Source organism: Panicum virgatum, chromosome 6N, assembly GCF_016808335.1.
Source record: "Panicum virgatum strain AP13 chromosome 6N, P.virgatum_v5, whole genome shotgun sequence".
Classification (NCBI taxonomy): domain Eukaryota; kingdom Viridiplantae; phylum Streptophyta; class Magnoliopsida; order Poales; family Poaceae; genus Panicum; species Panicum virgatum.
In genome coordinates, this window is record NC_053150.1 from 38,359,841 (window position 1) to 38,429,639 (window position 69,799).

Sequence of the window (69,799 nt, forward strand, 5' to 3'; positions counted from 1 at the left end):
AGTTCTTGGGGGTTTCTCACCTTTGGGATCAGTACAATGATAGTACTATTAACCACCGACGACATGTCCCCCCCCCCCCCCGTTCAGGAAGGACAGTACCGCATTCGAAATGTCGTTGCCAATCAGATCCCAATGACGCTGGTAAAAGCCGGCCGTGAATCCATTCGGACCCGGAGATTTGTTCGGATGCATCATAAATACCACTTTCTTGATCTCTTATGCAGAGAATTCAGTTGTGAGAGCATCATTCATCAACTCGGTTACTTTCCGCGGCACAAACTGTGTTACCAACTCAGGGGTCGTGTCCTCCTGAGCCAAGAACAAATTTTGATAGAATGCCGCTGCCATTTCCTCCAGCTCCTCCTGCACCTCACAAAACGAGCCATCAGCTCGTCGAAGTGCCAAAATTTTGTTTGACCTGGCCCTTTGCTTTGCCTTGGCTTGGAAGAAACCGGTGTTTCTGTCACCCTCATGCAACCATTGCACTCTGGAGCGCTGTTTTTCCATAGCTTCCTCCCGGGCTAAAACCTCTGCCAGCCGCGCCATGATTCGCCGCTCCTCCGGCGCCGGGCCATTCCCAATAGTTCAGCTTCGTATACTTTCCAACTGCCTTCTTAGGTTACGCAGCTCCCCCTTAACCGAGCCAAACTCCTCTCTGTCCCACCGGATCAAAGTGGACTGCATGAACCCCAATTCTGCATTCACCTCGGCCAGACTCGTGCAGCCCCCATTCCACACAGCAGCTACTGTGTCATTGTAAAGGTGGTGGCGTTGCCACATATTTTCATATCGGAATGGTTTGCCACCTCCACTACCTCGAATAGCTCCCGTACGCCTAATATGCACATATAGTGTGCAATGATCCAATTCAGATGTTTGAACATGGGTGATAGAGGATTCACCAAACAGCTCCAGCCATGCATCGTCAGCCAGCCCGCGATCCAGTCTGACTTTGATATTCCGGAGCCCCTCCCTCTGGTTATCCCAAGTATATGGCAGACCTCTATAACCCAAATCTGAAAAGCCACAGTACTGCACCGCTTCTCAAAAACCATCCAGGCACCACTCCTCACGATCATTACCTCCCATTTGCTCCTCCACGTGTAGTATTTCATTGAAGTCACCCACACAAAGCCAAGGGAGATTCGCCTGATTTCTCAAGAAGCGCATCACACGCCAAGATTCCCTCCTCCTTGCTCTAGCTGGTTCACCATAGAAACCAGTAAAACGCCACATTCTCCCATCCTCCTCTGACACCCACACATCAATGTGGTATTTTCAGTAGGACTTGAGATCTACCGTTATTCCATTTTTCCACAAAAGAACTAGGCCTCCACTGAGCCCAACAGAACTCACTCCTACCGCATTTTGAAAACCCAAGCGCCATTTCAGATCCTCCGAACGTTGGAGGTGCATTTTCGTCTCCGACAGGAAGAGTATCGAGGGATTGTATGACTCTGCTAAGCAGCGGATTTCATGAACTGTCGCAGCCTCCCCACAACCACGATAGTTCAGGCTTAGGAGACTCATTGTGCCCGGGGAGACCAGGCTCAACCTACTGCACCGAAACATCGCGCTCTTCAGGAAGATCATGCCGGCGCTGGCGGAGCACTCGCCGGACGCCATCCTACTGATCGTCTCCATCCCCGTCGACATCCTCACCTATGTGGCATGGAAGCTGTCGGCCTTCCCGGTCAACCGCGTCATCGGATCCGGCACCAACCTTGACTTGTCCAGGTTCGGGTTCCTCCTCGCCGAGCACCTCGACGTCAATGCGTAGGACGTGCAGGCTTACATGGTGGGGGAGCATGGCCAGTGGCGGAGCTAGCCCGAACACCTAGGGGGGCTCATTCCTCTTCCTCCCTCTTCTTCTTCCTCCTTTCCCTTCTCTCCTCCTCCTCCTTCCTCTTTGCCTCCAATGTAGTTCTTGGGGGTAGGCGGGCTTGAGCCCCCCCAGCCCCCACGCTGGCTCCGTCCTTGAGCACAGCGACAACTCCGTGGCCATCTGGTCGACGGTGAGCGTGGCGGGGATGCCGGTGCTCAAGTCGCTGCAGGAGAGCCACAGCAGCTTCGACGAGGAGGCCATGGAGGGCATCCGGCGCCCCGTGGTGAACAGTGCCTACGAGGTGATCAATCTCAAGGGCTACACCTCCTGGGACATCGGCTACTCGGTGGCCAACCTCGTGGCCTCCATCCTCCGCGATCAGCGCCGCATCCACCCGGTCTCGGTCCTCGCCACCGACTTCCACGGCATAGCGGGCGACCACGAGGTGTTCCTCAGCCTCCCCGCCAGGCTTGGTCGTGGCGGCGTCCTGGGCGTCGCCGACATGGAGCTCATCGAGGAGGAGGCCGCCAGGCTCAGGCACTCGGCCAAGACGCTGTGGGAGAACAGCCAGCTCCTGGGGCTCTAGTGGTGCTATTACTAGTGTAAGCATCTAGGCCCTCTAGGTATGTTACGGTGATTAATGACAATTATTATTGTGACTAATGAGTTTGTGCAGCTTAATAAATCATTACCGCTCATTTGGTCATATGTCAAAAGAGGCCCCTCAATTTCGTTATTCAAAAAGGCGATCTCGGTATTCAACTCAAATATATATCAAGACTAAGGATCTTTCTAGTCCTAAGTGTCGTAAGGTTGAGAAGGACACTTAGGTTAGTATAGGTTTTATAGTTTTGTAGTGATCGCACTATTAAGAGGGGTTAAGGCCAAGTAACTTGAGCATGGACATGGTCAAATCAAAAATGGATGCACACTATGGTCACTCAGGTTCCTAGAAGTTCAAATAAGTGGTTTTCAACTTATATCTCAAGAATATTTGGATTTCATTCAAGACTCAAATCAGAAAAGACAAAATCAGAAAAAGTCTTTAACACCAGTTTAACCGACGCTTCCATTTTTCTATACGTCGGTTAAACGAAGTCAGCAGAGTCTGGACAAGTCAATACACCGGTTAAACCGACGTGTTTGAATTTAATGTCGGTGCATTAGTCCAGAGTTGGTTTTTCTAGGGTATTTCAAGTTCTATACACCGGTTAAACCGACGCTGTTTGAAATCAAACGTCGGTGCAATTGACCAGTGAGATGGTTTTTCCAAGGATTTCAGAAGTTGTACTCACCGGTTAAACCGACGATAGATTTGAGTTGACGTCGGTGCAGTTGTCCAGAGACTTGTTTTTTTCAGTTGATCAGTGGACAACTACACTCACCGGTTAAACCGATGATATGTCGGTTAATCTGCCCAAGTTGTAACGACTAGTTTTCAGAAGGGGCAGTTTACATTCATCGGTTAAACCGACGCAGACTATTGGAGGATCGTCGGATTAACCGGCGCTACGCAGTTTTCTGGCAGCTTTTCTCCAACGGCTCTATTCGTGTGAGCTGCCTATATATACTCCTCCAATGGGTCATTTTGCTCACTCTTGACACCAGGCAACATTCATACACTCATATATTGTTGAGAGCCACCTTGAGTTTCATCTTCCACATATTGTTCATTCAATCAATCAAGAAGCAAGACTAAGGACTTGAGTAGAGAGAAGCTTGTGTGCATCCGTTCTTGGTGATCGGTTCTTGCTCAAGTGAAGGCCCTAGCTTGTTACTCTTGGTGATTGGCAGCACCTAGGCGATCTTGGTGATTGAAGGTGTTTCTTTCGGAGCTTGCCAACGATTGTGGGAGCCCGAAGAAGTTTGTACGTGGCTTGAGCTCCACCACGCCGGGATGGTGAACGGAGACTCTTAGTGAGCGCCCTCGTTTCGGTGACTTGGGAGGTGACAAGACTCTTAGTGAGTGTCACAACGTGGATTAGGGGTGTGTGCCAACACATCGACACCACGGGAAAAAATCCGGTTGTCTCTTGCCCACTCTTTACTTTCATGCAATTATTCATGTGCTTGACCTTAGAGATCATAGCTTAGCTCTACCTTGCTTAGTTTCATATCTAGTTGTATCTTTGTAAGCTTGTGTAGTTTGCTTAGCTAGCCGATTGGTGAATTGAGCCTTACTAGTATTGCATAGGTTAAGGTTGCTTTACCTTGTTTTAGAAATTTGAAAAAGGCCCAATTCACCCCCGCCCCTCTTGGTCCATCGATCCTTATAATTGGTATCAAAGCCTCGTTGCTCATTTGGATCATTAGGCTTCACTGCCTAGAGCTATGGCCAAGATGGGAGGTTCGCCGCCTCACTTCGAGGGCAAGAACTTTGCCTATTAGAAAGTTCGTATGGCCGTATACCTTGATGCGATTGCCCCGAAGTGTGGTTGGCAACAAAGACTGGGTTCACCGGAACTCCCACCTTGGAGCAATTAAAATGGAATGCTAAGGCTAGAAATGCAATTTTCGAAGCCATTAGTGAGGAAGTCTTTGCTAGAGTAAATGGCATGGACTTAGCAAGTGATATATGGAAAGAGCTAATCGAAATTCATGAAGGCTCTACAAAAGTTCGTGAACAAAAATATCACTTGTTTAGAGCTAAGTATGATTCATTTAAGATGCTAGCTCATAAAAATTGCAATGATATGTATTCTCGCTTGAATGTCATTGTCAAGGACATTAATGCTCTTGAAGTTTCTAAAATTGACAGTGGCTCCATCAACCGCAAGATTCCCATGCTCCTACCAAAGCCCAAATACAACATCATCAATGCTATACTTCAAAATGAGAATCTTGACACGATGGAAGTGGGAGAGCTTGTGGGCGAAATTCGCGCTCATGAAATGGGTATCCTTGATATGTCAGAAGAGCCAACTACAAGCAAGTCAATTGCTCTCAAAACCAAGGCAAACAAGCCCCGCAAGCTCAAGATGGTTAAGCAAGAATCAAGCTCAAGCAATGAGGAAGAAGATCATCATGAAAGCTCATCCGATGAAGAAGATGATGGAGAACTTGCTCTCATGATGAGAAAGTTCACACGCTTGAATGACAAGATCAACAAGAAGGGTTTCAACTTTGACCCTAAAAGAATAATGTTCCGGCCATGGGGAGATGTCAAGAACAAAAATTGCTACAATTGTGGAGAAAAAGGTCACATTGCTCCAAATTGCCCCAAGGCGGACAAGAGAAAGAAGGACAACAAGAGCAAGCATCGCCATGATTCAAGCGATGATGATGATGATGAGAAGAAGAACAAAAACAAGAAACTTGGGAAGAAGAAGAGCCATGACAAGAAGACCAAGCTCTTCCCAAAGAAAAAGGGCAACACCAAGAGAAGCTTCTTGGTAGAAAAACAAGAGTGGGTGACCGATGTCTCATCAAGCGAAGATTCAAGTGATGAAGAAGACATCGTCACCATCGCCCTCACCAATGAAGAATCGTCGCTACCTCCACCTCCCATGTGCCTCATGGTAAAAGGTAAAACAAAGGTATGTGAGGAGGATAGTAATAGTGACAATGATAGTGATGAAGAGCTTGACCCTTATGAGTTTACTAACCTCATTAATGAGTATACATCCATCATCAAGAGGGAAAAGGGCAAAGTCAAGGTTCTTGAGAGCACTCGTGCCAAGTTAGAGCTTGCCCACTCCGACTTGCTTGGCAAGTACAATGACTTGATCAAAAAGCACAATGAGTCACTTGTACTTACTAAGCAAGTTGAAGAGAGACACAAAAAGCTTAAACAAGAGCATAGAGAGTTGGCTCGCAAATATCAAGAACTTGAATTTGCCTATGAAGCAATTGACCCAAGTCTTGAGAACTTTATCAATTAAACTATTGAAAAGGTCAATGCTTCTACTTCATGTGATGACCTACTCATTAATGCAAATGCCACTAATATTGTGCCCGAGCTTGCTCCTTCTAGGGAAAAGGAATTGATGGATCAAGTGGCAAGCCTCAAGAGTAGTGTGGAGAAGCTCTCAAGAGGAGAATACATCCATAAGAAAATTCTCTTCAATAATGCACGTGACTATGGCAAGAGAGGTCTTGGTTCATTTCCAGAGTCAAATCAAGGCACCACTCCTTCTCCGGAGATCAAGACTAGCTTCATCAAGGAAGTTGGTTCATATTGCCAACATTGCCAAGTCACCGGGCACCACACTAGGGAGTGCACCTTACCATCTCGTCCTCTTCCAAACTTACCAAAGAATTACTCATCAATGTTTCAAAATAACCATTTTCTTTTGAGTAAAGTGAAGGGCAAGGTGAAGGCCAAATTCATTGGAAAAATTGCTAAGGAGTCAAAGAAGAAGCTCCCCAAGCAACTTTGGGTCCCAAAAGCTCTTGTCACACATGTGCAAGGCCCAAAGCTTGTTTGGGTTCCTAAAACTCAAAAGTAAATTCTCATGTGTGTAGGTGAACTACAAAGCCGGTGGAAAACATTGGGTACTTGATAGCGGTTGCTCTCAATACATGACCGGCAATGATAGCATGTTCACCTCTCTTGAAGACCCCGGCGATCATGAACATGTCACCTATGGTGATAACTCAAGGGGGAAAGTCTTAGGTTTGGGTAGAATAGCTATTTCAAAAGATTTATCTATTTCTAATGTCTTGTTTGTAGAAGCACTTAGTTTTAATCTCATTTCTATTGCTCAATTGTGTGATCTTGGACTAACGTGTGTCTTTGACAAGAATGGTGTTGTAGTAACTCTTGAAGAAGACAAGTCATTGGTATTCACGGGGTTTAGGCATGGCAACATTTACTTGGTGGATTTCTCATCAAAGCAAACAAGCTCCATGACATGCCTCTTCACCAAGTCGTCTCTTGGGTGGCTTTGGCATAGAAGAATTGCTCATATTAGCATGAGCAACCTCAAGAAAGCCCACAAGAGAGGGATGATCACCGGCTTGAAGGACGTCACATTTGACAAGAACAAGCTATGTAAAGCATGTCAAGCCGGGAAGCAAGTTGCAACACATCATCCAATCAAGACGATGTTGTCTACCTCCAAGCCGCTCGAGCTACTACACATGGATCTTTTTGGTCCAACTACATACAAGAGCATTGGTGGTAACCTCTATTGCCTAGTAATCGTTGATAATTTTTCACGTTACACTTGGGTCATGTTTCTAGGCGATAAGGGTGAAACTCCGGAAGTCTTCAAGACCTTTGCAAGAAGAGCTCAAAGGGAGTACAACTCCCCAATTGTGAAGATCCGGAGTGACAACGGCACCGAGTTCAAAAATATGAAGATTGAAGAATGGTGCGATGAAGAGGGCATCAAGCATGAGTTCTCCGCCACCTACACGCCTCAACAAAATAGAGTGGTGGAAAGAAAGAACAAGACACTCATCACCCTAGCAAGAGCAATGTTGGATGATTATGGCACGTCCGAGAAGTTTTGGGTGGAAGCAATCAATACGGCGTGCCATGTATCCAACCGAGTGTATCCCCACCGACTCCTCAAGAAAACTCCATATGAGCTCATCACCGGGAAGAAACCAAATATATCCTACTTTCGAGTCTTTGGTTGCAAATGCTTCATCTATAAGAAGAAAAGGCTCGGTAAGTTTGAGAGTAGATGTGATGAAGGTTTCTTTCTTGGTTATGCATCAAACTTCAAAGCATATAGAGTATTCAATCAAACCTCCGGGTTAGTTGAAGAAACATGTGATGTGGAGTTTGATGAATCTAATGGCTCCCAAGAGGAGGTTGTTGGCTATGATAATGTAGGTGATGAGGAGATTGATGAAGCTTTGAAGAAGATGTCCATTGGGGATATCAAGCCGCTCAAGCTACTACACTCATCTACACCAAGCACCTCTACGGCACCCCAAGTGGATGAAGATCAAGAAAAAGATGATCCACAACCTCAAGAAAATGTGCCAACGCCAACACCCTAAGTCCAAAAACAAGAAGAGCAAAATGTTCCACCACAAGCACAAGTCACCCTTGATCCACCCCAACAAACATCCACGCATGTACCGCTAGTGAAGCATGGCCGAATCTCCAAGGATCATCCAATTGGTCAAATCATTGGTAGTCCTTCCAAGGGAGTAAGAACTCGCTCTAAGCATGCTTCATTTTGCGAATATTACTCGTTTGTTTCTTGTATTGAACCCACTAGCATAGAGGAAGCACTTGAGGACTCGGATTGGGTGATGGCCATGCAAGAAGAATTGAACAACTTCACCCGCAATGAAGTTTGGTTCCTCGAAGCTCCTCCGAAAGACAAGAACATCATCGGCACCAAGTGGGTCTTTCGAAACAAGCAAGATGAACATGGGGTGGTGATACGCAACAAAGCAAGACTTGTGGCAAAAGGGTTCTCTCAAGTCGAAGGTTTGGATTTTGGTGAAACTTTTGCTCTGGTCGCAAGACTTGAAGCTATCCGCATCCTTCTTGCTTACTCTTCACATCAAAATATCAAGTTATATCAAATGGATGTGAAAAGTGCATTCTTAAATGGCGTTATTAACGAACTTGTTTATGTTGAGCAACCTCCCGGGTTTGAAGATCCGAGGAATCCTAACCATGTTTATAGGTTGCACAAGGCACTCTATGGGCTCAAACAAGCTCCAAGGGTTTGGTATGAGAGGCTTCGTGACTTCCTAATCATGCAAGGCTTCAAGATCGGGAGGGTGGACACCACGTTGTTCACAAAAGACGTCAAAGGGGATTTTTTTCATTTGTCAAATTTATGTTGACGATATTATCTTTGGCTCAACTAATGATTCACTAAGCCATGAGTTTGCTACCATGATGTCTAGGGAATTCGAGATGTCCATGATCGGCGAATTGACCTTCTTCCTTGGTTTTCAAGTCAAACAATTGAAGGAAGAGACATTCATCCATCAAGAAAAATATACTAAAGATATCTTGAAGAAGTTCAAGATGGATGAGTGCAAGCCGATCAAGACTCCCATGGCAACCAATGGGCATCTCGACTTGGATGTGGACGGTAAACCGGTTGATCAATCCCTCTATCATTCTATGATAGGGTCTTTGCTTTACCATACCTCATCTAGGCCCGATATAATGTTTAGTGTGTGCTTGTGTGCCCGCTTTCAAGCAAACCCAAAGGAATCACACCTCTCGGCTGTGAATAGGATTCTTCGGTATCTCAAGCACACCCCTAGCATAGGCTTGTGGTACCCCAAAGGCGCTAGCTTAGATTTCTAGGGATACTCGGATTCGGATTTTGCCGGAAGCCGTGTGGATCGCAAGAGTACCTTCGGGGGTTGCCACTTGCTTGGGCATTCTCTAGTTTCTTGGTCAAGTAAGAAACAAAATTCCGTGGCTTTGTCCACCGTGGAAGCGGAATATATAGCGGTTTAACCGACGCTTCCATTTTTCTATACGTCGGTTTCAACTTATATGTCAAGAATATTTGGATTTCATTCAAGACTCAAATCAGAAAAGACAAAATCAGAAAAAGTCTTTAACACCGGTTTAACCGACGCTTCCATTTTTTTATACGTCGGTTAAACGAAGTCAGCAGAGTCTGGACAAGTCAATACACCGGTTAAACCGACGTGTTTGAATTTAACGTCAGTGCATTAGTCCAGAGTTGGTTTTTCCAGGGTATTTCAAGTTCTATACACCGGTTAAACCGACGCTGTTTGAAATCAAACGTCGGTGCAATTGACCAGTGAGATGGTTTTTCCAAGGATTTCAGAAGTTGTACTCACCGGTTAAACCGACGATAGATTTGAGTTGACATCGGTGCAGTTGTCCAGAGACTTGTTTTTTCAGTTGATCAGTGGACAACTACACTCACCGGTTAACCCGATGATACGTCGGTTAATCTGCCCAAGTTGTAACGGCTAGTTTTCAGAAGGGGCAGTTTACATTCATCGGTTAAACCGACGCAGACTATTGGAGGATCGTCGGATTAACCGGCGCTACGTAGTTTTCTGGCAGCTTTTCTCCAACGGCTCTATTCGTGTGAGCTGCCTATATATACTCCTCCAATGGGTCATTTTGCACACTCTTGACACCAGGCAACATTCATACACTCATATATTGTTGAGAGCCACCTTGAGCTTCATCTTCCACATATTGTTCATTCAATCAATCAAGAAGCAAGACTAAGGACTTGAGTAGAGAGAAGCTTGTGTGCATCCGTTCTTGGTGATCGGTTCTTGCTCAAGTGAAGGCCCTAGCTTGTTACTCTTGGTGATTGGCAGCACCTAGGCGATCTTGGTGATTGAAGGTGTTTCTTCCGGAGCTTGCCAACGATTGTGGGAGCCCGAAGAAGTTTGTACGTGGCTTGAGCTCCACCACGCCGGGATGGTGAACGGAGACTCTTAGTGAGCGCCCTCGTCTTGGTGACTTGGGAGGTGACAAGACTCTTAGTGAGTGTCACAACGTGGATTAGGGGTGTGTGCCAACACATCGACACCACGGGAAAAAATTCGGTTGTCTCTTGCCCACTCTTTACTTTCAAGCACTTACTTTCATGCAATTATTCATGTGCTTGACCTTAGAGATCATAGCTTAGCTCTACCTTGCTTAGTTTCATATCTAGTTGTATCTTTGTAAGCTTGTGTAGTTTGCTTAGCTAGCCGGTTGGTGAATTGAGCCTTACTAGTATTGCATAGGTTAAGGTTGCTTTACCTTGTTTTAGAAATTTGAAAAAGGCCCAATTCACCCCCCTATTGGTCCATCGATCCTTACAACTAGCTAGCACACCCTGTCTTGTCGCATGGTGATGATGAGTCGGTCTTTTATAGTTAATCCACCGGTTAATCTTTTCCTAAATAAATTTTTGTGATGTAATATTGAGCACTTGGTATAACCATTTTCTCCTCAGAGTCTGTAATGTTATATTGTGATCCAAATTCATTGTATAAGAAAAGGCCGACTTCCAACGTAGCGAAGCGGAGGCCCGGTAAAGCCGAAGGCCAGGCCGGAGCGGAGAGGATACTTGATTGCTGGTCATGATGAGTGGATACTTGATTCTGCATGTTCCTTTCATATCTACACTAACAGAGATTGGTTCAGTTCCTATGAGCCTTTGCAGAATGGTGATTTTGTGCGCATGGGAGATGATAACTCGTGTGAGATTGTGGACATCGGCTCAGTTCAGATCAAAACTCATGATGGCATGATTCGCACACTAAAGAATATGAGGCACATTCCAGGGATGAAAAGAAATCTGATCTCGTTGAGCACACTTGATAAAGAAGGACTCAGATACACCGGTTCAGGTGGAGTTGTCAAGGTATCAAAAAGGTTCTCTTGTATGTTTGATGGGTGATCTCAATCCTTCAAATTTATATGTTCTTAGAGGTTGTACTTTGCATGGTTTTGTTTCTGCTGCTGCTATTACTAATGCTGAACCTAGTAAGACTGATCTTTGGCATATGCATCTTGGACACATGAGTGAACTCGGTATGGCAGAATTGATGAAGAGAAACATGCTGGATGGATTTATCTTGAGTGGCAAGAAGTTCTGCAAACATTGTGTCTTTGGTAAGCACAAGAGGGTCAAATTCAATACATCTGTTCATACCACAAAAGGTACACTTGATTATGTTCATGCTGATTTATGGGGTCCTTCTCGTAAGCCTTCATATGGTGGTGCTCGTTACATGCTTACCATTATTGATGATTACTCTAGAAGAGTCTGGCCTTATTTTATGAAAAACAAAGATGATACTTTTGCTACTTTTACAGAGTGGAAAGTCATAATAGAAAGGCAAACTGAGAAGAAGGTCAAGGTGTACTTATGCCCGGTAAAGCCGAAGGCCTAGCGGTACGGTTCCTATACCTTTTAGGGTTTGCTCCTCGCTGTGTTAATTCCTCTTGTAAGCCGCCACTAGGCGTTGTAAACACACACCCGATATAGTGAAGATTTGCTGGCCATCGCCCGTGGTTTTCGCCCGTGGTTTTTTTCCCTTCGCATTGGAGGGATTTTTCACGTTAAATATCGTGTCCCTTGTGTTTTGATCTTTCTATTCTTTGTCGTTTGTTCGCCGTCGCATCTAACATGTAACCCCGTTGAGTTTTCAGCATGGATGCTTGTCTTGTTACTTGAAAATAAACTCAGTTGAGGAGGAGCAAAATATATATTTTGCCTGGCTCATCTAATGCTTTGTGCTTTGTGCCTGCATTTTTTTTCCCACGCCTCCTATATTTTATTTTTATATGCTTCATTTGCATTGCACTAAGTTCTCATGTCGATGCAGCGGTCATTGTTTTGCTATCTAATTTTTCAAACAATTAATTTGAAACAGAGAAAAATTTCACCTCCTTATTTTTCTAGGGTGATTTCGCTGCATTTATACTCAATTTGGCTATTATTAAAGCCAACTGGCCATTCTCCTTTTTTTCATGTGAGAGCACTGCCGAGCATGACGGCTGCGGTATGCTGCCAATGTCGATGATCTGTAGCTCCAAACGATCTTCCCTCACACCACCTGTTAATACGTACTTTAATATTTAAATTGTATGTTGTAATAACCCCGAGCATTTTGGTTGACCATGGACCACGGATCGGTTTTCTAGGATCAGATCTTCCTGAAGTCGTAAGCAGTAACTCCCTCATCCAAACTCTAAAAATACGTAATGGTGAAGTCTAATTTACATTTTGATAAAGTAACTAAAACTGGTCAGACCAGTTTGCAGTGATCAGGCTAGTTTACACATCTGTGCCAATTTTTATCATCCACATATTGGACTTGAGAGCTGCATAGGTGGCTCATTCGAGCTGCATACGTGTGTCCCAACTAGCGTTATCATAAACGCTAAATGGTGAAAAGTCGGCCACCTATCGTTTAGCCCATTATGCGGGCTAATAAATGGGTAAAATGATCATTTAAACGGTCAAAACAACTAATTAAACGAAGACGGTGTACCCTGTGTAACATTTAAAAGGCGTGTAACGGGTTAAACAACTGTTTAGGCGAACAGTGGTCCCAACTCCCATGGTCGAATCTTTGTATTCTTCTACACCGTACCAAACCTACCTCCTCCTGTCCTGTCATATTGGCTCTGTATGGTTCGTCGTGGCGGATTGCCCAGCGATGCTCTATGACTCCTCTCAAACTCTTAGCTCCATGTTTCCATTTTACCCCTCCCCAACCTTGCCTAGCCTCGAAAACAAGCAGGGGTAGTAGAGCAGTTACTTCCCATCCACCCTTGTCTTTCCTTCAATATCACGGTCATTATTTACACCCTCCGAATTCAACATCTCGTCTCGGGGTGGTGAAACTCCTCACTCCACATTCCCAACCTGTCATGCAACCGCCACCATGAGCCGCGATCATTTTCTCCACCTCCTCGACTTCAACATTGACGATGGCCCCTTCTTCCCCTTCCCACCTCCACCTCCTGCCCTTCTCCTCTTCCATATCATTTGCCCACCACCACTTCCTCATGCACCCTCAACTTCACTTCCCACTCTTGATCGACACCTTTGACCTTGACCTCCTCCCTCCCTCCCTCCGCTATAGCGCCGCATGCTCTGTCTTCAAGCCCATCCTCCTCGACACACTCAGACACCGCGTCTCCACATTCCTCACCCTTACTACCTACTGTGCCTCTGTTAGATTCAAAAATAAATGGACTCTCTGGCAAGGGCAAGGCATGAGGGAGGGTCCTTGCTTGTAGCCTCCCTCCTCACTAGAGGTGGGCTTGACTTCACCACCAATGAACAACAACAAGGCGGCAGCCAGTGGCGGGCTCAAGGCCCGGTGACCCTAGCCATGTGCTCGGGTTCCTTTACGTTTGGCAACATTAGGTCCTTCTAGTTAGAGGCCATCATATTACAAAAGTTAAGAATAATCTATTGCTTAGTCCACTAGAATGCCTAGGCTTAGTAAAAGTTTCTAGATCTGCCATTGGCCGTGGCTGCAAACTACGAGGTCCTTAAGGATGTGGTGGCTTGATCTAGTTTTTGAGCCGGCTTCGATGGGTGCTGCGGAATCGGCTAGATGGTGGAATGGCACATGGCTCGAGCTTTTCGCAGATGGGCCTATGCCTAGTGGAGCAAAGGTGCTACACGGCGAGCATCTTGCTAATGTCATACAATAGGTGTGGCATGGTACCGCTACAGAGAACTTTCTTCGGACCGTGCTTCCCTAGATTCCCTAACCTCTGTCTCACCGGCACGGTATCCTCCCTTCAAAACATGAGAATGGGACTGACTTACTGGTCGATGTGACATGAACGGAAGAGAACATCTCCTATGCTTCGACCCTTCCCATGTATGCCATGCTCCCATACTTCCACTTCCCAAAACTATGTAAACATGCATGCTCATGCAAAATTTGGGGAATGAAAAGTTTTTTGTGGATATGCACCCGATCCAATAAGGCAATAAACATGCTGATTTTCTTTTTTTTTTCCTTTCTCAATTTTTGCATGCATCTTTGCATCATCTATCCATTAACATTTTTGGATGATTTTTTCACACATTTTAGAGCCCGTTTTGTTGGGCTGCAGGCTCCAGCTCCACCACTGTAGCGCCGGCTGAAGGCCAGCCAAATAGGTTCGCAATGTGCCTTTCGTGAATGGATATCAGACGCACACCTCATTCAAAGACCACATTAAAGCCGCTCCTTTGCAACATGGCACAAGGTTACGAAAGAGTGCCCATCGTGGCATGATGCCCCATTCCGGACAACCAGAAGCACATCTGTAGAGCACACAGGTCAGCAAAACTCCAGTCGGCCAGTCCACACACCTGACGCGCAAAGCACTTCCAACAGCTGATTGCAACAACTAGATGAAAATGACAACTTCAATATTGCTCAATAAAACGCTAGAGGGACAACACACATGCTTGTCAAATCCAGGACAACAATACCAGTCCACACGGACCTAGTGCCAACTAGCGGCAATGCAAAGCAATGACAACTAATTCGACCACTACCAGCCTACTACAAGGAAAGAAGCGAGCAGTGATGAAAGCAGCTACAATAATGGCGCAGCGCACAGCTTCAAACAGCACAGAGGCATCTAAAACAATGGGCTTCAAGAACATGCACTCAAGGATTACTGGCCATCGCCGGCGTCACCTTTTGGGGCTTCTTTCCCCTCCTCAGCACCATCCTCCTGCACAGAGCAATTTCAGAGTTTTAGCAACTAGAGGTGAGCACACAACAGAATAGACTATGAAAGATGAAGCTGGCAGGGTGGAGGTACCGTTAGGTCAGAGGTCCAGAGGGTCAAGTTGTCCCTCAGGAGCTGCATGATCAGGGTGCTATCCTTATATGACTCCTCCCCAAGGGTGTCCAACTCGGAGATAGCCTCATCAAACGCCTGTAAAGAGTAGTAGATCAATAGCAATTTATCAATATTCCAATGAATTTTAGACATATAAGGCACAATATAAAAGTTCAGGCAACCCACACAAGAAGACTCTGCTGAGGTCCTTTGGCAGAGTAAACAAGGCATAGTTACAGATCATTACCATTTGATAATGTGAGCAACAGACATTGCAACTCTCATCATAATCCCACAACATGAATAAGAGTGCTAATAACAAGTGTCTAGTAATGACAGGGCAGAATGCAAAATGATACAAAACTTAGATCATGCCTATTAAATTAAAGTATGTTATGTGCAGCAAAGAACAAGTGTCTAGCAATCAAGATTTTTATTACTAAGACTGAATTGTGTGTATGACAAAGCAATCAAGAAGTTTATATATACTAAACAGTGAAGGACAATAATGATCCTGTAACTTCTGGCTCTGTTCTTTAGCCCATGTTCAAGTGAACCGCAAACAGCATGCGCAAGTAAAATGAATGCGATAGAACAGTAGATGTGATACCAACCTGCTTTGCAAGGTTGCAAGCTTTGTCTGGGGAGTTCAGGATCTCGTAATAGAACACCGAAAAGTTAAGAGCGAGCCCAAGTCTTATCGGATGAGTAGGTGCCAGTTCAGCCAGAGCAATATCCTACACAACGCATAGCAGAATAGAGTTTCACAAATACTCAGATGTCTGGTCATTTTATATGAGATGAAAGTATAGTGACCACCTATAGACAGTAGTCATTATATTCCAGCAACAGAATGAACAAACCTGAGCAGCCTTGTAAGCAACCATCGTGCTCTCGGCAGATTCCTTCCTCTCAGCGCCAGTCTTAAACTCAGCAAGATACCTGCAATAATTTCAAAGGCTAACAAGTCTCATTCTTACTTCATCAGATTATAAATATTCAATTACATATTGCAATGCATCATTCCTAACCTGTGATAGTCACCCTTCATCTTGAGGTAGAAGACCTTTGACTCAGCAGCAGTAGAAGAAGGAACCAGGTGTGAGTCAAGCAGCTTCAGGATGCCATCACAGATATTGCTCAGCTCAGCTTCAATCTTGCCACGGTATTCCTTGATCAAAGTAACATGCTCCTCATTCTTACGGCTCTCCTCCTTCTGTTCAATGGATGAGACGATGCGCCATGAAGCACGGCGAGCCCCAATCACATTCTTGTATGCAACTGAGAGGAGGTTACGCTCCTCAACAGTGAGCTCTTCAACATCTACAGTCTTGGCCACTTTCTCCATATACTCAACCATCTCCTCATACCTTTCAGCCTGCTCGGCCAGCTTGGCCATGTAAACGTTCTCCTCCCTCGACATATTGGTCACGTAATAAACTTACTGCAACAACAGAAGGAACTGATAAGCCACTGCCAAGAGCCAGTAGGAAAGCCAAAGCAACCTATAATTTGGAACAGAACGAGTAAACTAAATTATTCGGGTACACAGTAAATGTGCATGGCTGGCCACAAAATACAACAAGTCATTCAGCTCAATAATGTTTGCTGAGAACATGCGGTGAGCCTGTGACTAAACATTTCTGAGCAGCACAATAGGGCCACAAATCTATTTGAACCAGTGGCATAAAGTCACACCATGAGGCATCAGCAATTAAACAAGCTAGCACAAAAGTCAGGTTCAAAATAGTAATTTGACTCCAAGCAAACTAGTTAATATAATTCTGTAATACCGAATCCATTTGAATCAAGCAAGCCCTCACACCTTATGATACAATGCAAGAGACCGAAAGAATCTATGGCATATCCAAATTGGCAAATTATGAGCCAATCTATTTACATTATTACTGACTAAAAGATCACTGAAATGGGCCAGCCAGATCTAACCAGGACAGGTATAGAAAATGATTCTAACACATTTTCTGCTGCGGATCAACAGGTTCCGTAATCCTAGGAAATCCCACATAACAGTTCATCAACCGAAAAATCACAGACCCAGCACACCCTGCAACAGACCGAGATACCGTTACATACATTAGTAGCAAAGCACGCCTGCATCCAGATCAAACATCCATGGCACGCCCTAACCGTTCAGATCAACGAACCCATTCAACTGCCGAAATTGCACATTCCACCCTCCATTCCCCCACCCCCAACCCCTCCAACAGAGACATTGCACGGTTGCCAACTACAAAGGGGAAACCCACACCAAACTACTGCCGAATCGCGCGGATCTACGCGCCCCGCGCCAGATCTCGCAGATCGAGCCCAGGAAAACCCACCTAGCAACGCCCGAGCGACCGAGACAGACGGATCTAACCGCATCCCAGAACACAGCCCGAAGAAATTAAAAAAATATCGCATCACTCGCGCACCTCCCGTACCACGAACGCGAAGCACAACGAGATCAAGCACGACAGCACGCAGGATTAATTTCTCGAGAAAAAGGGATGGGCGAATCGGTAACCCAAACCTCCTGGCGCGGGTGGGGGGCGGCGGCCTCTCGAGCGCAGCGGGACGGTGCTGTCGGGGAACGCCGGCTTGCTGTTGGGGTGGGGTGGACAAGGAGGCGCAACTCCGTGGGCGTAGCGTGTTTTATAGCGGGACGCGACCGCGAGCCTGCGGTCGGCGGGCCAATGGCGCGGCGCCACGCCTGCGGCGGGGCCCATGCCGGCACCCCTCGTGGCGAGCGGCGGCTGCGGCTGCCATGCGGGCCCCGGGAGGCGGTGGGATCCAAAGCGTCAGTGGGATGGGCTGCCGTGGGTGGCGGGCTCGGAGTACGTGGTCGGTGGGGAATATCCCCCCCTGCGCGATGGAGAACCTCTCCCTCGGGCTCCGCGAACTGGTAAAGGTTGGGCCCCTGCCTATGACATGTGGGTCCGGGACAGATTCGCGTTCGGGGGCCATGCACGCCGGGAGATGTTTGGGCCGCGTTTAGTTCCCAAAAACTTTTGGAAATTTGCTGTAGCAATTTTCAACCAAAATTAAGAGAACTAAATATGATCTAATTGTAAATCTAATTATACGGATGGACGAGAAATCGCGAGACGAATCTATTAAATCTAATTAATCTATCATTAGAGATTGATTATTGTAGCACGACATTGTCTAATCATTGCATAATTAGGTTTATTAGATTCGTCTCGCGATTTTGCCCGGGAGTTATGGAATGAGTTTTGTCAGTTATCCACATTTAATACTCTTAATTAGTGGTCAAATATTCGAAGTTACTGTAGCGCACGAAAATTTTTGGAAACTAAACGGGCCCTTGGTAATTTCACTTTTTCTTTTTTTCGGAACAGGCTTTCCCTTGATCCCTTCCTTGATTGAATGGAAATTTTCATGTCTACAAAGTGGAAAACCCCACATTATTGTGCTAAAAAGCCGGGATCATGATGAGAAGGAAAGCTTTGTAATTCATCGCATAATCATGTGATTAGTAGAAGGGTCTAATTTGACGGTTCATCAGCACTTCAGCATCATGTACAGCTGGTCAGCTTGCTTGCACATAGCATTGCACGGAAAAAGGTTTCTCCAACTAGGCAACTACTATAATCTGTAGCCCTTTCTCTTGGAAAAAGGTCGGAGATCATGCAGATAGCAATCGCTTTCCCCCCATTTAAAAGATGTTATATTTCCGGTTGCCAGGGTTGACAACAAGCCTGAATCTGGGTATGGACACCGGTTGCCCAGAAAAGCCACTTTCAGGTGCTATAAAAAGGCGTAAATAGTCGCTGAAACTAGTTTGCCAGCAAACCACACCACCAAGAAAATCAAATGCACGGTGTTCCCCGAGACTTTTCCAGCATTGTGGACGCCCACATGCAGGCAGCTTGATGAATTATAGCCGTGGTCTAGCTTACTAAAGGGCGTACCCAGTGCCGTAGGCTTCCCGCACTGTGCGGGGTCTGGGGAAGGGTTGTTAAGCCCCAAGCCTTACCCACACAAATGTGCAGAGGCTAGGACTCGAACTCGGGACCTTCCGGTTACAGACAGCAGGCTCTACCGCTGCACCAGACCCGCCCTTCGTGGTCTAGCTGCCTAATATCCTAAAACTGGTCCGGGCAATTTTGGGGCAAGTTTTTCTTCCCAGGACGAACACACGCCTCTCAATTTAGACGCTCCTAAAAAAAGAAAAACACAATCGTTAAAAGAAATAAAAAATGGCGCCGTATACAAGCTTTTTGTCAAAGAAACAACACACTTCCCGGCAAGTTGCAGCCCGGCCCAGCGGCCAGCCATCGCGGGGGTCGCCGTCACGGGTGACACATCGCAGGCGCAGAAAGGGGTGGCATCTCGCCGAAGATAGCTATCCGGAGGGTGATGGGCACAGGCTGCAAACCCGGGCCAGATGTGGGTCTTTGACAGCGTTTGTACGGCAAATATATCGATCAGACGGTGCGTGGCAACCATCACATATCATACAGCATTGATTCTTTTTTGAAAAGGATACAGCATTTATTCGTGTGATAGATAATTCATGCATGGAACTGCAGGGCAACAGAAATGGTTGGTGGCAACAACTTCAGCAGAACATGGAAAGGGGAAGAAGTAGCATATACAGTGCTGGAAAATTAGTAATCACTCAACTAGCAATATAAAGTGCGGCATGATTGACCAAGTGGTTTTATTCGAAATAACTTTTACATCTTACAATTGTACGCTCCGACGGCTAACTTCTGATGAGGGCAGCACAGCACAGAGAATTTGTGAGAAGAACTACGGTGCTACAATTGGGGAATCACAACAATTTCTGGGTGGCTAGAAATGTAGAGATGCATGCTCAGGAATCAGAAGATTCAACGAACACCATGCTGAAACGCAGATTGCACAGAAGGCGTGGAAGGCCATACCTCAATGGGCTCTGAATATTTCTGGAATATTCCTAAATCGACTGGCATTAATAATAGAATCTTACAAGGTTTCACCGGAGAAATAGAATCCCAAACCAGGATACAGCTAATCATCATCACCAGTAATCCTTTTCCTTAGATCATCCAGGTTATTAGCCAATTCTTTCCGATTTTCCTGCCAGCACAATACAGATTGTCAGAAAACATACATTAATGGAAATAAAGCATACTGATGATCAGACCCAATACTTGGACAAACAAAAAGAACATGAATCAGGTATTGTGTCTTTGTGTTATAGCAGCTTGCACCAACACATATTCAACATAAATTATGCATTTTGAATGCTATATGTTGAATTATCTTCAGATTGAACCATATGCAAGGGACACTGTATCTAGCTTTGACAAAGCACACTGGACAGCTGTTTTTCTGCTAGGCACGTCAGGCAATGACAGTGGACAACTTGATCTGTGCTAGCTCATTAATATCAAAGCTGTGCATCTCCTACAGTTCCACCAACAGCTTTTCAGGTGTTCACAGTTGAGGGACAGCTTGAACTTGAAAAACTAGTGTTGGATAGTGGAAAAGAAGTCTCACGGCCAACCTACATGGTTTAAAGATTACCTGAAAGAGCAGATACCGGTACACAAACCATCCCAAGTAGCCGAGCCCGACTAGCTCCAGTAAGCCTGGGAGCTACAGATCATGGCAAAGGAACAAAGAGAAACAGTAATCAAATAAGCAATGGCAATATGAACAATTAGAGAACAAACAGCCACAAGTAATTGGGAATAGCGAGATAAGCTAGCTATATACCAATGGGACAGAGTCGAGAGCTCTGACCACGACCAAGGATATCCAGAGAGCGAGGATTGCTCCACCACCATACAACAGAAGAGAGGACTTGTTCCCCATGGCATCCCACTGTATTAGACATCACGCTGAATTTCTGTACTAAGTTTATAAGCATAGCGATAATATTGCTTTTTAACTAACCTTTTCCCTTAGTTCAGAAAGGAGTTCATCATCCTCACCAGAGTCATTCTCTTTTGAAAATCGTGTGGCTGTTAACTGGAGTTGAGAAATCTTCAGGGAAGCTGTTGAAGAAGAATGAAATTTCGTTAGACTGGTTTTTACCATCAACCAAATTCTGCAATATTTGTTAGATAACTTTTCCAATTATATAGCAGACATTTGTCTATTTCTTTGGAGGGGTTAACTAATTGAATTTTTTCTTTAAAATAAAAGGAAAAGATGTCCGTCTTTTCTTACAGAAACTTTTTTCATGTTTGCTAACAAGAACAGACATACTTTACCAAATCAAAATTATGAGTTATGACAGCCTGCACAAGCGCAAGAAGTTAGCTTGAATTCTCTAGTTGTCCCGAGATGATCTTGTAAGGTAATAGCACTTCCATTGTCCTGGCACCTATGTCCTCTTAACAGGTAATAATGATTTAATATCCTAAACCTTTTTTGGGATGATGTTTGGATTGCAGAGGTTCCTTTGAGAATTCTCATCCCCAAAGCCTACTCTTATTGTAGGGTTAAGTGTGCAATGGTCGGCCAATGTTTAGTGGAAGGGGAGCTACGTTTTGACTTCTGCAGGGCTTTTGCCCAAGAGGATTTGCAGGAATGGGAGGATTTAAATCGGCTGGTGCAGGATGTTTCTCTAAACTTGGTTCAGTATCAAGTGTTTTAGGCACTGGAAAAGTCAAAATGTCAGACCTATGTACAGATTTTTGACATTTAGATGAAATTAAAAGGTTTCATGTGGTTAGCAATGCAACAGAGGTTACAGACAGGGACAGCTCTGAAAAAGAGAAGAAATGGAAAGGGGATCAGTGTTGTGGTCTTTGTAGGGTGGATGAGGATGTCGATCACATCTTCTTTCGGTGTGTGGTAGCACAGTTTACTTGGTCTTGCTTCAGAGAGGCTCTCAGGCGGAGGGGGATTCCTAGCACCACCATGCAGGATGTTTTGGAAAATTGGATCCCCCCCCCCTTTTTTTTTTTTGGGTGGGGGTGGGGGGGGGCGATTAAGGGAGAGTTTGTATGAGAGCCTATGGGGATTATGCTCAGAATTTGTGCTTGTTTGCAGAGATGGAAGGTGAGATTACGTGCTGCTGATCAAGAGAAGCTGGACAGATGGATGATTGAAGTTCGAGCGTGGGTGGAGACATATTCGAACGATTCAGGAGGCCTCGGAGGAAATATTTTGTTAGCTGGTTGTGTTAGTTTGTTTTGTTGTGGTTGTTTATAGCTATTGAGTGGGGGTTTTTTTTTTTTGAAATTCGAATAGCTAACAGCTCGCTCATCTAACTATCTATAAGCAGGACGATGCCATGAACAACCGTTGCCTATCCCACTTCGAAGCATATGGGCGATTCAGAAGAACATCAAAAGACGAGAGCCACTAAGTACCTGAGCGGCGGGGGAATGGCGCCGCGACGCGGGAGGCGGGCAGGCTGCAGGGCACCGGAGCGCAGAGGAGAGCGCCTGGGCGTCGGAGGGGCACCGGCCGCGCCGCCGCAGCGGCGGCTAGCATCTCGGCACCGGTGCGGTCAGCGGAGCAGGCGCAGTGGCGCAGCGCAGGCCTAGAGATCAAGCTTGCTAACCCTAGGAGGAGGAGGACAGAGGAGTAAAGGCCAGTTTGGGGAGCTTCAGGTGGGTGGGCTGGAGTGGACAACGGGTAGGTGTAGCACGTGGTGTCAGAAGCCGTGTGATCATGACAGTGTGAGGCGGCGGCGGGCGGCCGGCTGTGTCGCCGCTCGCCGGCGAGGCGATTCCAGCAGCGCCGCAGGCTTATTTGGCACCGATCCTTCGAGTTTGAGCGACCCAGATCGAGGCCGGTCAGCCTCAGAGTCAAAGGTATCCAGACAGCTACTGTGCAAGCTATTGCAATTTCTTCAGGTTGTTCGCTGCCTCGACTCCCTCGAGCATTTCTGAGAACCAATTTCTGAAGCTCTGTACAAGCAGTTCCATTCAGTTGGCTGGATACCATAGGTAGCACCGTTGCGCACAAAGACAGCCCACTTTACTAATCGCAAGGGCCAGGTCATGAACAAATCAATCTCGTGGTCTTGTAGAGATGTATACAAATATATGATAGCTAAGCTATGGCAAATAGCTAAGCTATTCAAAGCAATAGTGCCCAAAGCCATAGCTTAGCGTTTTAGGAGTTCAAAATCAGCCATAGCTAGCTATTTAAAACATTGCTTTTTTTCTGTGATTAAATCGCAAATGCAAATATATAGTTACAAACAAAGTTGCGGTAATAGAAGATAAATCACAGTAAGGATTTCCAAGTGTCAGTGGTTTAGTGATAACAGAAGTCTTCTCCATTTCTCAATTCAACCTTTCAGTTTCAACAAATTATAACCAACTTGGGTTGAAACAGAAGGTACAACCAAGCAGAAAACACTTTGAATACCATAACTATCTCATTACTAGAAAGAAGTTCAGGAACAGCTGAAGCTGCAACCACCAAAAAGATCTGAGTACAGTTTCTGAGGAACTGCTTCATCCTTTAGCTTTGCGCTGCTTTTTATTAGAGCCTTGTGCCTCTTGCTTCTTCTCCCGTTGATTCCGAGACCTCTGTAAGAAATAACAGCAAAGTATATCAGAATACAGTGTAATGGACCATCCAGTAGCTTCGCAGACCAGAATACCTTACAAGTTCACATTCAGCGAAAACTCATTGCATGTATTCAACACCCCAATGTGGCATACAGCACGAGATCACTCAACGTGGATGATAAATATTGCACGAGCTTTGAGCTCAGTAGGCCTTTCCAAATGGCGCCTAAAAAGCCTTTGACTCATGCTTCAAAAAAAAAATCAAAATGCAGTACTACTTCAGTAGTTCTAAGTGTATTCAACATCTATACATGACCTCCATGGTGGTGAGCTGCTTGAGATCATTTAAGATAAAGACAACCCAATGTTGCACAACATTTGAGCTCAACAGGACATTCCGAATGATGCCTAAAAGCCTTCGACGTGTGCTTAAAAAAATCCACATGCAGTACCACAGTAATGCAGTTTCAGTTAAGTGTATTCAACATCCAAATATGACCTCTGCAGTGGTGTGCTGCTTAAGATCATCCAAGATGATGAAAGCATAATATAGCACAAACTTTGAGCTCAATAGGTTTTCCAAATGACACCTAAAAAGCCTTCGATATGTGCCCCACAAAAAGTGCACATGCAAAAAGAAGTGATTCAGTTACCTTCTTTCTCCGATTTTGCCGCTGCCTTCCTGAATCCTTCTTTGGTTTCTGTACTTGCTGAAATAGGCATAAATATATTATTGCCAAAACTCTATACTGAATGTTATAGAATTGAAAATATCAGTATCAGTAGGAGGAAAAAGAATTTTATAAATAGTGCATATACCTGAGCGAGAGCTATAGTTCGAGCATGTCGTTCAGCATGTGTCTCTTCCTCTTCCTCCAGCTCACCATCACTGTTGAGCATCAGCTTAAGCCTCCCTTCTCCTAGTAGTTTCTTGGACCGAGCATGCCTCTACAAAGACAAATCAAATGGAAAACATGAACAAAAAATGGGCAGGAACAGGTAAGAGACTCCTACTGTGATACAAGGTTGCTTTCAATCTTCATAACAGAAAATTCTTCTCAATTTTTTAGGACCCTGTTCCTTCTTTTGCAGAAAGGAAACATTAGCATTCCTCAATATTCATTACCTTTGATTTGAGATGTACTCTAATCATATCCTCATTTAGGCACATGATCCTTGGACAGAGCTTGCACTTGTACACAGATTTGCACTTCAAAATGTAGTTAGCAAAATCTGCTTCAACAGTATCATCTGTGTTAGCAGCACTCTTGGCAGAGTCAGCATTAGCTCGAGAAGATTTCTTAACAGGAAAACTTATTTCATGGCATTCTTGACCTCTTGGGCTGCCGTGATCATCATCTGAAACAAAACCAATAATAGGTTAAATATTGCTGTCAGCGATATTAAAGAAATGGTCAACACATAAGAGAGATAACTTCAATAGCAATGGGCGCAACCAGCTCCCTTCCGTACTTCTCGATAACAGATTACATGAATCAGAAATAAAGATAAGTACTGCTTGGGTAGCTGGTCTTCACTCTTCACAAACACAAAACAATTATGGTGATCATTTTACGAAACTACACCTTTGTCCCACCGAAACAAGGAACTACAACTTCCACGAAAACAGTTAAGAGACCCACCTGTCAACGAAATAGAGAATAGTCCACATCTATTTGGATGACAGGTGAGCCCACAACTGTTTTTTGTAAAATCTGGACATGTTAGTAAAAGTTGTAGTTTTGTGAAATGACCATTATAAGTTGTAATTCCTTCAAATGTTACAGATAGTCGTTTTGCGAAATTATCTCATTATTTTTCATATCCAGTTGTGTAGTATGAATGCATGACGATATGATACAATCACAGAAAAGTTAATAGTCAATTGTTATACGCTGACATTCATTTAAATATCAAATTGGGTAAATTAACCTACAACCCGCAATTCGGTGTTTGGCAAGACTTCAGAAGTACCTTGATGAGTCTTAGAAATAATAATTGACTCTTGTACTAACTACAAACAGCCATCAGATGGCTGCTTTACAATAACTAGAGAATCCAACTTAGTCAAAACCACTATTGCACACTTCAAAGCAACTCTAAATTGAGGAGGAAACAACTTAAGGTCCAGAATTGATAAAGCAAGACGTATTAGCAATAAAAAGGAATACCTACTGATGGACTATCAACAACATTCCCAGAGCTCTCCTCACTTTGGTAGCCTGAACCTGATAGACATGAGTAAAAAGAAGAAATTTGATCAACGCTTTTCACACGTCCATGTCACAAATTTTTAAGTTATTCCTGCATTTGGGGATAACTTTCAATTATTTATACATAATAAAAGATAACAAATGAACATAGAAACATTGTATAAACAGAGTCATAGTTAATGGATGTGACAGTCTGGCTTAACAAATGATGGCATACCTTAACATCATATGCAAGTTGTACCATAAAAAGGCAATATTCTTTGCCAATACAATGAAATTTGTTAGGTTGGAAATGTTACATGTCTACATTTAGTACAATGCGCTGCCAAAATTGGCCACTCCAAATGGTAAACAAAGGTACAATGGAGAAATTAATAGCTGCATTAGTCCACATGAAAAATGCAATGCATCATCAGCTTGAAAGATATATAGCAGACTCAACAAGACATATTAAAATCGATAAACTCATCCGCTTGAACAGAAACAAGACGAAATTCCCCGACATAAATAGAGAAGAATATATATCAAGGTTCAAAAAAACACAATTAAACGTCGTTTAATCAAGATTAAACGCTGAACGGTGGGGTAGCGTTGCGTTTATGGGGTAAACGTTGAAAAAAACGTTGGCGCGTGAGCGGGAGGAAGGAAAGAATGGCGCGGGAAAGGAGTTGCCGGCGCGGGAATTAGAAGACAGTCTGGGCGGCGCAATCAGTCGCGCATCTGCGGATCTGCCTCCAGGGTTCCGCGACTCGCGTCGCGCCTCTGCTGCTCCTAGTCCTCCCTGCGGCCTGCAGGGCCCCTGTCCGCCGCCGACTCTGCAGCTCCGCCTCCCTGCAGGGGACCCGTCGCGCGTCCGCCTCCTACAGGAGACCCGTCGGCTTCCCGTCCGCCTCCCTGCAGGGGACCCGTCCGCCTCCCGTCGCTGCTCCTCCCTGCAGCCGCCCCAAGCCCCCAAGGTCAGTGCCCTCCCCTGCTCGCTGCTCCTTCCTCCCGCTCGCTTCTCCACCCCCTGTTGCTCTCCCCTGCTCCTCTCCCCTGCTCTGGATGACAGGATAAGTGAATATTGAATACTGAATCTGCATGTACGTGTATGTGTTTGCCTTAGCCCTGCCTTGAATAAGTCTCTAAATGCCTGATTTGTGATAGCTTGGATGTGATTGCTCTGATATATGTATGCTTGGATGTGATTGCTCTGATATATGTATGCCTGAATGTTGTCTGAAAGTAAGGGATGTCAAAAACAAGTGTGCAGCAAGAGGTATGGTCACTATTATTACTTCTAGTTGTGTTATTACTACTGATTTTGCTCTCAGTATCACAAAAATAATAAAAAAAATAAAAAAAAACGTTTAATCGTGTTTAATCTCGTTTAAACTACTAAAACTCTAAACCATCGGCTAGCGTTCGCTCAGCGTTCAGCGTTTTTTTGAACCTTGATATATATGCGAAAGATCCCATCCCACGGTGCGATAACGTGGCAAAGCAATCACCTTCTTCCTGAATTTGTTGCTCCAACTCTTCTTCCTCTTCTTCTCCCGATTCCTCCCTGGCCGCTTCGTCCTGTTCCACTTCTTGCTGCTCTACTTCGTCATCGGTTGCCGCCTCTTCCGCCACGTCTCGGTCCGAGTCCGAACCCGACGAGGAGGAAGACGAGGAGGCGCTGCTGTTGTCGCCGTGGTCCTGCCTGAAGTAGCGCCTCATTATCATCGCGGCCGCCGACGGGGGTTCTGGGTCAGGTGAGGCTCAGGGGAAATCTGCAGTCCTGCACGGAGAAATGGAACGAGGGTCATCGAACGGAACAACTACACGAACTCCGCCATTACCAGAGAAGCCAATCGCATCCGCGTGCTGCTGAAAAAGTGGCATGGACAACGAAACCGAGGGGCCAAACCTGCGGGACCGGAGTTCGCGGCGGTGTGTCTGCAGCAGCGGGGCGGATGCGTTGCGGTGAGTTCTCGACGGTGTTCAAGCTGTCACGACGCCGTCGAAGTCGAGGGGAGGAGTCCGAGGGGAGGAGAATTGCGGCGGCGCGGCGGCGGCGGCGGCTAGGGCAGGCGCAGGGACCAACGGCCAGAACGAAGCGAGCCAGCCAGGCGTTTTTTTCGTTTCTATATTAAAAAATAAAATAAATAAAAAATATATGTTGTTTTTATAAAATTTCAAATATGGGGCCTGTCGCCCGGGTCGCTGTGGGGGGACCGGTCGCCCCCCGCGGGCGATAGGGGGACGGTCGCCCTCCCCGCGGGCGACAGGGAGGCCAGTCGCCCCCCCCCCCCCCCACCGGGTGACAGGGAGGCCAGTCGCGCCCCCCCCCCCCCACCGGGCGACAGGGAGGCCAGTCGCGCCCCCCCCCCCCACCCACCGGGCGACCGCCTCCCCTCCTCTATATAAGCCGTGAGGCCCCCTTCTCCCCTCATTTGAGCCCAAAAAATCCACCAAAAATCCAGAAAAAAAGAGAGGAGTGAGAAAAAGTGAAACAGCGAAGCCCTGCATGTAAGTATAATTTTTTGAGTAGTTAAATATAGAATTGTAAATTCTGAATTTCACTCCTTTATTGATATTGCAGCATAAGCCAATGGATGCCTCCAATTCTGGAGGATTTTTATGGACCGAAGAAAAATCTAGTATAGTACTTGAAATTATGACACATCTTGTACTGAAGAAGAAGTTTGATCCATTAGCGGATGGTACGATAGATTTAGTAGTGTCCAAAGTACTCGATTTTAAAGATTTGACATTGTTTCGAGGTATAACAACGCAAGATGTGAAGGAACAACTGCTAGAACACTGTAATATATACATGAGGGTATGTGAACTTGCGAATCATCCTAATGTTATCGGGTTCATACAAAGTGATTCGAAGATATGGATGCAGTCCGAGGTGTATGATATGCACATCAAGGTTACTCTCATTCATGTCTAATCTTTATAGTTATTTGGAAAATATATATAGCAAACTCTCAAATTGTTGTGTAATTATATGCAAGGATTACCCCGATGATATGGAAGTGATTAACAAATCAATACCAAATTTCCGTAAATTGGTATGTATCTTCGGTGGAGTTATGCCGCAAACTAGACAAAGGAGGTCGAGAAGATCTTCGGATTATAGTACTTGGTGTCCGCATGAACAGAGAACCGAAGGTTCGTCGAGTCATTCAGCACCACCTCCAGCACCTACTTCTGTTAACTGGGATGACGACCTAGATGATTTCATGCCCCCAAGCCATGGCCGCCAACATTTGATGTACCTCCCTCTGTACATGAACCTAGAACCCAAAAAGAGAGGAAGGGAAAGTCGCGAGGTTCTTCAAGGCATACTACACCACCTGCTGCACCAGCATCTGTCGACTGGGATGGCGACCTAGATGATTTCATGCCATGATCTATAGCATATTGTCTAGATTGTCGCTAGAAGATTCTCTGTATTGTCCATAGAAAATTATCTAAGATGTATTTGCATTTAGTATTATTAATGTTATACTATTTGTTCGTATAACTAACTATAAATTCGAAAAATTCGGGCATTCAATGTCGGTAATTCGTATGTAATAGAAAATACAAGAGAGAATAGATGCGTAAGCATGAAAAGTAATTGATAACAATAAGAAGTCAACATAGGTGCAATCTCGGTACAAATAAACATCATAAATACAAATATCGGATACATCTAACCACCCCTACGCTGTCGGACCCTCTTCGCCCTCTGCTGGGCATGGACATGGTCCTGAGAGTAGGTGTGACGATCCGGAGACCTCACGTGTCGCTCCGGACGCAAAGAGGGTTGTGGTGTCTGGTGTTGGGAGTACACAAAGAGAGCATGGACATGGTCTGGGGTGTTCATGGACATTTGTTTGTTGCAATCTATTTCGATTGCGGTGAGTATCTGACCTTTATATTTTCCAGTCAAAAATGTGCCATCAATGCATATCACCGGAAGACAGTACTGAAATGCTCTTACACAAGCACCAAGACAAAAGAAGGCTCGTTGCAGAATGCTTTGTCCCCTAGTCATAGTTGGTATGAGACTTGTGTCATAAAATCTCCCAGGATTCCTAGCTGCAACTTGGGACAACATGCGAGGCAGGTTATCGTATGATGCCTCATATGTGCCAAACCTCATCTCGAACACCTTTTGTTTAACCCGCCATGCCTTCAAATAACTGATGGTGTATTGGTAAGTTTGCTCAATATGTCCAACAATCATTTTTGGCTCATAATTTAGGTTATCCATACTCAACTCATATATTTGTTTTGCCACAAAGTCGAATGAAATGTTGCGACGCGATTGCTTAACTTCTAAAATCAAACATGTATGCTCTGTCACAATAGAACATTTTCAGTACGACTTCCATTTCCCCTTGAATGCATGTACTCGCCATGGGCAGCCATCGTTGACACACTTGACCTCATATTCTTTACGGCCTGACTTCACGACTCTAAATTCTCTATTCAAAGATACGGCCCATAGTTTCACAGCATCTTTAACAGCTTCAATGTTAGGATAGGTAGCACCCTGCACTATCTCATTGTTTCTGTACTCCCACTCCTGATGTCGTACATCTTCTACAACAGGCACGCCAAAACTATGCTCCTTTCACTGTTTTGGCAGTAAGTACTGCTCGTCATCAGATGAGCAATTATATTCTTCCATCTCTATTGCGGCCTGGCCTTCTGTCTCCATCTCATCAACGATGCTATGTATCCATTCTCCCTCATCAGCGAGGCCCTGTGGTCTGATGTTATGGTTCACTAAGTCTTCTGACATATGTTCGTCAACATAAACTGCCTCTCGTTGTGTACTCGGAGTTGCTTCATCTTCACCATGTTGGGTTTGATGTTATGCTTTCTATCGAGTCTGAACCAAAAGGGTCAGAGGCCACCCACGCTCTAAAGCTGCTTCCATATACTTCCGCCAGTCTTGTGTGCTGTTTATCATCATCAATTCCCATAATTCACCTTCGACCTCCCAGTTCACAGGAGCCTGGACGGTCATCACATGTGACTCTGGATCAACACAGAAACCACGCTGCAGCCACTTATATATAGAACCAAAACTCCTCTCTATAGGTTTATCTATGCCGCTAGATGTGGACTTAAAGGCAGAAAGATCTACTCCATTTCGTCCATACAAAACATTGTAGTCACCAAAAAACACTTGAAACTGCATCTTGCTCGACATATCTGTACATCACCGAATACTTATCGAGTCATATTCTTTATTTCACTACATTGTCCACTAATCTATATAAACTAAGTGCGGATTTTAGCTACAATATATAAATATTCATAACTAAGTGATGACACTCAAATTCGTCGAAACCAAGATTCAATTTATGCACCGCTTCTTATAGAAAAATATATGAGGTATGCGATCCTAAAATACTTCTATTCTAATTCATAACTACTTTACAAATACGTCTCGAATAGTACTTAAATTATAATAATAAACATGTGCAATTAGATTCAAAATCTAATTCGTCGAAACTAAGATTCAATTTATCGACCGCTCCGTATAGAAAAATATACGAGGTATGCGACCTAAAAATATTTCTACTCTAATTCATAACTACTTTAGAAATACTTCGCTAATAGTACTTAAATTTTAATAATAAACATGTGCAATTAGATTCCAAATCTAATTCATCTCTAATAGTTTTTAAATTATATTTCGTAATTAAATGGTTCTAGTATAACACTAATTAAATCATATTACTCTACAATAGCAATGGAACAATACATAAGCTAAATCGAACAAAACATAACTCAAATTTACTCACCGGAAGATGAGTAATTAAATGGTGCGACCGGTCCCCCCACAGCACAACGTTTCTGCACAGGGACCTATCTGTAAAAAAAATTTACAAATAGGTCCTGTCGCCTACTACACGAGCGACAGGTGGCCTGTCGCCCCCTACCCGGACGACAGGCCCCCATATTTGAAATTTTACAAAAACAACATATATTTTTGAATTTTTTTATTTTTTAATATAGAAATGAAAAAAACGCGCCTCAAGTACCGGCCCGTTAAGCTGGGCTGGGCCGTATCCGACAGAAGAATATACGGGCTGATATGTGTCGGCCCACATATCCGAGAATTCCTATAACTCAGCATATTCCAGGCTAAAAAAAAACTCAGCATATTCCGATACGTATCGGCCGCATATCCCACGCGTACGCGTATCCGTGCAGCGGAGATAGAAAAAAACTGGTGGCGTTCGAAGTCCTACCGCAAGATCACTCCAGACGTGATGATAACACAAGCTTACATTCACTGCCACGCGCACCAAAATGCTGCGTTGTGAAAGCTTGATTTTGGACGTTGAAATTTGGGAAATTCGGGCGAAGAAAATAGAAAGCACAATGACCGCAGATTAGTTCATCGAATATATTGCCGAAGCACCGAAACCTCATTATCTCTGCACAGAGTTCCCTTCCCGAGTGTTGTTCTTCGTTACCAAAGCTCCGCTCGTACAATAAAAATCTTACGATGCCTAACTCTGCAGTGCTTTATGCTTATTCTTCCATCGCTGTAGCAGGAATAGACTTGTCAAGCTCAGGAGTGGCACGCAGATCAGTCGTTTGCCTCATTCCACTCGGCGATTGCCAGGGTGTGCCGCCCGCCGCAGGCCACGTACTTCGCCTGCCACTGCCCGTCGGAGCTGGTGCTGGTATCCGGCGGCGGCAGGTCGATGGGCACCTCCAGGGGGTGGCCCGTCGTCACCTTCCTGCCGTAGCCCAGACGGCCATGATCACCCCTCCCGAACTGGCCACGCACAAGGGTTTCACGGTTAACGTGAGCAAGAAAGCTTGGAAAATCAATAATGCTAACTGGAAAGTGGTTAGTGAAACTTGGGTAAATTTCATAGCGTGATATTTAGTCAAAGAATTCAAGTGTTCTTTATTAATTAAGCAACATGGTCTGTTTATCTTCAGTGTCCATATATTGTTGCACAACTATGGGCATGTTTTTCAGAACAAAAAGCTGTTGCAGAGCTTTGGCAACTGACCACTGAATTGTGATGGTGTTGTGTCTCATGCTGATGCTGGTATAAAAACATATAGCATATGCAAGATTTAGACAAGCCTTGTTTTGCTCCAATAAAAAATGCTTTATTTATGTAAATTTGTTGCTAATTTCTACCAAAAAAGGCTGTAAAAATGGTCAAGTGACCAAATGATCTTCATTTATATATCCTAGCTCTGACCTCGAAAAGATACTTGCAAAGCACACGGTAACCAGCTCGAGACAAATTTTACTTACAGAAAACATCCGGCCATCTCGAGTTAGCGCCACTGAATGAGTTCCTCCGCATGATACCTGCAAACATGGAGAATGAGCTCTGTTTCTCAAGTTGGAGAAGAAAATTGTTCAACCACTTCAGGGCAACTAAAAAGGATGAGACTGAAGTCAACATCCCAGGAATAGACGAATAGTTAAGGTGTATTACCTGAACAATATCCTCTCCAGCTAGAAGCTCAACCTTTAGGGGCACCATGTGACTACTCTTATCATCTCCAAATCCAAGCCTCCCATGTTCTCCCCTCCCCCAAGCATACACCTACATGTACCAAAAAATAAATGAGCTAATATGCTTAACAGTGTAGTGGACTAAAATATGCTTTTGGTCTAGTCACAGATGTGGGACAAATAGATGATGCAGTTTAGGAAATATTTGTTGTCAAGACGAAAAATAATAAATTGAGCTTGGATCAAGTCAACTTGCTCGTTCCTTTGAATTTAGAAACATAGCAGAGACACCTAAGTGCATATCTGCTCTTTCCCAACACAGCACCTATGTGCTTAGCATGTGCAATGTTTGTTTCTAAATAAGAAGCCGCAAGCCCTCGCTATTGTCTATTAGAAGAAAACATAAGCAGCCTAGTTAAGTTCAGCTCTCAACATACACCCTCATCATGCTCCCCTTCATTCTCTCCCTTGATATGCAGTAAAATACTTAGCCTGCCGTGCCTTATATATTTTTCATCATTTTCTTGCACATGGTCTTCATTGACCTTGAGAAGGCATATGACAAAATACCGAGAAATGTCATGTGGTGAGCCTTGGAGAAGCACAAAGTTCCAATTAAGTACATTACCCTCATTAAGGATATGTACAAGGATGCGACGACGTTTGTCCGGACATGTGATGGCAACACCGCTGACTTTCCTATTAACATAGGCCTACACCAGGGGTCAGCATTGAGCCCTTATTTATTTGCTTTAGTGATGGATGAGGTCACAAGGGATATACAAGGTGAGATCCCTTGGTGTATGCTCTTTGCTGATGATGTGGTGCTAGTTGACGAGAGTAGGGCAGGTGTTAATAGGAAGTTAGAGCTGTGGAGACGCACGATAGAGTCGAAAGGGTTCAGACTTAGTAGGACCAAGACCGAGTACATGATGTGCGATTTCAGCGCGACTAGGCATGAGGGGGGAGACGTTAGTCTAGATGGACAAGTGGTGGTCCAGAAGGATACTTTTCGGTATTTAGGATCGGTGCTACAAAAGGATGGCGACATTGATGAAGATGTTAGGCATAGAATTTCAGCTGGCTGGTTGAAATGGCGGCAAGCTTCTGGCATCCTTTGTGACAAGAGGGTGCCACAAAAGCTAAAAGGTAAATTCTATAGGACAGCAATTCGTCCGGCGATGCTATGCGGTGCTGAATGTTGGCCTACAAAAAGACGACATGTCCAGCAACTGAGTGTAGCAGAGATGCGGATGTTGCGGTGGTTTTGCGGGCACACAAGGAGGGATAGAGTCCGGAACGAAATTATTCGGGATAGGGTCGGAGTGGCACCAATTAAGGAGAAACTTACCCAGCATCGGCTGAGATGGTTTGGACATGTCCAACGAAGGCCTCCTAAGGCGCTGGTGCGTAATGGGGTTCTTGAGCGGGTCGACAATGTAAAGAGGGGTAGAGGTAGACCTAAACTGACGTGGGATGAGTCGGTTAAGAGAGACCTTAAGGATTGGAATATCTCTAAAGAGATAGCTTTGGATAGGAGCGCTTGGAGACTAGCTATCAATGTGCCTGAACATTGAACTTATTTCTTTCGGGTTTCATCTCTAGCCTACCCCAACTTGCTTGGGAAAAAAGGCTATGTTGTTGTTGTTGTTGCTTGTAATCAGTGCCAGTGTCCTACTGGGCTAAACATATTTGCATGGCATTAATGTTCGTTTTGCAGAAAATTTAGAACAAGGCCCACAGGAACTAGATCAGTGGAACTCAAGTAAACCTGGGTCAGTAGCATATTTGAACAAAGGTCTGTATTTGGTTCAGATGATCTCAGCATGGTTAACACCCTACTCTAGGTTACTTTCATCATATAACATGTGTTGTAAATGATGATTTTCAGGGATATAATGTGGAGATTTTTCAAGCACGCTCTGAATAAAGAGCAAATCTGAATTTACAGTTCAACAATGTGTATGTGTATAACATGACAACAGACTTCACGAATTTAATTCCCTTGAATGCAAGAATAGTCTGTTGCCAATTTAATCTGTGTCATCTCGTGTAGAATAAAGCAGTATATATATACAAGATGGTAATCCTTAAGTCAAAATAGTTGAAATACCTCTCCCTCGTTAGTTAGCGCAGTTGAATGCCAACCTCCAGCAGCAATGTCAACCTGCAAATGGACATAGGGGTATATGTAACAAGCGAGAAATCAGGAAGCCAATGTGCAGATAAAGTATTCATTTATCAGCATCTGGGGTACGATTGTTTGTATTAGCAACATCAAACATATTTATTGCTAATGTGTGATTATTACAACTTGAAGTCCCAAAAAGAGTAAACTTGTGGCGAACGAAGCTGAACTCCTTGCAAGTCGATATGAATTTTAGATAATGTGGTAAACAGAATTAAGTTTGGATTTATTTTTTCTTTTACTTCCGTTTGCCACCAAGCCAGCCTTAACTTGAGAAAATTCCATGTGTACACTGATAATTTAGAAATGTATTAAAATTCAAAGAAAAAAGAAATGAACGTGACTGACCAGTAAGAGATCAGATAGCCCCTCAACACGGATTGGTTGTGACCTTGGTTGGGTATCTCCAGTTCCCAGCTGACCATACTCATTATTACCCCATGCCCACAAAATTCCATCATCTGTTAGTGCCAAGTTGTGGAATGCGCCTACGGCAATCACCCTCACTTTCTGAAGGCCTTGCACACGTACTGGTGTAGATATTTGCTTGCTGAAAACGACGGATGCTTAACAACAGATGCAAGGATAAAATAACAAATCAAATAAAACAAATTGAAGATTTTAGCATAAGGCACCATACATATCACCAGGAGGCCATGGCTGCCCCCATGTCCAGACATGACCTTCTTGAGTCAAAACTACTGAGTGCGTCCCTCCAGCAGCTACCTAGAAAATGAATAAGCAACCCAAAAGCTAATGAAAGGAAATCATGACTTCATGAGTGCAGGAGATAAAGTTGAAGGGTCATATAAATTATCCTAGTTCCAGTTCCAGTCCAGGGGACAGGAATAATTCATACAGACATGAGACATTATAAAAGTTGGAGTTCCATCATATAAACTATCCCATATGTGGTTCGGAATCGAACTACTTCTTTGGCAACAAAGCATATGCCAAAGTGACAAGACGATTAGCAATTTGTTGGATTCCCCACAAGCAGTGTGTCTAACCAAAATTGCCAATGTTCAAAGAACATTCTCACTGGTGTTCGGCACGGAGCAGGAATCGAATTCCACTCACTTGCCGGACTTTGAGCTTGGGCGCGCACCGCTGCGGGGTCGGGATGTCCCTCCTGAGCGTCCTCGTCCCGTCCTCCTTCCTCTCAGGCTCCTCGCCGCACTGCCCGTACTCGTTCCCCCCTGCACCATCGACGCACATTGCATCAAACCAGACGTGAATCGGTCACGGGCAGCGCCAGGAAGCGGGCCCGCTTACCCCAGGCGTACGCGCGGCCCTTGTCGTCCACCGCGAGGCAATGCCACCCGCCAATCGCCGCCTGGAACCAGCATAACCCATATGGAGAAGCATGTCTCGTCAGCGGCACAGGGACGCGAATCTCGCGGCTAGAGCGGAGCCGGGGCGCACCTGGACGATCCTGACGCCGGCGAGGGCGTCGACAGGGCCCGGGGAGCTCTCCGTCTTGGTCTCCGGCGGGTGCCCGAGCGTGCCGCGCTGGTTCCACCCCCACGTGAAGAGCTGCGCGCGGCAAGAGGAAGCCCAAAGCGAAACGGGTCAGAACTCGGAGCAGAGGCTCGCGAACAAGTGGGCGGAGCAGGGGAGCGCCCGGGAAGGGGGGGGGGGGGGCGGGACGCACGCGGCCGTCGTCGCAGATGGCGAGGGAGTTGCGGCTGCCGGCGACGACGGCGGTGACGTTGTAGGGCTCCAGCGCCTCCACGCAGTGGGCCCAGTCCTTCTCCTCGCTCCCGCCCATGCCCAGCTGCCCGTCCTCCCCGGAACCCCTGCGAGCACACGCCGAGGAAGAGAGAGGAATCAGCGGCGGCCGCGTCGCGAGAAACCGAGTTCCCCCGCGGCTAGAGAGAGAGAGAGAGAGAGAGGATGTGGCGGGAGAGCGGGGCGCACCACGCGAGGACCGTGGTGGCGCGCGGCGGGGGCGCCATGTCGGCAGAGCTCCGCCGCCGCGTCGGGGCCGCTCGGTGTCGGCGGGAGCGGAAGGGAATGGGGAGAGGGGGCGAGCGAGCGAGCAGCCGACGGCGCACGCGGTGGAGGTGGGTTTCCGTGCGCGGTGCGCCGCGGCTGGCAGGGCCGGGATTTGGGCTTGTCCTGCCGCGGCCGTGTCCCTGCCAGCCTGGGCCTACTGAGCAGGGGTCCCCTATCTTTCCGGGAGCGTGTCCGTGCGGTCCGTGGGCGCGCTGTGCCTGTGCGGCCGCGTGCGTGGCCAGCGGTTGTGGGTTTTGGTGCTCGGCGCAATAGGGTTTTGGGGTTCGGGGGCCGCGTGAGGTGAGGTGGATTCCACAGCATGGTGGGTCATCCAGATGGCCAGATTGGTATTGGTGACTGCAAAAAGATTCCTGCTGCGCTATCTCCAGTTGGTGAAAAAGTTTGAGTCTTGTATTATAGCATATTTTGTTGTTACTTCAAATAATATTTATTTATAAATTAATTAGGCATAAAAGATTCAGTTCGTGCTTACCAGTTAGATTGTGTAATTAGTTATTTTTTCAACTGCATTTAATTCTTCATGCATGTGTCCGAATATTCGATGTGATAGTTACTATCCAAAATTTTTTGGAAACTAAATAGGGCCTTAGCTTACGGTTGCAGGCATGAGGGTTGAGAGGACTTCGTGCAACCGTGAGGGTTGAGAGGATTTCGTTGGTTATGGGACGGTAACATGGAAGATAAATGCTATTAGAAGGGGGGTTTAGAATTTCAACCAACTCCGGCTCCATCTCACATATGTAATGTAGAACACATATTGTTCATGGAAGTCTGTTTTCTCTCTTCTCCCCCTCCCTCTTCTTTTCTCTCTCCTTCCCTCATCCTCCCCCTCACAAAACCACAAGGAGCCCGTAGTGGTAGAGCCGAAGCCAGCTGAAGCCTAGCCAAATGAGCTCCTACTGTAGGGGAAGGGAAATTGTGACCTATCATACTAAAATCATGTCATTTTTGTTGAGTGGAGGTATAAGCTAATTATACACGGTGGTGGTGATTACATAAGTTTGCCGTGTCCAAGATGTCACTTTATTAAAACAGTATTGCTTTGGGGCATATACCATGTGAAATTTCCAATAGTGATTTGCAATGATAGTATGATGCCATTTAAAATAAAAGACTTGGACTCTAAGAAGAACAAGTGGGAGATAAGTGCTACTGGATGACATAGATACGTACTAAATCGAAAAAAATCATGATCAATATGTTGTCTTTTCATCTTTTTTTCGATTCGTGACATCGCTCTGTTCTGATGGCTTGTCAGCCAACTAGCCAGTAGTGCTTTTCTCTCGTACCAAATCAGCACCAGCCACCAGTCATAGCCAGTAGGGTAGCCTCCAGAACGACACACCTACCCTACAGACCACGTCCACGCACAGCGTAAAAGAGGTCGACATAGCCGGGGTGGTTAGGAGGTGCTTCTAGTTGTTTCTGTATTTTTGTTATGTACATGCCGTCATGTTATACTTATTTCGTTCTCATGCATCACCTATTTCGTTCTCAGTTGCGTATGTGTATGAATTGCTAAGTTATATTTTTCATATTCACCTACTTTACTAACGGTTTTTATTTCTATCCAAAATATTTAAAACCACATCTACTGCCACACTGACGGTCAAGATTTTACCTGCGGGAGGGGCCTGCCGCCCCCTTGCCGGGCGGCTGCCCGGCCTACCGCCTCGCCACCGGGCGGCGGGTGCCTGCCGCCTGGCTGCCGGGCGACAGCCTCCCCCAAAGGACCAAAATGCGATTAAAAATAAATTTTATTTATATTAAGGTCTCTACCGCCCGGCAGGAGGGCGGCAGGGGCCGGCCGCCCCACAGCCCGGCGGTAGGGGTATAAATCTGTAAATTATGAAACTGAAAATATATTTCTATGAAAAACAATTTTGAAAAATATAAAAATAAAAAAACCCTGAGATTCATCCACCCCGCACGGGCTGAAAGCCCGGATCTGGGCCTGCCCATAAATCGACGCTCGAATTCAGCTCCTACGTACCTGACACACATGCACACACCCTGTTTAGTTCCCAAAAAGTTTTACACACATCGAATCTTCAGACATATGTATGGAGTATTAAATGTAGTTAAAAAATAACTAATTACATAGTCTAACTGATTAGCACAAGCTGAATCTTTTAAGCCAAATTAGTTCATAAATAGATATTATTTATCAAGTAACAACGAAATGTGCTATGGTACCAAAAATCCAAACTTTATCACCAACTAAACACATGGCAAAACAGAGCAGTGATCGGTCCTTGACTCCTTGTATATCCATGTAAGGAGTGTTGTTTTGTATCTAAAGAAGTGATGTTCTCGTTAGATACTAGACCTATGCTGATGTTCCTGTTCCTTTTCCTATCATGTCTCATTTAATTGTCAAATTTATTCCGAATTTGAATTAGGGTCGATATTCCCACCAATATAATCAAAGTGTTAAAGAATTCCAAAATCTAAAGTTAATCTAACTGCACAACCTCACATCAAAGATTTTCGTCGTCAATTTAATTTGAACATCCTAATTTGTGATGTTAAAAGTGGTATTTGGAACGCATCCATTTCTTCTCCTACACTTTTAACCTGTTTTGTGCATTTGCACCATCCTATGTAACTTAGTAGTCGTAAGCTCTGTGCACTTTCTCATATTGCATACTAATCACTTGCTTTGTGAAAAGCATGCCTTTGATTATGGGTCACAATGCAAATGGGCTAGCTTGATCATAGAATATGTCAAAAGAAACTCAATACAACTTGTCGTAAGTTTCCAACCTAATATGGTCTCGTGGAGATGAGATGACGCCGCACGCATATAGGAATGCCATTTATGTACCACTATCCCACTTGTGAAAAATTAGTGTTACTTTTGTTATCTGAGTCCAATCCTCGGGCGCCGTATTGTTGGTTTATGTAGAGCAAACTAAGCGTGACCCATGAATCCTTTAGTTTACGCATGAATGATTCAGACTCCACTATGCATTTATATGCATATTCGGAAGTGTTTCTCCTTTACTTGTAGCTTTTCTCCTTATGTGAAATAGGACAAGCAAGCAGCTAGCTACTCGTGATCAGATAGACATCAACAGACGATATTCTTTTCTGCGTATTTGAAAGTAGAGGGACCTAAATGACACAGCCGAACACGTTTAAAGACCTGGCATGCACTTTACTCAAAAAAGACTATAAAACCAGATACCTGAAGGCACGGGGGTCATGATCGACACTCTTCATCTACTCGTGATCAGATATACATCTACAGACAACCCTGGTGCTTGACCTCTAGGATCTTGATAGATCCATTCTCCATTCATTGAAGATCATCAATCAGAGATGGGCACAAAGACGCCGTATATACTCGCCGTTATCATAGTAGCCATCTACACTGGCATGTATGTGATGTCCAAGGCTGCCTTCAACGAAGGAATGAACGGCTTTGTCTTCGTCTTCTACCGCCAGGCTGCTGCATCACTTCTCCTGCTGCCTATCGCACTTGTCCGCGAAAGGTACATCAGTAACTCGCAACCATCCAGCCTTTGACATGTTCTTGGGCGAGTTGATGAATAATTTGTTTAGTTCTCGACCGGTTATCAGGAAAAATTTGCGATCGTTGCCCCTTGGGTTGCTCGTGAAGCTGTTTTTCCTCGCCTTAATTGGGTATGTATGCTATTTTGCCATCTTCATGTTCTGATTGGTGCATTTGCATGCCTTTGCATACGGCTGTTTCTGTTTGCACGACATTACCAAGATCTGGTCTTAATTTGTATGAGATCATGTCATGTAGTTTATACTTCTGGGGCTAAATGTGCACATCGTAGCGAAATCAGACGATATGATACTATTTCAAATTGTAAATCATTCCAACTTTCTTGGAGAGTCAAACTATATCTTCGTTTGACTAACAAAATTATAGAAAATATCACAAACATTTATAGCCCAAATAGATATACTATAAAAATATATTTAATGAAGAATATAATGATACTTATTTGGTATCATAAATATTAGTACTTTATTATATAAATTTGGTCGAATTTGAAATATTTTGATTCTCGAAAAAAATTGGAATGACCTACAATTGAAACAGAGGGAGTTTATTTATGTCGCTTTGTAATTCCCAGGACCACAATAGGCATGAATCTCAGCAACGCAAGTATGACGCTCACATCAGCGACTGTAGCCTCTGCAGCAAGCAACTCCACCCCTGTGATCACCTTCTGCCTGGCACTGCTGTTGAGGTAACACCGCTATCTATATGCATCACCAATCAAGTGTACCTCAACTTGAGCACTAGATAGAACCTTCTTCAAGAAACTAAAACATCCATCTCAAGCCCCTCCAATTATGTTCAATCCCCTTCAAACCGAACAAGACGGCCCAAGCTAGTATTCCACATAGATTGTAATAAAAAGGCGAAGAATCATTGGTCATCTTCCACCATTTCCAGAGGGTCAACAAGGTTAACAATCTTGTTCCTTTTGTACTAACCCACCACCTTGCTAGTAATCAATTAGCAAATCGAAGACGTTAGTAATCTCATCTCATCTCACTTCACTTCCAAAACCACTCAGTGAGAAAAATAATTGCGCAAAAAAGATTCAGACTCAATATGCAAGATACATGAACGATCAGTTACTAGATTCTGCTGTTTATACTAAGATCACGATCGATACAACCAGATTCAGAAATATAACTGTTTCTTAGATTGTTACTTGCTTCACATGCATATATGCAACGGTATGGCAGGATGGAGGTGGTGAAGTTCAGGAGCTCCTCAGGCGTCGCCAAGCTGATCGGTGTGGCGCTCTGCCTGGCCGGTGCCCTGATCATCGCCTTCTACACCGGGCCGTCGCTCAGTCCTATCAACCACCACCGCGCCTTCCGCGCCCGCACCGCCGCCCATGCCTCAAAAGCTCCAAGCCATGGAGCGTGGGTGATCGGCACGTTCTTCATGGTTCTGTCCAACGTGACATGGTCCATATGGATGGTTTGGCAGGCTGCGCTGCTCAAGGAGTACCCCAACAAGATGCTCCTAACAACAGCGCAGTGTGTGCTCAGTATGGCGCAGTCGTTCGTCGTCGCAGCCGTTGCCGAGCGGGACTTCGCGAAGTGGAAGCTCCACTTCGACATCAGCTTGCTCGCTGTTGCTTACACCGTAACGATGATCTACTCGCTCGAATACTATCTCTGAATAATTGTCGAGTTGCGAAAAGTTCAGTTTGCTAATGCGTGACTGCTATGTTTCTGCTTTGTGCATGGACCAATCACCAACCAAATGGTTCCCGGCAGGGGTTTGTGGTGACTGGAGTTGCCTACTACCTGCAAGCATGGTGCGTGCAGATAAAAGGCCCGGTGTTCCTCGCAGTATGGAACCCACTCTGCTTTGTGTTGACAACCTTCTGTTCCTCCTCCTTCCTTGGAGAGATCGTTCACCTCGGCAGGTAAGCCTCGAATTGTATTGCGACAAGAGCAAAGGAGTCGCGTTGAGCAGCTAATCTTCTCCCTTTTCTTCTTATTGGCAGCATCGTGGGTGGACTCCTACTGGTTTGCGGCCTTTATAGCGTCTTATGGGGTAAAAGCAGGGAGAGTAGGGTTTTTGAGTGTAGGGCCAACACTATCAGTGGTGTACAAGATGGACAAGAACACAAGAATCCTCAAGCGGCGGAGCTTGGCAAGAGAGAACAAGAGGAAGCAACGTCAATGTCAGCAGTCGAAGTAGTGTGATAAAAAAAAGTATGCCTCGAGTTGATTTATGCCGTTGTTGTTGTTACAAATTACTTCTAAGCAACCAAAATTGTTGCATTAAGTTTACAATAATTAACAGGTGCTTAAATGCAGAAATTTAATATATAGATGACAAGGAAAAATTGGATGAGCAACTTCAACAGACTATGTATCCCCGATGAGTTAGCTAAAAAAAAGAAAAAGAGAAACCTCACCAAAATACGGATCCAACAGACTAGCCATCTTGCTAGGCTAGCTGTATTGCTCAATATTTCCTCCCAATTGCCTAGGCAAAAAAGCAGAACCAGTACCCATCGCCATCTCCTCTTCCAGCCTCCCGCGTAGATCCCGCCGCCGCGCCTCGCCTCCGTCCCGCCGCCTCGCACGTTGCCGCGCCTCACCTCGCCCGCACCATGCCTTGCCTGGCGTCACAGCAGTTGCCCACTATCGCCACCGCCGCCTCGCCCTCTTCCCCGTTCCAGATGAAGGCCAGGAAGGATAATGAAGGGGAAAGGTAGGGGATGATACGTGGGATCCACGTGTCAGGGTGTGTGGAGGGGGAAAGTTTAAGGAGCTATTGTGATTTGGAGAGTGAGAAATAGAGAGTTTGTTGAAGTAACCAATACATTATGGAGAGGAATTTTTTTAGAGTCAAATAGAGGACAAAAGTAGTTACTCTCTTGGAGATGCTCCGTGTTGTGAATAGATATCTCCTCGTTAAGACACCTTCTCACCAATCAATCAAGACATATCTTAGGCAGTATGTAAACACACCCAAGGGAAACCTCCCAGATGCATAGGCACCATTTCATTCACTACCATTAAAAAATAACAAAGTCTCTCCTCAAGGTACGAGCCACATCCATATGTTTTAAAATATAATAAACAAAAAGCTTATATTTGCATCAAATTAATAAATATTGAATGTCCTAAGTTGAAAAAACTTACAACTCTTCATATATGTCACCGATTAAGCAAGAGTTTTGTATTCAACTGGAAGGCAATAATCGAATCAATTGTTTCCGGACCTTAATAATTGTAAGTAAAGCATTAATTCTTTAATTAAAGAAAAATAGCAAAAAATTATTTGATTATATGATACAAACTAATATGTCCAAACAATACCATTAAAACTTGAATATAGGCCATCATAAACCCATCAAGAAATTGGAAAAATACAATTGAAAGGATATTGTTCAAATCAATAGACTAGTTGAGACCTGATCATTTGCATGATCAGTTTTGCAATCAGTAAATAGTTGAGTACCATTGATAGTTGTAAATCTAATGAATGGAGAAAACCATTGAACTGAAATGACATTGTAGAGCAAATTAATTAATCAGTCGGTAGACTAGCTGCATGCATGTTCAATTTTCATCAGTACGTTCTTGATGGCTAGCACTCAACTTTATTTAGCAAATAAACCGCAAGATGACATAGTACGTACCTGTGTCTAACTTGGTTTCGGAGGCATGCTCGCAATAGTGCCTCGCAACGCCGCTCCAAACACCGGTTAGACTGGTTTGGTGTGCTGGTCAGGCCGGTTTCATTGAAGAGCCTGATGAAGATCCAATTAACATTTACCCGAGAGAGATCCGGTCAGAGTAATTGCACTTTGGGTTGTTCTAGAACCGATCCGGTCGGAGTAATTGCACTTTGGGTTGTTCTAGAACCTCCTGGAGCACCATCAAGATATATAAAGGAAGAACAGCTGGTATATGATTTGGAAGGATTTTTTAAAAGATAGAAAGTAACAAAAGATAATAGATTCCTTTATGTTTGATCGATTTGATGCTCTTATTGGGCGTTGGCCCTTATATTTATAGGAACAGGGCCTTACTAACCCCATTATGATTTGAAAAGCTAATAAATTTTGTACGGAAATACAACTCTTAACTTAGAATTGCACACCCAAAACCGGTATGACCATTTTGAAATCGGGTCTGACCGGTTTTCTAGGGCCACATCTTCCCGAAGTTGTAACTCTATCATCTAAACACCAAATCGGATGTTTCATATATATGCATTTCGATCATCTCGATGAGGACTACACAATGATGAAGGTCAATTTGCATTATTTTGATAATACCTCATTCTGATTCGAAATGCTAATAAATTTCATATGGAAATACAACTCTTAGCTCAGGATTGCACAACCAAAACTAGTCTGACCGTGTTTTGAAATCGGGTCTGACCAGTTCTTCTAGAGCCAGATGTTCTCGAAGTCATAACTCCTTCATCTGAACACCAAACTGAATGTTCCATACACGCATTTCGACCGTCTCGATGAGAGCTACACAATGCCGAAGGTCAATTTGCATTTTGATAAAGTTACCCAAACCTGTTAGACCGGTTTGTGCACACCAATCAGGCCGGTTTACACTGACGTGCCAGTTTTGGTCGTCAGCAGTGTCCTTGTGCAGAATACACTTTTCTGAGTTGACTCTGCAACTGCCCTTTTATATAGGATATTATAGATTTTTTTTTGGCGTGTTCTAAATTGATCCCGTTGTCCCACTCTTGCGTCTGCTGAACGATACACTCAATTGCACTGCATAGTCTGCATGGAGATCAATAAGTAATGAATTAACCATACTGAATGCTTCAAACGAAAGAGGTTGAATCACCACTAGCTAAGGTAGTTTAATATGAATACGATTCTTCTATCATCGCCGCAAGCAAATGGCCCAATGAAACAATTCGGCTCATAGTTTCTGGTTAGCCTTTTACAGGGCTGTCTCAAGTGCGCTTCCATCAAATTTTTGTACCCATTCCATTCATGATGCAACAACAATTGCTTTCTAAAGGGTACAACTGCCTAACGTGTAACCTCATGAATCTAGAGTCCATACATGATATAACAATTGCACTCTGCAAGTTCCATTCTACCTTTGAAAAGAGAACAAAGCAGAAACGTCACCACAAATAGTAGTATGATGATATGCCAACTTGGGCATCCGAGGATGAATTTCACCAGCAGGTGGCATCAATCTGATCAGCCGATCGGAGGAGATCGCTCCACATGCATGGCCGAGATCCCCGCCGGCCATCACCTCGGACGGAGCTTAACCCGGCTCGATCTTGTGCCATGCACGCCACACGCCTCCTTTCTCTCCGCGTTCACCAAAGTTGCTCCTTTTCCGTACATTCACGAAGCATAGAAACATGACGACGTGGCTACGAAAAATGCTTGCACACAGAACAGCAAAACCCAGATGAAAACAAAGCTATAAAAAAGAGTCGCAGCTCGCAGCCGCTCCATCCCAGAACAGCAAAAACACCAATGCTAACTATAGGCACCATCCGTCACTCTAGGAGCAAACGAGAGAGCCCAGCCAAGTCTCCTCTCATCAATTTGCTAGCTTGGAGATCGGCCGGATAAAGAGAGGCAGAAAAAGAAATCACTCAGATGGCTGCCTCCGCCACCCAGCCGGACCACCACGGAGCGGCCGCCGGTGCCGACCGTCCTCGTGGCGCCAAGCATCGGCGACCCCTACTCAACCATCTCCACATCCAGGTCCCCACCATCCCCGCCAACTCCGGCTGGTTCGGCCGCCACTCCGGCCCAGCCACCGCTCCCTGTGGCGCGCAGGCAAGCGCCCACGGCCACAGACACGCGGCGGACCAGCCGGCCTCGCCGTCGCTGCTCCGATCTCCGTCGGCGTGGATCCGGGGCGAAAGGCCACAGCTTCGGCCCGAGCAAGCACACGCACCGCCGCTCCGGGAATTTTCGTTACGACGCGCGCAGCTACGCGCAGAACTTCGACGAGGGAGGCGGCGAGGAGGACGCCCCCAAGCACCAGTGCTTCTCGCCCAGCGTTCCCACGGCGCCGCAGCTGGCCTCGCCGTCGTCGTCCGGTACGGGCGGCAGGGGCAATGGCGCCTAGGAGCCAGCAGCGCGCGAAACTGCAGGACGTACGTGAGTTGGACTGAAGGGATTTTCAGGCTTGGCTTTTCTTGTCGATCGACTTCGGCTCAAATTGAGAAAGTCTAGCATCCATATGTCTTTTTTTTATGAGTTGCATGTGTTGTTTTTGTCCTTATTGTGTGTCATTGATGATTGAAAGTCAAGAGGAATGAACGAGTGTTTTAGTTTATGTTCACAAGAGCACGTTTTGTGAATTTATCAAATGCAAAGGTAGATGATGGTCGTCTTTGGTTAGTGGATTTCTTTCAAGACTTCACAATGACTTATTATTAGTAAGGACTCCCTTCTTGATCCAAAATTATAGGTTATTTAGCTTTTCCAAATAACATTTTTTTTTGCTACGGATGTATCTGTTATGCCTACGTATTGACTAGCACGAGCGCCTCCATGCCATGTCACTGTGAGCACCGTCACTACTCCCCAGTCTCGGTCACTGGTTATACATGGCAATCCTTGAAACTTTGAAGCCTGCTAACTTGTCCTTACCCCTAATATTAGTGATATTTTTGTTTGTGTTTTGTGGATTAACAGTAAGAATTATATGGAGGCTGCAACATTTTTGAGGTGGTTCTTTGCGCAGAGCCAGAAATGTCCCTATTTTGTTGTGTGCCAGCAGCATGATGTCAGATAAGTGCGCAGATAGAGGCAGAGATAGATGAGACAGCTCAGGTTTAGATCTATTTGGCTAAGAGTTATACCTCTCAATACCATGAATAGATACGACTGCCAAGTTTGTTCTCCAGCGATCTTATAAATTGCCAGCAGCATTATCTCTACTTTAAGCGGAGGCCCATTCATTTGTGTCGTTAACTTTATTTTTATTCCCAGTTTAGTTCCATCTCGGCTCAGTTTCTAATACACTACCGGAAACCGGCTATTTGCCGTGTGCCCGGTAGTTTGCCGTGTACTTTCTATCGGACACATGGTAAAGATATACAAAGTATGGCTTTGCTGTATGTTTTTTACACGGCAAAGGAATAAAGTTGCCGTGTGGCTTTTTTACACATGGCAAAGTAATAATTTTTTCTCTTTTTTATCTCGAATTTTTTTGATACTCCAGATGTCTTGAAATTTTAAAAAAAGAAAATATATATTTGTCGTGCGCCAGACCAAGGCACACAGAAAATGACCAAGCTTTGTCGTGTACCATAGATCTAGCACATGGCAAAGTGAGATTTAAATTCTGTAAACGACCTCGGACGGGGAACAGCCGAATGAAAGTCGTAGATCTCGAAAAATTATGAAACTTTGTAGTTGACAACTTTTTGATTTGAATTTGTTTATGATCTCAAACAAGCAATTTACACTCGATTTAGTATAATATGTATGGAAAAAATAGAATATAGACACAAGTGAGAGTATGGTGCAGTGGTAGAGGAGGTTACACGTGAGGTTGTGGGTTTGAATCCCACCGGTGTGTAGCGCGCAAATATTGCACGAAAAATGTTGTTTTTTCTGAAAAATTATTTACCAAGTGTTTTTGACACACGGCAAAGATTTTGCCGTGTATCCGAAAAAAAGGCCCACGACAAACATGGTTTTGTCTGTTGCTGTTTGCCGTGTGCGCTTCACTGTATGCAATATACGGCAAAAGTCTTTACCGTGTGTTTTTGGGGCTGTGCCATGTGCCTGTGGCACTCGGCAAACAGGTTGACTCCTGTAGTGATAGTTTGCATAACTTGACCAGATTTTTTGAGACACATGTACATATACCAACCTGGGTTTCTGACTATGTTCCATTTGTAGTGAAGTTAGACAATTGCACTTGTGTGTCTCTTAATTTTTTGTATAAAAGTTCCAATTCGTTTTGGAATCTTTTCTTGTACCCTTGTTTTTTTTTCTGTGTAACTAGGATTTGGTGTAGAGTCTCCAGCGGAACAACAAAACTAGGCTAATCCCAGCAGAGATAGCAAAAGCTTTCAAAGCTCAAGAAACTCGATCTCTCCATCAACCAGTTGTGGGTGGTTAGGTGCATGCAATCCCTTCCTCTCTGGCCCATCTTGGAATCCTTTTGTAATTGTGAGTCAATGATGGAGGATAGGACAATTTGTACATCATTGCGTGTTTGGAACTTTGGATAGCTATAGTAAATAAATTGGAATTGTAAGTTTTGTTGTAAGCCTTAACAACTTTACATTTAAATTTTCATTTGTTGTGTTCCAAAAAAATTACATGCAAATTTTTTGTTTGTTGTGTTCCAAAAAATGTTACATGTAACTTTTTAATTGTTGTGTTCCAAAAAAAGTTAAATATAGCTATTTTTATTTGCTATGTTCCAAAAAAATGTATGTAATTTTTTTGTGTTCCATTCCATTTAACATTTTTAGAGTTAGGGAAAAAAAATAGGTTACTGGGCTAAGTGTTATGTGATGGGCCGGTAACAACATCAAACCTCCTAGCAGGTTACTGGAAAACGGGCTATGGGAACCGGTTGGAAATGACCTTAGGCACCGGTTTTCCGCAAACCGAGACCAATGGCCTCGCCTTAGGACACCGGATTTTTCACCCGGTGCCTTAGGCATCCATTGGTACCGGTTGGAAAGACCAACCGGTACCACAGAGGCTGCCATGCTGACTCAAACTGGCAGCCCCTTTGGTACCGGTTGGTGTTTCCAACCGGCAACAATGAGTTTTCCCTATTTTAACCAAATCCAATTTTGTTTGTTTTGTTTATTACTATTTATTCTTTTTATAATTGCTAAGTGTACCCGAGCTCTACAGTACTATACGTTCATTGGTCGTGAATATTTGAAACTAACTAAAAGTCAAATGCAAACATATAATTAAGCTAATTAGCTAAACTAATATATTTACAAATATAAAAACAACAGGGCATCACGTTGCGGCGGCGGGCCTCGCAACGCAGCTCATGGCAGCGGCTCAGGGAAGAGGCAGCGCTGCCTCCTCCATACGCCGGACTGGGAGGTCGCCGCCTGCACCAGTGCATGACGCCGCTCACGGCAGTAGGGCAGGCCCCCAGCCCCGGCCTCGCGTGGCTGGCCGCCCTCTCTGGTCATGGCACTCGGCTCACGCATGGCGGCCGGACGCGGTCGAGGAGTCCGGGTGAGGAGAGCAGGCGGGCGAGATTGGGACGCCAAGCGCGGACGGGTGGGGGTGGGGTGGGGGGCGGCCGGCGGATGGTGGAGGCGGCGCGTTGGCCCCTGCCAAGGACGAGGCGGCGGACGGCCGACGGGTGGAGGCGGCGCGTCAGCCCCTGACCCTGACGGGGCGGCAGACACGTGGGGGCGGGGGGATGGGTTGGGGGTGTGGGGGTTTGGATGGATTGAACCGGTTAGGGTTGGAGCCAGGGGTAATTTGGTTATTTTTAAATTTTTCTGCCTCCCTCATTTTAAAAATGATTATTATAATGACTAAAATGTTTTATAGCAAATATGCATACTTGAATAGTGTCCATGAGTAAAGACAAGATTGAATAGTGTCCACCAGCAAAAATCAGCATTGTAGAGTGTCCACGAGCAAAATTACCCTAAACAAAACATTTTGGCTACTTTTCCGGAACAGCAAAAGCCAATGCCTAAGTTTAGGCGGTGTCCATTCGTTACTCAAGGAGAAGGGTTCCAAGCAAAATTTCTCGTTTTGCTCCAAGTTTAGCTAAAAGAGGAAGAAAGAAGAGACATGGATGCATCCGCCTCTGCCCAGCCGCCGGACCACAGCCATCGCGACGCAAAGCACCGGCGACCGCAGTGTAACAACCGCCTCGCGGACGGTCCGCACTGGGCCAGCGGACGGTCCGCCCGAGGTGACGCCCAGATACTTACCTCCTTGTGGGACCCGCCTGTCATATCTTCCTCCTCCCTCTGCTCACTCCGTCCTGAAACGAGCAGAGCCCGACCGCTCGCCTCGACGTCGCCCCCTCCCCTCGATCTCCCGTCTCCGGCCATCTTTCCTCGATTCCTTGCGAGAGTACCTTCCCGAGCCCCTCCTCCACCTTCTCCTACCCCTAGCCCCACTCCTCCCCGGCTGAATCGTCTCAACCACCGCTGGACACCATCGGAGGTGCTTGAAGCTTGCTCCACCATCGATCCGCCTCTCCGGTCGTCCTCCACTCGAACCGACCGCGGGAATGGATTCATGGTGAGTTCCTTATGCTTCACAGCATTTTTCCCCTTCCATGGCGTGTCGCCGGCGCAGGAGCACGGCTGCCGCCGTCGTCGCCGCCCTTGCTGCCGCCTGGGGCGAGGGTTAGAAATTAGGTGTCGCGGACGGTCCGCCTGGGAGGCGCGGACGGTCCGCCGGTGAGGTTAGTTTTTGTCCAGAGGCGATGTTGCCTCTGGTTGTTTTTCGAGATTGACTGCGGACAGTCTGCTATAGGGGAGCGGACGGTCCGCCGTTGAGGCTTAAATTTTTTCCAGAGACGATGTCGTCTCTGGAGGATCACATGGGTGAACTGCAGATGGTGCGCAACTTGGGTGCGGACAGTCCGCAGTAGAGTCTAGAAAGTGTTCCAGAGACGTTTCCGTCTCTGGTGGGTTGAGTACTTGAACTGCGGACGGTCCGCCAGGGGTGGCCGGACAGTCCGCAGGTAGAATGGGAAAAAGTTCCAGAGACGTTGTTGCCTGATGGGTTGGTAGGATAGTACGGCGGACAGTCCGCCACTCGGGCGCGGACAGTCCGCAAGGTATTTCAGTTAAAGTAAACCAGATACGTCTTTGGGCTGCACTCATTTATATCATATGCATACGTGTAGCATCCGCTTCTGAGGGCGCCGTCTTTGAGGTGATCGCGGCACCACAAGAGCAAACGACGCAAGCCCAAGGGGAGAGGTGTGAGCACCCGGCCCAAGGCCCGTCTGACCCCAGTGTTGAGCAGCAGACACAAGGCAAGCCCCGGTGCACATCCTAGTATTTTAAATTATGACACCTATGTATGTTTCTACTACTTGAGCATTAAGTTCAGAAATTGTTTGGAACCCTAGTTGCATGATCCATAGGGTTCCCTGAGTTATACTAGCATGTATAGGACGATAGATGTGCTAAGCTTAATGTTACCGGTAGAAGACGAGTGGTCTCCTGCACTCGCGAGATGTAGGATGATAGGAGCCGAGTAATTTTCGATTACTCGCGAGATACATTATTATCGTTATATAATTCAGTAGTTGAGAGTTGTTTTGAAATGGATATGGAAATGTGAGACCGGGCGGGGATGATGGATAGGTATGGCGGCAGGACAGGGTTCCTGGGTGTCTTAGCCCCGTCTGTGTCGATTAAGGACCGGTGGATGTGGCAGTGCTGATAGGGGATTGAACTGTACTAACCGCATGCCGGGAGTAGGAGGTAGTCGAAACCGGTAAGCTGAGTACTGCCTGGCTTCGAAAGTACAGGAACCCGCACCCAACTCCTGGGGCGAGTCGAGTAGTCGCGGAGAATTGGGATGCATATGTTTACTTTTGGTGGTCTCACGTTGAGCTCGGCTGACCATATGTCGTTGGGCTGGTTCCTGTAGTTCGAGGCGGGGAGGGGAATGGTTGGTATGTATAGTCCGACGGGGCAAATACGTGCCGTGTTGGTTAGGTCCACCTTACAAGGTTAAATCGGATCGATTCGCCGTGTCTCGCGGTTATGAGGGCCTTGGTCTCTTTGTCACACCGTAGCAAAAAAGTAGAAGGTGAGATAGGTATGTTTATATAAAATATTGAGCTCATCGAATTATTTTGCTTGCATCACCATGATTGCTATAGTAGGTCTTTGCAAATATTAGATGAGAGTCAATTTATATAGAATCTGAAGCTAAAATAATGAAAGTAAGGAATTATTTTAGTTGCTTTTTCTGCAAAATATCCACCAGCCAAAAGCCTTGCATGTCTAGATATATGGGCTAAGATATACCCACTGGTCGGGTAAGCCTTGCTGAGTATTAGTATACTCAGGGTTTGTTGCTAATATTATTTCAGGGCATACAGACGTAGACTTTTGCCCCTGCTGCGCCAAGTTCATCCGCCGGGATGCAGAGGGATGGGTGGTCGTGGAGCCGGACGTTTAGTTAGGGATCTCCCTAGGGCTCACTTTTGGTAGCTGTAGGCCCCTTTTCTCTAGATGAACCAGGATTTCAGTATTGTAAAGTTTGGGAATTATGTATTTATTCAAACTCGGTTTGTAAAACTTAAGGTCAAGTTCTATGTATATTTGTTGTATATTCAAATACGAGTCGTGCTTGCACCATCTGTGCCCACCTTCGCGTGGGATTATCGGTGATGTTTCGATCGGGACGTGGGTTGAGAAAGGATCGCCAAATTAAACCGTTAAGCTAATGAGCCCGATGTATTCAAATGACGGTCATTACACTTATTTTGAGTTTTAATTTGGCGGTTCCGTCACACGCAGCTCCACAACCTCAATGTCCAGGTTCCGACTGCCCCAACCACCAATGCCAGCTGCTTCAGTGGCTGCTTCCGCCCCTCACCGACCTCCTCCTCTTCCCCTTCGTCGCACAGCAGCAGCTACGGGCACGGGCCCACAGACCGGCCGGCCTCCCCATCCCTGATCCGGTCGCCTTCGGCGTGGATCAAAGCGAAGGGCCAGACCTTTGGATCGCGCGAAGCACGCACGCCGCCGGTCTCGTGACATGCAGTACGACGCTCTCAGCTACGCTCGCAACTTCGACGAGGGTGGCACGGATGGCGAGGGTGAGGAGGAGGCCGCCGGGCTCGCCGCCAGCGACGCGCTCAGGCACCGGTACTTCGCGGCCAGGCTCCCGACTTCGCCGACGCCTGCTGGGTCGCCGCAAGGACTGGCCACCGGCGGCGGCGTCAATGGCAAAGCCATGCCTGCACGTGAAACGACGGGGCGTGAGCGGGACTTGGAAGAATGAAGGGCCAGTCACCGTTTTCCTTTAATTTGTTTCATTTACTTTGTTCTAATTATTTTCGGAAGCAAGTTCTGCGAGTGGATATAGATGGGTATCGGCAATGTTTTTTTTGTTTGGGCTAGAGGTACATGAAATTCATGTAAAAAAGTTTTGAAATTTGTTAATTACCTCGTTTTCAACAGTAGGTAAGAAATTGAAATGCCTCCCCCTTTCTCCTCCTTTGAGGCTATTATTCCTTCTCCCTGCAGTGAGTTCGTTGGCACTCGGCCACCTGCCTCTGCCTACCTGCTACTGGCTGCTGAGGCCAATGAGCAGGCGAGCGGCGCGCGATCACAGTTAGCACAGCAGCCCGGCAATGAGGGTTTGGGACAGGCAAGGAGGCACAAAGACGATTCTGAATTTCGAGGAATTTCGATATTTAATATCGAATTCGCAGGCCTCACTTCTTTTGACATTAAATTCGCAGGCCTTTCGAAATATGACATCGGGCATGCGAATTTTCGAGGTTTTTTCTCGATTTCGTGAATTTCACTAATGTCTTTTTTTTCTGAGCACTTGAACTTCCCATTCTACCCTCACCTCAATCCAAACGATTGGAATCGATCCCCTTCTCCCGTGTTCATCCCTTTCTCCCGTGTTCATCCATCTCTGTCTCCAGTCCCTCCTCTCCTCTCTCACGCGCCTGTCTTGGCCCCGCCGCCGGCTGCAGCGAGCCCGCCGCCGGAGCGGCCGCCGCAGGAGCCGCGCCCGCTCGCCGGGGTGCCGCAGGAGCTGCGCCGCCCGGCTGCCGCAGGAGCCGTTGCCCCCGCCTGCCGCTGTGATTGCCGCTGCTGCCATCCCGCTGCAGGAGAGCCGCTGCCCGCCATCCCGTGCTCTTCTATCTCTCGACATCGCCTCTGCCTCCCGTGCTCCCCTGCAGGCCGCTCGGCCCCGCCTCCTGCAGGACGCCTTTTGCAGGCTGCAGGCCGCCGCCCCTGCAGGAGCCATCTGCAGGTGCGCCGCCATCCGCCCGCTGCAGGCGTGTTGCAGGAGCCTCCGCCCGCCCGATGCAGGAACACCGGCAAGGATTCGAGGATCGATGCCGCTGCTGATTTTGTTGCTATTAGTTGTGGGGTTTGCACTCAAGTAGACTACTTGTAATGGAGATCTTTGTAATATGGATAATCCATGTGTTTATCAATGCAATGAATTAGAGTTGTGACCATTGGGCTATATGGATTGTTGATCCGTGATGTTTAATTTGAAAAAGAATTGGGTAGTATGTCCCCGCGGCGGAGCTCCTGCTGCGGCGACAAGCAACCTCCAGGGGGCGGCGTCCAGCAGCCTTTAGGGGCCGGCGGTTCCCTGCAGGCTGCTCGCAGGGGGCGGCAGCCTGCAGGGGCCTGGCACCAAAGGGGGCGGCGGTGTCCTGCATGGGGCCACGCTGCAGGGGCGGCGGCGGCCGGCAAGGGAGATGCCGAGAGAAGAGAGCAATCGAGGCAGAGCACGGGAGAGGAGAATCCAAGAATGATTTGATCCAATCGGTCCTTAGTATGGTCAGGGGTAAAAAGGGCACTTCATGTGTCCAGAAAAAGGAAACATAAACAAAATTCGCGAAATCATGAAAAAGCCTCGAAATCCCCCGTTTTGAAAGAATTCGCATGCCCGATGTCATATTTCGAAAGGTCTGCGAATTTAATGTCAAAAAAATGAGGTCTGTGAATTCGATGTCAAATATCGAAATTGCTCCCGAATTTCTGATTCAATCTGTTCGGCGGTCGTCGGCGTCGTTTCGTTTCGTGGTTTCCATCGTATACGTGAGGTGTGCATTGGGCTTTTGGGCTTAGGAAGAAAGAGTGATCGGGCCTGGGCTGGTTTCTCTCTCAAATGAGCATTGGGTCTTAAATATAAGCATCTATCTCCCCATCATACGATTTAGATATTGTATTCCCATAAGTTATTTGTTTAACTAGATAACACTAACAATGGACACAAAAACAAGATACAAAAACAACTAAATAAGAGAAGAGAAGTTGACTGGGCAACAATGGATATAAAAACAACTAAACAAGACACCTAAGGTGTGCACTACATATAGAATTCGCAGAAGATTGGATAAAAAAAGACACAAAAACAACTAAACAAAAGAAGAGGCGTTGACTAGGCAATACTGGTGACTTACGCAAATACAAGATCTAAATCACCTTAAAAGGAGTAAATTTGTAAATATAAAATACTATATACATTATACATATGATGTATTATGCAGTATATATACATACTTAGTGCTACATACATTATACATACGATGTATTGTGAGGTATGTATAGATACTTGGTATTGTTATAAAAATTTTGGGGGTGCAGCTGCACTGTACAACATACAGGTCCAATTCTATTTGGATCCACCAGCTAAGGGGGTGTTCGAATCCAAGTGCTAAAGTTTAATACTAGCCTATCCAAACAGGAATGATAATGGGTGATGTAAACTTTAATCATGAGTTAAAAATTTTAGCAAAATTATGAGTGCTATTAGGTGAAAACGTTTAGCACTAAACTCTAGCACATTCAAACAGTTCCTAATTTTAGTTGAGATAGATCCAGACTATTGGACAAGGAATACCCTGCGTCCCTTATATCTAATCCGCGCGCTCACGAGTTCAAAAAAAGAAAAAAAAATCCGCGCGCTCACCAAGGCGGGATAGCTTCCCAACAATACCTCCAAGCAGCATTTAACTTTCCCATTTTAGAAATTTTTATTTTCCCCGGCTTACCATTTTTTCTAAGCAATAACTTTTACGTATAATTTTAGGTATATTTATTCAGAATATATCTATGTATAAATTGTGCAAAACATATTTATATACATTACTTTTTATCTTTTCCTATAAAACTATATATGAAATTTATGCAAAAGATACAAAACTAATCTAAAGAAAATTTATATAAATAACTTTAATATATAACTCCTCCAGCAAACTGAAGGAAACTAACCGTAGCTTAGCTAGTATTGATTCCACTAAACGACACAAAATATGAATAGGAAGCGTAGGGATCGGTTACAGCTTTTCCCTCAAAGTTTTCCTCCATTTTTATCGATCTACTAAGAGGCTCGTGATTTAGCTAAGCACTAACTTTACTAACTTGAACCAAGCAAGTATAGAGATTTGAATGTAAAAGATAACTAAATTTAAGTTAACAAATGAAAGACAATCGCTTGTAAACAGATATAATGGTGTTTATCCCAAGGATGTAATATCACTCGCATAGCTTTCACCACGTGAGCGCAAAATACTAACCCATTTAAACATAAATACTACTAAAAAAATACGCACGAGCTTGATCTTTTTCACTCCCGCATCCTATCACTACATGAGGGTAATCAACTGCCTCGCAACATATGCACTACGATGACGTACGAAGGATAAACAACAATCATATGGCTCTGTTCGGCTAACGGTGGCTCGTAGTTGGTGCTGATTTATTAAGAGAAAATATTTTTGGCTTATTGGCGACTGGTGTTGATTTGATATGAGAGAAAAGCAATGCTGATCGGTTGGCCGACAAACCAACCGAATAGAGTCAGATTCCTACAGCCCTAAGGAAAACTAGATTAGGGATGGCACCCGCATTGCGGGTTTAGCAAAAACCCGCACGCAGGAAAACCCGCGGGGTTGGGGAAAACCTGGCCGCAGGTAGACGCGTGGGCGCACCCGCACTCGGATTTCGGGTGCCCGCGGGTTTAACAACTTGTATAATAAAAATACACAAAATCCTCGCTGGCTTGCAATTGCAGGTCGCAGATCTGCTCGCCGGTCGCGAGCTGGGGACGCGAGAGCTGGAGGCCTAGGCGCCTGCCGCCTGGGCCGCCGCCGGCCAGTCACCGGGATGGAGAGGCAGTGGGCCTGCAGCCTGCGGGCTGTATGTGTGGGTAGCCCCTCACCAGCCGCTAGCTGGGGCCGGGGACGCGAGCGCCGAGCGTTGGAGCCTGGAGGCCTGGGGACGCGAGCGCCGAGCGTTGGAGCCTGGAGGCCTTGGCGCCTTGGCCGCCGCCGGCCAGCTGCCGGGTCGCCGGATGGGGAGGTGGTAGGCCTAGGAGCGGAGGGGGGGGGGGGGGGGGGGGGGGGGGCAGCCGACAGCAGCTTGCTGCCTGCGGGCTGCCCAGCCTTGCTGCCTTGGTGGGTGGCGGCTGAGGAAGAATAGGAAAGGAAAACCATCCAAGGTCCAACCTAAGCAATCACTGCAGCGAATTATGGTCATCTCTAGCTACTCCCCCACAACATCATCCAATAATCTATCCAGGAACCTTCACAACCTGCAAAATACAGAAAGGATCAAAACAAATTTCGTGAGTTCTAGTATTTTTAGCCGCTTAGTTGTGGACAATTTTAGTGCATGTATCATAATGTAGTAGCATTATAAGTCTACACTCAATCACTTTCATAACCTTTTAGGATTTAGTCATTGTGCTACTATTGAAAACCTGTGTTTCACTAAAAATTCAGAGTCCAGATTCAAACTGCACTTTTAACAAATAATTTTAACTTAATTTTCTTATTTCCCAGCGACGCACATGGAGAGAGAGAGCAAGAGCAAAGCCAAGTGACTAGGGTTCTTCACATATGTCTGCAGGTTAACCCACTAACAATAGGGCTCACACGCGGGTGGGATCCCTCGCGTCGGACAAGCACCATGTTGGCTCAAATTAGCACCCCACCGATCAAAACCGTGCATGGTCACGGCACATAAAAGGATGCAATATTATTGATGGTTTCTTTTTCCACTTTTCTTTACTGTCGCCAGCCGGTCCGCCCCTACTTCCTGTGTGCCCGACCTGCTCTTCCTCGGCCTCGGTGTTGACAGCCAGGTTTGGCAGCTCAGAGGCTGTCTGCCCAGTTTTAGTCCGAGTAGGAGTTGTTTTATTTGTGGAAACTTTGTACAACCCGACTTGGAGAAGGGGTACGACTTCCCCGGCCTATAAATATAAAGGCTAAAGCTGATTGAGGTATTCCCAATCAAATCAATATAAAATACATCTACTTTTTGTTCCTCTCAAACCCTAACTTTTCCAAACCCTATTTTGCTATTCTTCTCGTGTCCCGGCGACGTTCGAAGGCGTTCTGAGTGGCCTTGCCGACCTCACAGCAACCCTAGCTGCGCGAGCTCTGACGGGGTCCCTCCCGAGCTTGCGTTTTTAGGTCATCGCGGCGTTCTGCACCCGACCGGTCAAACCGGTCGGCGGAACCGGTCAGACCGGTCCGCTTAGGGCACTGCTGGTTCAGATCATTTTGATGATCTCCTACGCGTTCTAGCGCATTCGAGTGTGTTGGCACGATTCTGTGTCAACACACTTTTTGGCGACGCCTCTGGGGAGAGATTAATCTGGTTTTAAAACCGATCTAATCAACTCCTTGAAGAAGATGGGCTCTTCAAAAATCGATAAGGAAAACATCATCACGGCTACAATGAAGGAGCTCACTGAAGAGGAGCGCAAGGCCTACCTTTTTGTGGAGGAGCACGTCAAGGTTCAATTCCTGAAGGGCTTCAAGAAGGATTGTGGTGGCCTCGTCAAGAGGGTGGAGGAGTTCGTACTGCCGTCTCTCAAGCTTAACAAGGATAAGGTTGAAGAGATACCCAATGTAAGCCTCTCTCCCTCTGATATATTTAATAAGATGTCATCCATGATGGATCAAAAGATTGTTGCTGCACAAGTCGCTGCGGGTGATGTTTTAATTAAGTTGAGTAGTGATATTGATGCGCTTAAAGGCAAAAAGCCTATGTCAGATCCTAGTTCGGCGACCCCTGAGTTCACATCTGAACCATTCTATGGTATGCCGCCGAAATCGTTTCTAGGGCAATCCCCGCCACCATCGACTGTGTACACTGCACCTGCCGAACCGGTCCAACCGGTCAGACCGGTTACTCAGTGCCGTCACCGACGCCTCTTGAGACAATTCCAGGCTCGGCTACCCCTGGCCGAACTAATGAGTTGTCACTGTCTACACCGCCTCGTACCACTGCTGTAGCGGGGGGATCACAAGGATCTGGGCCTAATCAAGGACCGATCCCAAATTCTTCACAGACGATGACACATGCATGGAAATCCAAATGCACATCGTCGATTTTCTGAGTTTTATACTAGCCAGCACTATCAAGCCGATCTCCTTAAATTCAAAAAAGATCTGGCTAATGTGATTAAGAGTAAGCTTGGGGTGGATATGGGTACTATGCGTTTGTATCAAAAACCTTATCCTGCCGAGTTTGATTTTGTTTCTTTTCCTGCTGGTTGGCATATTCCTGAGTTTACTAAATTTAATGGTGATGATTCTCGTACAACTTGGGAACACATTAGTCAATATGTCTTGCAGTTGGGGAAAGCCGGTTTCAATGATGCTTTGCGTGTGCGTTTATTTTCTTTGTCTTTGACTGGAACGACTTTCTTTTGGTTTTCCTCGCTTGCTCCTAATTCTATTCGCAATTGGGCTCAGTTGGAGCATAAGTTTCATGAACACTTCTTTAGTGGGAAAATTGAAGCAAAATTATTAGATTTGACATCGATTAAGCAAGGCCGTGATGACCCTGCTTCGGATTATTTCAAAAAGTTTAAAGAAATTAAAAGTCGGTGTTTTAGTTTGACAATTTCCGAAAAAAAATTTGGCAGATTTGGCATTTAATGGCTTGCGTTCTTATTTGAAAGAAAAACTTGAGGGCTTTGAATATCATGCGGTGAATTTCTTGCAAGTCAAGATCATGGGTTTAGAATTTAAGCTTAAAAATGTCAAAGATACTTTCAAGCATGATCGGTCCAACACACATGTTCCTGATCATGATTCGGATCGTTCGGACAATGATAGCAAGGAGGTATACGCTGCTGAGTTTGTTTGGCCATCAAAGGCCAAACCCGGTTCAGTTTCGTCTCTTAAGCTGATTCAGAAGAATCGGCAAGAGGGGCTGAAATTTACTTTTGATGTTTCTAAGTGCGATCGGATTTTTGATGAATTACTTAAGAATGGTAACATCCGATTGTCACATGCTATTCCATCTCCCGACGAGCTTAAATGTCATGCATATTATAAGTGGCACAATTCTACATCTCATGCTACTAATGTTTGTAATATTTTCCGTCGACAGGTACAATCGGCCATTAATAAAGGACGATTGGTACTTTCTGAGATGCAAATTGATAAGGCTCATTTCTCTATCCATACGCTAGAATTGAACAATCCAAAGGTGCTCATTCGGTCGGAACAAGCCGAAGGAGCTAAGGGAAAGAATGTTGTCATCGGTGATCCAAGACCGATGAATACAAGTGACAAAATTCTTGCCAGAGAGGTTGTCAAGGAGAAGACTGATGATAGCAAGGATACTCTGAAGATCATCATCAAAAACCCAAGGCTCGGGGGGCAAGGAAGCTCTCCACCAGAAAATCGGTCTGCTGCTCAAGCACGACCGGTCAGACCGGTCCGTCTGGTCAGACTGGTGCATCCAATTGGTCAGACCAGTATGGTGACCGTCCCCGGACTTTCAAGCCAAAGCATCCGGAAGTGGGTACTTGGAAGACCAACGAGGTGAAGGTGCTGGGAAGAGCTGCCAATCAGAAGCCCACCTTCAATCAGTTGTTGAACAAGTACACAAAGGCCGTTCAGAAAGATCGGCCGCTAAAAAAGAGACCGCAATCACCACCGCGCCAAGATCGTCCAGTGTCCCCAAGGAGGGAATCCAGCAGGTGCAGATATGTTGTTGTCACATTGTATCCTCCCCAAAAGATGTATGCTACCATGCCATGGGTGCCACCGGCGTCAAATGCAACAAATATGTCGTGGGAGTATGAAGGGATATGGATGCAGTGTTTCCCGATGTCTTATCCTCCACATTATCAGGGGAAAGTTCCAGAGTGCCCGTGCATGACCGATTGGGGCCACACCAATCTGGTCCAGTGCAGCAGGCTGCACCGGTCAGACCGGTCGCCTCCGACCGGTCAGACCGGTCTCATAAGAGACCGGGCCAAGCTCCGATTCCAAGGTTCGAGTATCGTGTCAAGGAGAAGAGGGAGGAACAGAAACTTGTTGTTGATCCAGAGAAGCCTAAAACCGTTGTTGTTGTTCAAATCGGTGAAATCAAGGTGCCCATAAAGAATACGGGCAAAGAACCGATGGAAATAGCGAAATTGATTGATGTTCCTTCACAAAAACCGGTCATGGCCAATGATCATGAGGCCGGCAGCAGTAAGAGCGCAGCAGATAAGTATCATCGGCCTAAGTGGTGCCCTTCGGGTTTGACTCATACACAGAAGAGGAAGCTGTAGCGCCTTCGCAATAAGGAAAAGAAGGAGCACGAAGCAGAGAAAATGAGGGATGAGCACTTCAACAGGTATAGGCCCATGATCCCTCAAGGCAAAGCTTGGCAGATCAAGACAGCTGAGCGGCCAGCCAGACCGGTCGGACCGCCGCAGCAGACCGGTCAGACCAGTCAGACGGACCGGTCAGACCACTTTGACCAACCGGTTAGACCGGTCGAACCCAGTGCAGAGCCAGCAGCCGAATCGGCACCTCCCGATTCGGTTCCTTCTGTGGATGAAGCCCCAGCAGTTCCTCTAGCATCAGAAGACGAGGAGTTGGCGGATTATGAGACGTCTCTGGAGCGCACCAATTTGGAAATCAATGTGGTGCATTTATCTTCAGATTACTTCGTGGTTCCGGAGGAGGACATGGCTCATCTTCAGTTTGGGCCCCGTGAAGCTGTGTTCCAGAAGCCGAGCGAGAAGGACAACCATCTGAAGGCTCTTTACATGAGGGGACACATCAACAGGAAGCCGGTGACTCGCATGCTAGTAGACGGTGGGGCCATTATAAATCTTATGCCCTACTCATTGTACAAGATGCTTGGTGGCCAAGACGAGGACTTGATCAAGACAAACATGATGGTCAGTGACATTGGCGGAAGCGAGCCCCTTAGCGCCAAGGGAGTTGCCTCCATGGAGCTCACTATTGGAAGCAAGAGGCTTGCTACGGCCTTCTTCGTCTCGGAGGTGCAAGGTAACTACAACTTGATTCTTGGGAGGGATTGGATTCATGCAAATCAGTGTATTTCTTCTAGCTTGCATCAGTTTCTTGTCCAGTGGATTGGCGATGAGGTTGAGGTAGTCCAGGGTGACACTTCATCTTTCGTTGCTTTGGCCGATTCCGATTCTATAAGTAAACACGACAACGTCAAGTGTTTATCGGGCGTGGATTTGTCCGATTATGATTTGATCAGTTGCACTAAGGATGGTTTTGTTTCTGTTGTACCAAAGCCGATGGACAATCAGTTGAATCATTTAATGTAAATCAGATGATTAAAACAGAAGCTCCAGAAGCGACCAGTCAGACCGGTCCAGTTTTGTTCGGCGCACAGGGCCGACCGGTCAGACCGGTCTAATGTAGAGTGGCTGCAGTAGAGGCTAGATCAATACCGGGCGCGTACGAATGATATGTGTGAAGGCATTGAAGATTCTGATGGTCTAGATAAGCTGGGCCAAGGGTTTACATCGTCCGATCCTTTAGAAAAGGTAGACATTGGTGATAGAACTATTCCTAGGCTGACCTTTGTAAACAAAAATTTATCGGTTGAATATAAAGCCGATTTAGTTAATTTGTTGAAAGAATATGTTGATTACTTTGCTTGGGAGTATCATGAAATACCTGGTCTGAGTCGTGATCTTGTTGAGCATCGTTTACCGATTAAAGCCGGTTTTAGATCTTATAAACAAGCGGTTAGGTGTTTCAATCCTATTATTTATGATTGAATTAAAGCTGAGATTAATCGTTTACTTGATGATGGGTTTATTCGATCTTGTTGTTATGCTGATTGGATCTCTAACATTGTGCCTGTTGATAAAAAGGATTTGGGGAAAATTAGAGTATGCATTGATTTTAGAGATCTTAATAAAGCTACTCTCAAAGATGAATATCCTATGCCCATAGCCGATATGTTGATCAATGAGGCTTTCGGACATCGTATTATTAGTTTTCTTGACGGTAATGCCGGTTACAATCAAATATTTATGGCCGAAGAAGATATATCTAAAACGGCCTTTAGGTGTCCTGGATTTTTCAGTCTGTTTGAGTGGGTTGTTATGACTTTTGGTTTGAAAAATACGGGTACTACTTATCAAAGAGCTATGAATTTAATCTTCCATTATCTGCTTATTGTCATCTTGGAAGTGTACATTGATGATATTGTCATTAAATCAGCCGGTTTAGATCATCATTTAGCCAATTTAAGACTTGCTCTTGAGAGGATGCGCCGGTATGGTTTGAAGATGAATCCACTCAAATGCGCTTTTGGTGTATCTGCTGGAAAATTTTTTGGCTTCATTATTCATGAGAAGGGAATATAGATTCATTCTAAGAGACTTGAAGCCATGAGGAAGGTTGAAGCTCCTACATGCAAGAAGGACTTGCATAAATTCTTGGGCAAGGTAAATTTCTTAAGAAGGTTTATATCTAACTTGTCCGGGAAGATCGATGCTTTTACTCCTATTCTTCGGTTAAAGGATGAAACTGAATTTACTTGGGGGGCAAAACAGCAAGAAGCATTTGAGAAGATCAAGATTTATTTGTCTTCGCCACCTATACTCAAAGCGCCTAGGAGAGGAGTACCTTTTAGACTTTATGTGGCTGCTGAAGACAAAGTTATTGGGGCTGTTTTGACTCAAGAGACCAAAGGAAAGGAGTACATCATTACATACTTAAGCTGACGACTTATTGATGCGGAGACAAAGTATATATTTGTTGAGAAGTTATGTTTGTCTCTTTATTATGCTTGTACCAAATTGAGGCATTACCTACTATCTAGTACTTGCATAGTAGTATGTCAAACTGATGTGATCAAATATATGTTACAAAAGCCGATTTTGAGTGGTCGAATCGGCAAGTGGGCTTATACTTTGGTTGAATATTATTTGGCTTGTGAACATTTAAAATCTATGAGAGGCCAAATTGTAGCGGATTTTATTGTTGAGCATCGGATTAATGACAAGCATGATTTAGAAGTCGGCTATATTACTTGCACACCATGGATTGCACACCATAGAAATTGTACTTTGAAGGATCGGTTTGTGACAATGGTCAAGGGATTGGTGCTGTTCTTATTTCTCCGAATGGTGCCATTTTGAGTTTTCAAACCGATTGGAAGAAGAATGCACAAAGAATCAAGTTGAATATGAAGCACTTTTATTTGGTTTGGAATTCTTGCAATCCATGGGCGTGAAGCATGTTGAAGCCTTTGGAGATTCTCTTCTGGTGGTGCAGCAAGTATCCAAGGGTGTGAAGAATGTCAGCGGTTCAGTGATTTGCAATTGGTGCTTGCTGCGTTGATGCATCCTATTATTAAATCACGGCCGTTTCGAGATTGTGGATTGGACTTTATTGGACAGATTAATCCTCTGTCTACAAAGGGGCATCGCTTCGTGTTGGTTGCTACGGATTATTTCACTAAATGGACCGAAACAGTTCCTTTGAAAAATATGACACATAAGGAGGTAATTGAGTTTATTACTAAGCATATTATTCATAGATTCGGCATTCCACAAACTTTGACAACGGATCAAGGTTCTTCATTTATATCAAAAGAGGTGCGTGCCTTTGTCAAATCTTACAAGATTAAGTTGCTCAATTCATCTCCATACTATGCTCAGGCCAATGGACAGGCCGAGTCTAGTAATAAGATTTTGATCAAACTTGTCAAGAAAAAGATAGAAAAAAAATTCTAGGAGGTGGCATGAAGTGTTATCCAAAGCATTATGGGCTCATCATATATCTATACATAGTGCTACTAAGGTTACTCCTTTTGAGCTTGTGTATGGTCATGAGGCCGTTTTATCCGATGAGGTAAATCTAGACGCTTTTAGACTAGCGAAACAAAATGATCTCTCCGCTGTTGATTACCATGATTTGAGGATGGATAATATTGATGAGGTGACCGACAAGTGTTTGAAGGCTTTGAAGAAAATTGAGAAAGACAAACTTCGGGTAGCCAGATCTTACAATAAAAAGGTAAAACTTAAATCTTTTTAGGTTGGAGATCTGATTTGGAAGACAATTTTGCCTCTTGGGATGAAAAGCAACAAGTTTGGTAAATGGTCGCCAAGTTGGGAGGGTCCATACAAGATTATCAAGGTTGTCTCCGATAATTCATATATGATGGAGACGGTACAAGGTGAGCGTCTACCTAGAGCTATCAATGGGAGGTACTTGAAGAAATTCTATCCTAGCGTGTGGCAAACTGCATGAAGACGAAGATGGCCGGTATTAGGTATCGCCCTTAGTTTTATTTTAGGCTTGTATGCTTTATGTAAAATATGTACATCAGATTAGTTCTTGCTTTTTGGTATGTGAAACGCACCAAAAAGTAGGGGGGCATATGTTGACAGCCAGATTTGGCAGCTCAGAGGCCGACCGGTCAGACCGATCTGCCCAATTTTAGTCCGACTTGGAGAAGGGGTACGACTTCCCCGGCCTATAAATATAAAGGCTAAGGCCGATTGAGGTATTCCCAATCGAATTAATACAAAATACATCTACTTTTTGTTCCTCTCAAACCCTAGCTTTTCCAAACCCTATTTTGCTGTTTTTTCGCGTCCCGTCGACGTTTGAAGGCATTCTGAGTGGCCTTGCCAACCTCAGAGCAACCCTAGCTACGCGAGCTCCGACGGGGTCCCTCCCGAGCTTGTGTTTCTAGGTCATCGTGGCGTTCCCGACTGGTCAGACCGGTCCGCTCAGGGCACTGCTGCTTTAGATTGTTTTGACGATCTCCTGCGTATTCTAGCGCATTCGAGTGTGTTGGCGTGATTCTATGTTAACACTCGAAATTAACGACAGCGAGGACCACCTGAAGGTGGTGATCCTGGCGCCATGCCACATGTACTCCGAGGAGGTTAACCCCAGCGGCGACCATGATGCCGACACGCTGTACTCATCCTTGGCCACCAACGAATGACCATGAGGAAAGTCGCGCCGGAGGACTCCCTATCTCTACCACCACCTTGGCCGAGGACGCTGTTGAGGAGGTACCCTCCCCCGTCACCTGCCCCAACTCCTCTGCCTGCATACTCTAGGCATTGAACTGCCGCATCGCACCTTGGAGGGCCGGGACTACAGCAGGAGCATCGTGAAGTGGAGCGCGAGGATCCACGTGCCAGCGATGAGATGTGCGCTTCCGAGGAGTACCTACTATATAGCGAGGAGAAGCCCAGCTCGACCGGTCAGCCATTGCCTGCGGAGATCAGACAGAGGTGAGAGATGACAATGAAGAAGAGAGGGCCTGGGGGGTGTTTGTTATTTTTCAAATCTAATTGCCACCATATACCACTACTGGAAAACCGACCTTTAGAACCGGTTAAAAACGCCCATAGGTACCGGTTTTCCAACCGATACCCGCAAACCGAGACCAATGGCCTCGCCCTAGGACACCGGGTTTTTCACCCGGTGCCTTCGGCATCCATTGGTACCGGTTGAAAAGACCAACCGGTACCAAAGCATTTTTGGCAAACAAAACAAATAAGCCTGTTCGGCGATCGGCATGGGCCGGCGCGGCCGGCACGCGGATCCAAGCGGGCGTCGCGGCGGCCGGTGGCAAGGGAAGGAGCCCAGCGTCATCAACAGCCGCTCTACCTCCCTGGCGTCCATCTCCGGCGGGCACCCTGCCACTACTATGCTCGCACTGCCACAGATCCATGCGCGGTCGGGCAGATCCCGCCGGCGGCTCGCGGTCGGGCGGAGACCGCGGCGGGGATCCCGCCGCCGGAGCGCACGAGGCCGCGGCGTGGATCCCTCCTCTTGTGGGTCACCGGCGCCGTGCTCACATTGGTGTTCCTCTAGTAGGTCACCGGCGCCGTGCCGCTGGAGGTCGCGTCCATGGCGCCGCTCTTCCTCTTCCCTCCTCGAGCTCCGCCGCATGAGCTCGGTCACCGCCACGGATCGCCTTCTCGAGCTCTGCCGCACGCCATGGAGAACCTCCTCGAGCTCTGCCGCACGCCATGGAGAACCTCCTCGAGCTCCACCGGATCTGGATGGGGGCGCCCCCTTAAGCTCCGCCGGTTCTGGCGGCCCCTCGAGATCCGCCGGATCTGACGTCCCCTTGAGCTCCGCCGGATCTTGGGGCCCCATTGCCGGATCGAGGGGCCCCGGCGAGGCACGACGACGGTGGGTCGGGCGAGGCACAGCGGCTCCCACGGCCAGCTCCTGCAGCGGCCGGCTCCCACGGCCAGCTCCTGCGGCGGCGACGTCCCGCGCACCCCACGGCGGCGGCGGTAGCCGACTGCCCGCGCGCCTGCACCCCATGGCCGGGCCGCGGCTCCTCCTGCGCCGACGCACGGCCACGCCGGGCCGCCGCTCCTCCTGCGCCGACGCGCGGCCACGCCGGGCCGCCGCCGCTCCCGCGCGGCCACGCCAGGCCGCCGCTCCTTCCGTGCGGACGTACCGGGCCGCCGCTCCTCTCGCGCCGACGCGCGGCCGCGCCGGGCCACCGCCGCTCTCGCGCGGCCACGCCGGGCCGCCGCTCCTCCAGAGGATGAGAGGAGAAATGAGAGGAGAAAGGAGAAATGAGAGGGGTAGAGAGACGCGAGAGAGAGGACGACCATCACTTGGAAATATCCAGACGCGAGAGAACATCGGTACCGGGTGGTTTTTTCCACCGGTGCTCATTCTCAAACATTTGGTACCGGTTCGTTTTATCACCCTGTGTCATGGTGAGAGAAACAGCTCTGGCACCGGGTCATGACATGACCCGGTGCTAATGTCTGCTCCATAAGCACCGGGTCGTGCCACTACCCGGTGCCATTGATGCATCGTTCATTTGGTACCTGCTCATGGCTTTAATCGGTGCCTTTGTTAGTGCATTGGCACCGGTTTGTGCCGTGGCGTGCCTTGCCGGCGCTCGGCGCAGGCCAAGAGTACCGACTATTGTTGCAGCCGGTGCTGATACCTAGTGCTGGGCAAAAAACCCGATACCCGAAGCCCGAACCCGAAAAACCCGAGCCCGAACCCGAAAAACCCGAACCCTAATACGGGTTCCAGCCCACGGTACCCGAAATTAATACGGGTAGTTTGGGTTTTGGGCCACGGTACCCGAAATACCCGATTTACCCGAAAAATTGGTCATCCCAATAGCCCAAATAAATTGCAGCCCAGCCCACCACCAACACCGAGCGTCCAAGCCTAACCCTAACCCCACGCCGTGCGCCCAGGCCCCAGACGGCCAGACGCGACTCGCCAGACGCCTCGACCCCGACCCCGCGTCGCCGCCCCAACCCCGCGCCGCGCCGCTGCCCCCCACGCTAGCCCCAGCCACCCACCGCGCCACCGCCCGCCGCCACCGGCACCACCTTCCGCGTGCGCCTGCGCCTGCGCGAGCGGCCGAGCGTGCAGGCCCCCGAATCCCGGCGACCGGCGTCGCTCTCCGCCTCGCCCTCTTCTTATCCCCGGTGACCTCGGCTTCCTGTCCACACGATGGCGCCGCCCTTCCACTCCGCCTCACACCTCCACGCAACGGCGTCGCCCCTCCACTCCTCGCGCCTCCAGGCAACGGCGCCGCCCCTCCGATCCGCCTTTGCCTTCGCTAGATCCGGCGAGCCGCGTGTCCTCTGCCTCCACCTCTTTGCCGTCGTCATCCACCACTAGGGTCGTCGAGTTCGCCACTCGCCGCATCCACGTCGAGGACAAGGTCGTCAAAGGCTCAAAGTCCAGATTTGGGACACTGCTGGCTAGGAAAGGTACGCGCCCCAGATCCGTCTGAGCTCTGCGAGGCTCATCGATCCCCTTCCTCCTATCTGATCTCCGATTGGTCCGTCCATTAGCAATTGGTTGGTCTGCGTCGTATGGATCTCTGTAGCTTAACTTGGTCAGTGACCCCTACTTGCCAATACGATTCCAAGTAATGC

The 69,799-nt window shown here is 46.3% G+C and overlaps 5 protein-coding genes, 1 long non-coding RNA gene and 1 pseudogene across 7 annotated transcripts; 3 read left to right on the top strand and 4 right to left on the bottom strand.

Moving 5' to 3' along the window:
- Positions 1 to 882: 882 nt before the first annotated feature.
- On the top strand, positions 883 to 2,411 carry LOC120678143 (annotated as a pseudogene).
- Positions 2,412 to 14,607: 12,196 nt separating this feature from the next.
- LOC120678643 (14-3-3-like protein GF14-C) lies at positions 14,608 to 17,716 on the bottom strand. The gene is made up of 6 exons (XM_039959894.1): positions 17,584 to 17,716; positions 16,082 to 16,494; positions 15,914 to 15,992; positions 15,665 to 15,787; positions 15,030 to 15,146; positions 14,608 to 14,939 (listed from the first exon to the last, which is right to left on the bottom strand). Exons 2-6 carry the CDS (start codon positions 16,471 to 16,473, stop codon positions 14,880 to 14,882), a joined length of 771 nt encoding a protein of 256 aa, XP_039815828.1. The 5' UTR covers positions 16,474 to 16,494; positions 17,584 to 17,716; the 3' UTR covers positions 14,608 to 14,879.
- A 1,984-nt stretch (positions 17,717 to 19,700) lies between these two features.
- On the bottom strand, positions 19,701 to 23,166 carry LOC120678986. The gene is made up of 5 exons (XM_039960465.1): positions 22,388 to 23,166; positions 20,961 to 21,061; positions 20,781 to 20,888; positions 20,589 to 20,660; positions 19,701 to 20,138 (listed from the first exon to the last, which is right to left on the bottom strand). Exons 1-5 carry the CDS (start codon positions 22,965 to 22,967, stop codon positions 20,070 to 20,072), a joined length of 930 nt encoding a protein of 309 aa, XP_039816399.1. The 5' UTR covers positions 22,968 to 23,166; the 3' UTR covers positions 19,701 to 20,069.
- On the top strand, positions 21,302 to 22,951 carry LOC120678988. Its single transcript, XR_005676914.1, has 2 exons — positions 21,302 to 22,191; positions 22,300 to 22,951. It is a non-coding gene; the product is annotated as an uncharacterized LOC120678988 (long non-coding RNA).
- A 66-nt stretch (positions 23,167 to 23,232) lies between the features above and the next one.
- Positions 23,233 to 27,863, bottom strand: LOC120678987 (putative E3 ubiquitin-protein ligase RING1a). Of its 2 annotated transcripts, XM_039960467.1 has the most exons (8): positions 27,647 to 27,863; positions 27,246 to 27,517; positions 25,714 to 25,770; positions 24,878 to 24,901; positions 24,669 to 24,775; positions 24,362 to 24,490; positions 24,196 to 24,252; positions 23,233 to 23,560 (listed from the first exon to the last, which is right to left on the bottom strand). In XM_039960467.1, exons 2-8 carry the CDS (start codon positions 27,460 to 27,462, stop codon positions 23,486 to 23,488), a joined length of 666 nt encoding a protein of 221 aa, XP_039816401.1. In that variant the 5' UTR covers positions 27,463 to 27,517; positions 27,647 to 27,863; the 3' UTR covers positions 23,233 to 23,485. The 2 variants fall into 2 exon arrangements, with proteins under 2 accessions (XP_039816401.1, XP_039816400.1); XM_039960466.1 differs by having other exon boundaries at positions 23,244 to 23,560; positions 24,669 to 24,901; positions 27,647 to 27,861.
- A 4,256-nt stretch (positions 27,864 to 32,119) lies between these two features.
- On the bottom strand, positions 32,120 to 37,508 carry LOC120679211 (ultraviolet-B receptor UVR8-like). The gene is made up of 11 exons (XM_039960748.1): positions 37,335 to 37,508; positions 37,069 to 37,213; positions 36,840 to 36,950; positions 36,690 to 36,750; positions 36,495 to 36,613; positions 36,055 to 36,140; positions 35,763 to 35,964; positions 35,340 to 35,393; positions 33,207 to 33,317; positions 33,020 to 33,076; positions 32,120 to 32,521 (listed from the first exon to the last, which is right to left on the bottom strand). Exons 1-11 carry the CDS (start codon positions 37,370 to 37,372, stop codon positions 32,330 to 32,332), a joined length of 1,176 nt encoding a protein of 391 aa, XP_039816682.1. The 5' UTR covers positions 37,373 to 37,508; the 3' UTR covers positions 32,120 to 32,329.
- Positions 37,509 to 40,580: 3,072 nt separating this feature from the next.
- Positions 40,581 to 43,276, top strand: LOC120677473 (WAT1-related protein At5g64700-like). Its single transcript, XM_039958626.1, has 6 exons — positions 40,581 to 40,930; positions 41,019 to 41,081; positions 41,546 to 41,662; positions 42,171 to 42,579; positions 42,714 to 42,865; positions 42,947 to 43,276. The coding sequence occupies exons 1-6, from the start codon at positions 40,758 to 40,760 to the stop codon at positions 43,146 to 43,148; spliced, it is 1,116 nt and encodes a 371-aa protein (XP_039814560.1). The 5' UTR covers positions 40,581 to 40,757; the 3' UTR covers positions 43,149 to 43,276.
- Positions 43,277 to 69,799: the final 26,523 nt, after the last annotated feature.

Coding starts and splice junctions, on each gene's coding strand:
- LOC120678987 (XM_039960466.1), bottom strand. CDS start 27,462: ATGATAATGAGGCGCTACTTCAGGCAGGACCACGGCGACAACAGCAGC. Junction 24,253..24,361: donor GAACTATAGCTCTCGCTCAG/GTATATGCACTA, acceptor TGCCTATTTCAG/CAAGTACAGAAACCAAAGAA. Junction 23,561..24,195: donor GGCAAAATCGGAGAAAGAAG/GTAACTGAATCA, acceptor TATTTCTTACAG/AGGTCTCGGAATCAACGGGA.
- LOC120678986 (XM_039960465.1), bottom strand. CDS start 22,967: ATGGTATCCAGCCAACTGAATGGAACTGCTTGTACAGAGCTTCAGAAA. Junction 20,661..20,780: donor CTCTCGACTCTGTCCCATTG/GTATATAGCTAG, acceptor CATGATCTGTAG/CTCCCAGGCTTACTGGAGCT. Junction 20,139..20,588: donor ACCGGTATCTGCTCTTTCAG/GTAATCTTTAAA, acceptor TTGTGCTGGCAG/GAAAATCGGAAAGAATTGGC.
- LOC120678643 (XM_039959894.1), bottom strand. CDS start 16,473: ATGTCGAGGGAGGAGAACGTTTACATGGCCAAGCTGGCCGAGCAGGCT. Junction 15,993..16,081: donor ATGAAGGGTGACTATCACAG/GTTAGGAATGAT, acceptor AAATTATTGCAG/GTATCTTGCTGAGTTTAAGA. Junction 15,788..15,913: donor TTGCTTACAAGGCTGCTCAG/GTTTGTTCATTC, acceptor TGCGTTGTGTAG/GATATTGCTCTGGCTGAACT.
- LOC120679211 (XM_039960748.1), bottom strand. CDS start 37,372: ATGGCGCCCCCGCCGCGCGCCACCACGGTCCTCGCGTG. Junction 35,394..35,762: donor GGCTATCTGATCTCTTACTG/GTCAGTCACGTT, acceptor GTCCATTTGCAG/GTTGACATTGCTGCTGGAGG. Junction 33,318..35,339: donor CGCTAACTAACGAGGGAGAG/GTATTTCAACTA, acceptor TGGTACATGTAG/GTGTATGCTTGGGGGAGGGG.
- LOC120677473 (XM_039958626.1), top strand. CDS start 40,758: ATGGGCACAAAGACGCCGTATATACTCGCCGTTATCATAGTAGCCATC. Junction 40,931..41,018: donor ATCGCACTTGTCCGCGAAAG/GTACATCAGTAA, acceptor ACCGGTTATCAG/GAAAAATTTGCGATCGTTGC. Junction 41,082..41,545: donor TTTTTCCTCGCCTTAATTGG/GTATGTATGCTA, acceptor TGTAATTCCCAG/GACCACAATAGGCATGAATC.